The following is a 68,996-nucleotide window of genomic DNA, read 5'->3' as shown; positions in this document are numbered from 1 at the left end:
GCGTCTGCCTTCGGCTCAGGTCATGATCCCAGGGTCCTGGGATCGAGTCCCACATCAGGCTCCCTGCTCCTTGGGAGCCTGCTTCTCCCTCTGCCTCTCTCTCTCTCTCTCATGAATAAATAAATAAAATCTTAAAAATAAATAAATAAAATAAAATAAAATCCCCTATTTTCATTCTCTTTCCTCCCTCCTCCCTTCTTCTATAACCTGTTGACTTTGAGCCCAAAGCCCTCCCTGGGTTCTTTCAAGCCAACTGACTCCACCTCCTCCTTAGTTGGCTAAGAGAATGTTCTTGGCTGCTCCTTCCACCTGTTTCATTCATCAAGAGCTCTCATCTTCTGCCATATTCCAAGCACTTGTTGAAATCTCTCATTCACCAGTGATCCATCTTTCTTTAAACCCCCCCCAACATGGCCTTCCCAAGCACCCACAGCTGTTTTCTTTTTCTCCCACAGAATTTTTCACCTTCTAAATGATTTATTTGGTTTATTTCTGTCTCCTCTTATTAGAATGTAAGCTCCAGGATGGCAGGAATTTTTGTCAGATTCCTTTCACTGCTCTACCATCAGGGCCTAGAAGAAGACTTGGCATATAGTAGGAATTCAAGGTATATTTGTGGCATAAGTCTTCCTTCTAGTTCTCTTTGCTGTTGAGTGTTTAGTACTTTTTGAATTTTCTATACTTCTATTTCAGTGGGGTCTCAAGAAAGATGAGAGGCCAGCATGGGTGTTAGTCGAACATCCTGAACTTGAAGTCTCAAAGTCAGTGGTTCTTTTTTTTTTTTTTTAATTTTATTCTTATGTTAATCCCCATACATCATTAGTTTTAGATGTAGTGTTCCATGATTCATTGTTTGTGCACAACACCCAGTGCTCCATGCAGAACGTGCCCTCCTCAATACCCACCACCAGGCTAACCCATCCTCCCACCCCAACTCCCCTCTAGAACCCTCAAAAGTCAGTGGTTCTTAACGTGTGTGGGGAGTGGGGGGACGGGTATCGTGGACCCCCATAAGATGATGATGGAACCTACAGAATATACAAATCAGCATTTACATCTAAAATTTTACGTATAATTTATGAAGACCATGAACTTCATCTTAAGGACCTGTGATCTTAGAACATTTCTAGAAAGATGCATAGAAACTGTTAACTTGGTGGTCTCAGAGAGGAGCAAGAGGGGAGTTCCCATTTTGTTATATACACTGTACATTTCACTTTTGTATAAAGTGCAAGTTTAAAGTGTAGAAACTAGTTAAATATTTTAAAGGAACCCATGTTCTCACACTTTGGGGTGATCACAAACTCAAATGCCTTCAGGGGCTAGGAAGGTAAGTGCACTTGGCTTTAGGTCAATAGTCCTGGTAAAAGCTGTTGCTAATCAGACCTTGCATAACCTCTCCCCCCACCCAAAATGCTTAACCTCAAGACCATGGAAAACATGGTGTTGACCAACTCAACACCTGCACTGTCAACCCCAGGAGGACTATTGGTTAGCAGCCTCTGTTTTGCCCTCTGCTTAGAGTGATAGAAATCCTAGGTTGTGTTTGAAAATCTTTCTGGATAGTCAATGATTCCTCAGTGACAGAGCACACAGAATCTCTGAAGTAGTAGAAGGAAAAAGAACATAGAAAACATCTTGGAAATGACCCAGGAGTTCCAGAGAATATGGTTGGTGGTACATGATGCAAATTTCCCAAAGAAAGGGGGAGCCAAACCTCCCCTTGTCCAGCAACTGCCCGGTAGGAGCTCCCAGTCCCATTAGAGAATGAAGGAATATGGTGAACGATGATAACACCAGGTATGAAAGACGGATGGGGTGCATCTAGTCCAGGAAGAGAGAGCTCACATCAGGGCGGGCTTCATGAAGGTGGACCAGAAACCAGGCCCTTAAAGGGTCTGAGCTGAATTTCAAATGGAGAGGAGGGAGGGCTGTATTCCTCACAGGGTAAACAGTAGGATCAAAGGTTGCAAGTAGAAAATCAAGAGGCCTCCTTGGAGAAGAGAGAGAATTCATGAGGTTTGGCTTGTGGGAAGAAGTACAGGAAATAAGTTTGGAAAGCTAGATTCCACAGGATCAGGTGCTCCCAGTCCTCTAATTTGCCTTTTGAACAAAGCGAAGGAACCATTTTTCCCTGTGACCATTTCATCCTGCAGAGCCCGTGTACTCAGCCCTGTAGAACTACCAGAGGAAGGTTTGGCTGGGGTCCCAATGACTGACCACTGCTCCATGACCCCGTTCCCACCAGGCACTCACTGACTAATGGGTTATGGATGTATCTCAGTCCAACTTCTTCCTCCTGAGGGATTAACTGAAATCTGAAGGAAGAGAGAAGTCCAGCAAAGCCCAGAGATGGGATGTATGCTGCCCAGGGTCTCAGAGCAAATTGAGGGGCTCACTCTCCTGCACCAGGCTGCCTCTCAAGGTTTACATGTCAGCTCCAAGTACATCACAACAATTACAATTACACCACAACCCCCTTCACATTTACGCTATGAGGGGCCAGGCCTCATACCAGGTTCCTGATGTGAGCATTAGCTCACTGAGTTCTCAGAACAAGCCTATAAGGTAGGTACCACAATTATTCCCATTTTCAGATGAGGAACTGAAGCTCCAAGGGTGGGTGGGGGGTGTAAAATAACTTTCTCCTGAGAGATAGAGCTGAGATTCTGATTTAGAGTCATCTAACTATAGAGCCCACATACATCAGATGAATGAGACCTTTCTGCAGCAGCGAGGAATGAGGACACATGCAGCCTTCCAGGCTTGTGGGCAGCATTTCCAGTGGCCAATGGGTTGAACAGGGCAATGTAGCCCAAATAGTTCTCCCTGTAGAACCCAAAGGAGGCACCAGCCACCAACAGCCAGGGTTTTCATCTGATTGATTTTTCCCCCTAGGGACTGTTCAAATGTAAGCTCCATGTGGGCAGGGAATTTGAGTCCGTTTTGTTCCAGCACTTACGAGAGTGCCATACAAGGAGCTCGAGAAACACACCCTGAATGAAGCGGAAAGTGAATGTTGGTGAGCCATAGGAAGAACTGAGAAAGACTGGCACACAAAGCTTCTCAGTGGGGGTCATTCCAGAAGCTGAGAGTGACTTGGTGACAGAACCCTGAAAGTGCTCCCAGAGGAGCCAACTGGCTAAAATGATCTCATCAGGAATCATTCTGCCAAGTGATAAATACATTAGTAAAGCAAAACTCACCCTGAATTATCATTTTGTATAAGCCTGGCTTTGCTCAGAGCAGGAGTCTCTCCCATCCATTCAAATGCAGGTATTTATGGAGCATGATGTGTGCAAAGCCCTTTGCCACATCTCAGGATCTGAGAACTGGAAGGAAGTGCAGAGATCAGCCACCAGGTTGCAGGTGGGAAAGCTAAAGCCCAAAGAAAGGTTACTTGGGGAGGTGGGGAGTCCCAGGCCTGCTCCTGGCTCTGCCCCGTCAGCTCTCTGAGCCCGGCAGAGTTCCAAAGTCAGCAGCTGGACCAGGCTCTGTACTGTCACACCCAGAGTAACACTTCTCGATTCCACAAGGGGCTGGACTGAGCTATGCCCCCACCTCTTTGTGTTATGGGTCTCCAGGAATGAAATGACTTGGCCTCCCTTCCAGACCCCAGCACACAAGCCTGTGCCTTCCAGGAGATCCTAGCTGAGCGCACAAGTGTCTGCTGGCCCCTTGTGGTCACTGTGGGATCTGTCCTGGCCCAGCCGCCAGGGCCCCGGGTGCTCCTCTGGGACTTTCTGGCCTCAAAGCGCTTTCCCACCTTTTACCCCGGGGGCTCCTCCCTAAAATCCCAGGTGTCAAGGAGAGACAGGATTCCCACTCCCACTTTACAAATGAGTGGCAGCATCCTGCGATCCAGTCCCAAATCCACCATGAATTCCTTACCTGCACAAGTGACCTGCACAAGGCAACTCTAAGGTTTTTTCAGCCCCACAAACTTTCAGAGTGGAGAGGTGACTTGACCAAAGTCAGAGTGAATCCAAGCAGAGGCACTCCCAGTGAGCAGGTCACCCCATGTCCTCACACTGATCAGGAAAACTGAGAGGATCACAGCAGACAAGAAAACTAGTTCCTCCACCTTTGTGTTCTGATTTTGTGCTGAAGGGCCACAGGGAGAGTTGAGTGGATGGACGGACGGACGGATGGATGGATGGATGGATGGATGGATGGATGGACAGACGGACTAATGGGATGGATATGTAAGAACTCTGCGTTTCCTCTTCACTGCAGCTGGAGTAGCCAGATGCCTCCCCTGCTTCCTGACAAGCTGTGGCTAGAATTCCAGCTGCCTAGCCCCTTGGCAGCCTACTCCACACTCTCCTGCTGGGGTTTCAAAGCCACTGCCCCTGACAGTCTGGAGCTGGGACCTTCCATGAGGAGAATGAGTAATCATCCAAGACTTCCTCCCTGCCACGTCACTGACCTCTGTGGAGGAGAGTCAGGGGCCAGGGCCATGAATAGGCCCACAGCACGGGTATCCCTCACAGAGCTGTTTCTGCTGCCAACAATGGCGGAAATCGAGTTTGGTGCTCACAAAGGGGCTGAAGATCACCAGAGTGACTGGATGATATGGAAAGGGTATGCCCTAGGCATCTCACAGCCTGGCTCAAACCCACTGACTCTGAGCAAGTTCCTTAGCCTCTCTGTGCCTTGGTTTTCTCACCTGTAAGATGGGCATAATACCTGACAAGTGTTGTAAGGACTGAATGAGGTAAGATAGGAAATGCCTTGCATATAACAGGTGCTCGGTAAATAGAACTTCCCTCCTTCTGTTCCAGGTCGTGGAAAAATTCTGCAGAGGGAAGGAAAACAAGGTCCACTGTGCCCCCAGCAAGTTTTCTACCCTGGGAGGTTTTTCCAAGTACTCTAAAGCATGTGGTGATAGAGGAGGAGGGAATGAAATGTATTTTCAGCAAGAATTAAAGGTATGCTCAAGCAGACTTGATCCCTTTAAAAGGGAGTATCTTCATCTAATGGATAAAGAAGATGTGGTATATATACACAATGGAAACTACTCAACCATCAACAAAAATATATATGAAATCTTGCCATTCGCAACAATGTAGATGGAACTAGAGGATATTGTGCTAAGTAAAATATGTCAATCAGAGAATGAAAATTATCACATGATCTCACTCATATGTGGAATGTAAGAAGCAAAACAGAGGATCATAGGGGAGGAGAGGAAAAAATAAAACCAGATGATATCAGAGAGGGAGAAAAACCACAAGAGACTCTTAATCATAGGAAACAAACTGAGGGTTGCTGGAGGGGAGGTGGATGGGAGGATGCGGCAATTGGGTGATAGACATTAAGGAGGGCACGTGATGTAATGAGCACTGGGTGTTATATAAGACTGATGAATCACTGACCTCTACCTCTGAAACGAATAATACATTATATGTTAGTTAATTGAATTTAAAATTCTTTTAAAAAGAGTATCATTCATCTGTCCCCTGCCCTCAGCATAGTTCTTCAGACACAAAGGATATTCCACGAGATTCCCTAAGGGTGACACTGGGAACATCTTTTCACAGCCAATGGGCAGTAGGAGGGACTCCTGTGCCCAACTTCATCCCCATCATCTAGATCTCTCTAACCCAGCCTAACTCTCCCTCAACAGCCTATATCCAACCCAGGATCACGGCAAGGTCTTCTTAGCCACCTGGTAGAAGGGAGACTTGGGTTTTAGCCCAGCTGACATTACAGCTGAGGCCCTTGCAACACCATCTGTGAAATCACGCTCCAGAAGGCTCTAGGTCTCAGGCCCTCCACTTCCAACTAGAATAATAAAGATGGGGAACTTAACACATGATGGTTAGGAGATGGTCTCCAGAGTGAGACAGGCATAGGGTGGCCTTTGTCACTTACTAGCTGCCCAACCTTAGGTGGAATTCTTACTCTCTGAGCCTTGATTTCTCACCTACAAAAGGGGGCTAATAAAATTACTTACTTTGTTGTTGGGAGGATTCAATGAATCATGTTTGAAAAGAGCTGAGCCTTGTGCCCGGCACAGGAGTGCTGAATAAATGTTAATATGGCGATAGTCTTGACTACTGGAATGGGCTTCCAGGTGAGATTTCATTTGAACTGAGAGTTGTGCACATGAGCACATGTGTATGTGTGGCCACTGAACTAAAGACTCTATAAACCTCTCCTTAGCTTCAAGATTCTGTTTCTCGAACAATATCTTCCCATCCAACACCCCTCCATTCTTCCCTTGCTGATTTTTCTTCCCTTTAACCTTTTTCCTTCCCAACAATTAAGTGGCCTCTCCAGAATTCCATCACTGCTTGTCCCCTGCTTAAATGCAACATCCCCTGGTTTTTAAAACAAAAATGGGAAGACTGAGTCCACACAATTAGAGGTGAGTTAGTGACTTATAAAATTGACTCGTTAGGTTGACATCTCACTCCCAGGGAATCCTGCAGTCCTTTGGGCCACAGCATGAGGATACAAAGACTCTCAGCCAAGGCCAGCCATCCAGGAGGGTGCATGTGGCTGGAGGCTAGACTGGAGTCAGGCTCAGGGAGGCTGCATTAAGCAAGATCCTGGAGGTAGGGAGACCCTGGGGACAGCTTAGAGAAAGAGGGGCTGGGGCTGCTCTGTGGGCCCTCTGAAGACTCCAAGATCCCCAAAGCCTTTCCCCTTTCCAGGCACACTGCTGATGGCCAAGGAAAAATATTTGTTGAAAGGAAACAAACACACCAAATAAAGGAAAGACACCAAAGTGCTAGCAGAGGTTGATCTAAAAGGTTTTTGGCAGACGTGGTCATATTTCTTGTGTGATAAACTCTAAATATTTAAAATCAATTATTCTAAACAGTCGTGATCAGCCAAGAAAACAGATAAGAGCTTGGAAAAAAGACTGTTTTCATCCCCACTAAAAAGTAACACGCTCTAGTTCTCAAGGGAAGACCATGAAGGAGGAAAAGAAAAACATCATGAACCAGATCAGGCTCCTGGATATTCCGTTCAGAGGAAGGCCTGCGACCAGGCACTAAGCCTGGAGAGGGGCATGATGAGGATGAGGATGAGGATGAGGACAAGTAAGGAGGACTTCCTGGGGAAGACTTCCAAAAGCCACCAAGAGGACTGATGTCCTTACCTAGCAGGTGCTGTGATGCAGAATGACCACTCCATGGCAGACAGGAAACCTGCTTCTGGTTCTCTGCCATTAACTTGCTGCAGGACCCTAGGCAAATCAAGTCACCTCTTTGGTGACTCAGTTTCCTCATCTGTAAAATGAGGGGACTTGGTTAACTTAAAAAACATATATACTAGGCCCTTGCTCTGTGCACTGCTAAAGCTATACTACAAAGAGGAATAGTCATTTAGTCAGAAAACACTGAGTGACGACTAGGCGTTTACTAGGCATTGTGGTTACAGATGAGTAAGTCAGCATCTCCGCCATTAAGACGTTCACAATCTGGTCAGGGAGACGGTGAGCAAACAAGAAATGGCCAACCACACGCTCAGTGCAGACAGAGGTGTGGGCACTGGAAGGAGTGGCCTTTTCTACTGGGGCCAGATGGGGGGAAGTGTCATGGGAGAGGCCTGGACTGGATCTTGGAGGATCCTTGGTCCCTGCTCTCAAAGACTGGACCATCTAATCAGGGGTTAGGACAAATGCCCAAATAGCTACCACACAAGGCAGAATTAAGCCACCTTGGGTAATCCAAGTTTGGAGGGTAGAGGAAACCCATGTGACAAAGGGGGTGGGGGGGGGAAGGGCAGGCAGGAAGCAGAAAGAGGTCAGAAAAGTTTTGTAGAAAATGGCATTGAGATAAGCTCTGGAGGATGAAGAGAGCCCTGGGGGCGCTGAAGGGGTATTCTGGATGAGGGGCCTGTGCATGTAAAGGTACAATGTGGGGACTGTCAGGGTATAGTCAGGACAGCAGGCAAGGCCAGGGACTGGAGACTGGCAAGGCCGGAAGCCGTCAGGGAGCCATCATGATAAGAGCCATCAGCAATGATGGGCCCTGGGCCAAGCATTCCACATCCTCACACCAGTTCTTGGAGGCAGGTTCCCTCACTACCACCCCATTCTTTCGGATAAGGAACCAGAGGCTCAGAGAGGTTACAGACTCACACAGCTGGTGGGTGGCAGATATAGCGCTTCACCTAGGTCTGTCCCATGCCTCACCTTGACCCCCTCACCACTAGACAGTGGCACTACTGAATCCTTCCCATCTAAGGTACCACTCACTGTCCCAGGACACTTGGCCTGGCATTTCACTTCAGACAGGTGGGTACCAAAGGTGGATCTTGGCCTTAACCATAAACCGGCTTGATTCAGCCTCCTCCCAATCAGGCAGCTACGGGTCCATCAGGATCACCTTCACCAGAACAGACAGGATGGTGGGGCAGGGCAAGGAATATTACAGTTGCTGAGAGCTTTTGTGCTCCGCTGTCCGCTGGTCTCAGTTTATTGTTGTTCTACGATGGTGTGGGAGGGCTAGCTTCTGCCTCTCCTCCGCCTGTAGCCTAGTGTCGTCATGGCCCAGGGGCAGATTATTCCGCCTTGACTAGGGTGGCTGGCTTTTCCTGTTATGCTGGAGTTTGAAGTGGACCTTGTACACGCGGATGCTATCCAGGTACTGCTGGATGTTCATGGATTCCCGTCTCCAGCGCCCCAGCTTCCTGAGCTGGTCTGTCATGAACTTTTTCTTCAGGTGGTCGTATAAGTGGCTCATCTTTCTCTTGGTCCTGTCTGAGGCTCTTATCTTAAAACAAACAAACAAACAAACAAACAAAAAAACAGAGCTGATGTTAGGATGAAGAAGCTACTTCACAGAAAGTGAGACATCTGTGCTGCTGATGGGGGGGGGGGGGTAGGTGGAAAATGAGCCAGCTGGACTCAATAGTCCCTAAATAGATTGATTCATAGTAAGCCTCAGTCTCCCTATTTGTAAAATGTGGGCATTGAGCCACATAACCCCTATGGTACCTCTGACAGTCTGCAGCCCAGAAGCCTGATTTGGACCTCAACATCTCTATTGGAAAACTGGTCAGAAGGAGGTGTGTGGTGGGGAGGGTGGAGAAAAGGTGCATCCGGTTCCTTCCCCTCCATAAATCCTATCACCCTGTCCCTAGTACTCACTTAGTGCTTCCCACATACTGTCTCTGACATCCCCTACATCACACTGACCTCTACTTATTTTGTCTAGCGTACCATTTCTGTCCTGTCCCCAACAAGACTGTAAGCCCTAGAAAGGCACATCCTTTATCTTACTCACTCATTTGCTTATTCCAGTCAGCTAGCTGTGAAGTGGACACTAACAAAAATCAGCCACAGGTCTTCAGAGCAACTACAACATCATCAGGAAGCTGGGGCACATGCCCAAATGTTTCTAAGTGAAGCAGAGAGTGACACATCTCTACAAAGAAGTACAGAGCTCAAAGAAGGAAAATACCAAGAAAAGCCTCATGGAGGGGTGACTTATAAATTGGGATTGGGTTTTGGAGGATGGGGAAGTGTTGGGCATGTGAAAACAGAACCAGGTGGGGGGTGATCCTGGGAGCTGACATTTTTGCAAACCCTCCTGGGGATTCTAAGCCCTGACAGTGTCTCAAAACCCAGCACAACGTAGGCAAAGGAGAGCTCCATTTAAGGCCAGTGTTGCCATGATCATTGTGCAAGGGGAACAAGGGATGAGCCAAGAACCTAAGTGGATCCTGGGAACAAGGGATGAAGCGGGAGGGTGGGTGTGTTCTCAGAGTGTGCTCAGATGATTCCCAAGACACAAGGTCTTAGCTGTTCTTGTCAAGGTCCTGAGAAACCAGTGGCTAGCCAAAGCTGCCTCTTCTCTTCACGTGAGCACTTTGGGGGAAGGGGCGGGGTGGAGGGGGAGAGAGAAACACCTCCATGCTGCCACTCAGGCCTCACATCCACTGAGCTCCTACAAGCTGGGACCTTAGCAAGTCACCAGGTCTACAAATAAGGAGAAGACAGTCTTCATCCTGAAGGGAAGATGCCAGTCAGACCCAGGTTTACAACTCTACGATGATGCACTGGATGACCTTAGTGAAGTTACTCTGTCTCTCTGAGCCTCAATTTCCTGAACTATTAATAATACATAATACATAATGGATGTTCAATACCTAAAGCACATAAGGGCTCAATACAGCTTTAAAAGGAAAACTTCTGGATGTCTGGAGGGTGGCACAGCCCTCTGATACATATAAAGCACCTCAGGAGAGTCTCCAGTTACAGCATCTCACGGATCCTCACCTTGCTTGCCAGAGATAGAACATCCCCTCCCCCTGCTGGTGATAGAAATTGGCCCCCAACCCATCCTGGGCCAGTCAAAACAGCCCACACCACCTGGTCACACTGACTAAGGCAAGGATGGGCCAGTGACACACCCTGGGCCAACCGGAGTTTCCCCAGGATTTGTCTAATGTGAGCAACAGTGGAAGCACCCCATTTCCTTTGTAGGCTACGGGCCAGGCTTTCCTTGGCCATGCTCACCAGGCACAGCCAGCCTGATGATTATGCCAACATGCACAAAGACACAGAAAAGAGATGAAAAAGTAAAGTGGAAGACACATCCAATGGTACTGGAGTCCCTGACTCCTCTCATCCCAAACATTGGTGACCCTGCCCTACCCATCCTTGATTATGTAAACAGATTGTTCTTTATTTTACTTGTACTAGTTCAAGTTCAGTTTGAGTCACCAGCAACTGAGAGGATCCTAATAGATCCTATTTTACAAATGAGAAAAGGGAGTCATGGAGGAAATGTCATTCCCTGAGGTCACAAAAAGCTGGCTTGTCCATTGCCAAGTCCACCCTCTTTCCACTACACTGTGCCGCTGAAGTTTAGCAGAGAGAGAAACACCCAGACCCCTGCTCTTCTTTTGGTCTCTTTGGCCTTTAAGAGGATTTAGCTTCATCTCTTGAACCTCTCCTACTCTTTTTAATGTCAGAATCTCATAGGCCCGTCTAGATTTGGCCCTGGAACATGGAGGGAAGTCAACAGAGTCAAGAAGGGGACAGCAATTCAGGCGCCTGGGTGGCTCAGTCATTAAGCGTCTGCCTTCGGCTCAGGTCATGATCCCAGGGTCCTGGGATCGAGCCCCGCATCGGGCTCCCTGCTCAGCAGGAAGCCTGCTTCTCCCTCTCCCACTTCCCCTGCTTGTGTTCCTGCTCTCGCTATCTCTCTCTGTCAAATAAATAAATGAAATCTTAAAAAAAAAAAAAAGAAGGGGACAGCAATTCAACTCTGGGATTTCTGCTCCACTTGAAGAAATGAATACATTATCACAGTCCATCGTGTTCACCAGCCTCTTCCTAGTGCCCAACACAGTGCCTATCCTAAGCAGCCCCTAATGATGCATTTAATGAATTAAATTGAGTCTGTGTGGTGACAACACTGTTTTCCCTCCCCTTCTTCTATGGATTTTGGGGAAGCAGGTCCAACCCTACTTGTCCATAAGCAGAAAGGGGAAGGGCCTCAGTGCTCCTCCAGGTAAAGGGAAAAACAGACCAAAGAGTATTGATGCCATTTCAAACTCCAAGACCCAAGATTTCTTTCTACAGGAGACAGTAGGAATCCATTCATGGATCCTCTAGAGAAATAACATGACTGGAGGGGGAAAAATGCCACAAGAACCAAAAAATATGGAATCCTTCTCCTTGGCTCCCTCGGCCCAGCAATAGCTGTGACATCTGGGGCAAACCAGTAACCTCAAATCTCAGTTGCCTCCTCTGTAAAATGAGACTTGCTTTAGAGCACCTTGATCACCTCTAAAATCTGTGATTCCCCCCCACCCGCCCCCACCCAGGCTATTGGTGAGGGTGAAGTGAACATGGGTCAAGCCACTAACACCCTCTAATGCAAAAGCTTTTGATGACTTTACCTCCATCTCATAGATCCGTTGTGCACTGAGATTGTCACGAATAATCACCCGGGATAAGTTGCTCTTGGGTAAAAATTTTTTCGCCACTGCTTCACTGGAATTCATTAAGCTGGAAGTGGGAGGGAAAAGTGGCACAGGGTGAGATGGCTGGGGCCAGGGCTAGGACAGGGACTGATTTGATGGGGTCCTAGGGGAGTGACTGAGGCTTCCCCAGGATTCTTAGGAGAGGCACAGCTGCCATAATTTTCGGAGGAGCAAGGGAGTAGGCCCAGGCTTCCTCTTGCAGAAAATGTGCACTAAATGGGTATTTTCTGGATGCTGAAAAGAAAAGTCATCCTGAGAAAGATGTGGAAAGGCCCAAAGTGTGAATAGGACTCAAAACTGTCCTCAGAAGCAACCATCTTAAGGAGAAAAAATAGGATGAGATGGGAGGTGGGCGTCTTAGAGAAGAGCAAAAGTTGTAGGGTAGGGTTCAGAGGGATGAATTTGAGGCGGGTGAAGTGGGGAGAACTTGCTCCAGAGCCTAGGTCTAAGAAAGATTGGCAGGGGGAGGGATCAGAGGAAGCAGGGAAAAAGAGGACTGGAGGTTAGGCTGGTTAACAGGGGACTTCTAAGGGAAGAAGGAATTCTAAGGGAAGAGGGTTTGGAAAAAGTCTAGAAAAGTGAAGGAAGTTTGTGGTGGAAAAAGATTTGAGGAGACTTCCTAAGATGAGAGGAAGAAGATGGGATGGGAGGGGTTGGTGGTTGGGGGTTATGGACTGGAGCCAGGTGCTCCAGGTGAAACTAGAGATAAAAATTTGGCCAAAATGAAGAATTGGTCAAGAATGCATAATGCCAGGTTTTTGCTTTTTGATAATTTACTTACACTATGAAGTGGTTTTGCAAATATGTACCTCTAAATGTTTTTGCCCATTTCAAAATAATTGTTCATATTTTCTTCCTAAAATGTGTAAATTAAGTGTACAATAGAGAAGCAATGGAATAAATTCTGATTAGGCCATACAATAAAATACTATGCAGTCATGAATAAAACAGATATCCATAGTGTATTAGGTGGGGGGGTGGGGGGAGTAGGTAACACAATAGTGAAATTTCTTGTGATAAATTTTTCCCCCCAAAATTGAATCACCATGTTGTAGTACTTATATATGAATGGATCTGGAAGAATATACACCAAAATGTTAACAGTAATTGTCTGTGGCCATTCATTTTGCTTGCTTGTCTGATTTTCCTATAAGTGTACACTACTTTGATAGGACAAAAAAGACAATATTTAAAGGTTAAAGCATTTTGAAGGACTAAAAAAAAATTTCTAATTCATTTTCAGCCAGTCTGGAACTATGGTTTTATGAATGTTTTTACATTTATAGACTAGTATAAACAAATGTTCCCAGTCTCCCGTTTACATTTTTCTGACAACAAAGGCATGAAAATAAAAAGGCTGACATACAAAAAAGGAGATGCTCACATAAAAACGTCTCCCATATCCTGTTAAAAAAAAAAAAAGTAAAATATTTAAAGACACATAAAACGCTCTTCGCCTACTCAGTGGTGTGCCAAATTTACCAATATTTCCTGGAAAAGTTTAAAAAGGTGGGGGGAACAGAGACTGTAAATATCCCCTTTCAAGTAATAAACGGTCATTTTGAACCAAATTGTTTTCCAACGCAAGGCCTCTGTGGGGGCCTAGAGGATGCTGCCAGGGCTGTGGAATGGAAGGGAGGGAGGGGAAGTTGGGGTCTGTGCGGCTCGGGCTGAGCTGAGGGGCTTTCCCAGGACTACTGGGGAACGTAGAGGCTGAGGAGAGAGGTGTCAGGCCTGAAGGGACCTGAGCCTCGCTAGGCTCTAAGGAAGTTCAAGGCTGGGCCAAAGGGCGCTGGGGACCCCGGGGCTATACGATCTCAAGCCTGGGAGACTAAAGAGCCGGGGAGATTCGGAAGACACGCAGGTGGGAGATGGGAATTCCAGCTTCTCCTGGGAGTCCAGGCTGAGGGCGTTTGGACTCCCGAGCTCCTGGGGATGCGAGGTGCTGGCCTGGGAAGGAGCTGGGTGGGGCTCGCATCTGTGAGAAATCCAGGCTCTCTTGGGGTTTGACGGGCTCGGGGCTCTGGGAGAGCCACGGCCGAGGTCCCAAGGGTCGCTGGAGGAGCGGGGGTCTGAGAATAACCCTGGGCATCCGGGCTGCACCTGAAGAGCACCAGGGGCTGCGCGGTCCGCGGCCGCAGGAAGCAGATCTGCGGGTGGGTCCCCACGTGGATTTCGGGTTGGCTGCCGAATCTAACGTGCGGGGAGGCCCGGGTCCGGTTGGTGCCGGAACTGGTAGTCGCCTGGGAGGCCGAAAAAACCGATGGCGAGCCCAGGTCCCATGTGACCGAGGGCCTGGACTGCTGGGCAGCCGAGTCTACCATGCTCCAGAACGACTCGGCAGCGGGAGGCAGAGGAGGGCGAGCGCGCGGAGGCCGAGTGAATCCCTGCGCCGACGCGGCGCGCAGAGCAAAGCGCGTTGCCCGGGCGACGCGTGACGGAAGGTGGGACCTTGGGGCGGGACGTATGCGCGGAGTCTAGGAGGCTGAGGACGCGGCAGGATTGTCCCTCGTCGGCCGCCGTGGTGCAGCCCGCCGCGTTGCCGTGGAGACGAGCCGGGCGAGAGGGAGCGGGCTGCGGCGCGCTGAGCTGACACTACCTCTCCGCTAGGACTCATGTGGCCCCCGCGTGATCGCGGGGCGGGTAACCGGGTAGGGCCGGGCGGGGCAGCTCTAGGGAACCGAAGCGAGCCCGGGGTTTCTCCGAAGACCCGGCGCTGCGGATTCCTCACCGCGAGGAGGGACCATTGCTATGGAAACCAGAGCGCGGGGCAGCGGGGGATTGTGGCTCCCGGATGGTGACGGATCTTCTCTCTCCCCGAGACCCTCACCCGAGGCTTCGGGCGCGATTGCTTCCTGAACGAACCTGCCCTCCCGCCCACGGGAGAGAGGTAAGACTGTGGGGGCTCTTAACATCCAGGAGGCGAGGGAGCCCATTCCAACGTCAACTCCCCCAGAAAACCTAGGAGGCTCACCCCTGAAAGTGGCTCTTTGCTCTTGTCAAGCCGCGGACTTCGTCCCACGCTTATAAACCAGTATTAATAAACGCCCCCGGTGTTTGCCGACTGTTCCCACACGTGATGAGACCAGAAAGACCAGTTTTCGGACCTTGCTTCGTGACCCTAGGCAGGTCCTTTTCTCCTCTCTACTTCACTTTTCCGTGTGAAAATGGAGATATTAACTACAGACACCTATTATGTTGGCTTGAAGACCGAACCAGATGAAGGAAGCCTAAGGCTTTGTAGGCCATAAAATGGTGAAACTAATCACCACCACGCTCCCCCTCACGCTAAATGTTCTTCAGATCTTTGTGTCATTTCTTGAGGCGATCTTTGCAACTCCCTCGCTCCGAGCCTGAAATAAACCTCTTTATTCTTCACTCCCATAAAGCCCTACATTTCACCGTCCCTAACAGCGGCAAGAATAGTTACCATTTATAGAGGGCTTACTCTGTGTCAGGCTCCGTTGTTGAACACTTTACCTGGGGTTACCTCATTTCATCCTCAGAAGATCCTTATAAGACAGGCATTGTTATCCCTATTTTCCAGCCCTGTTGTGCCTATAATTGCCTATTTAATGTCTGTCTCCCCCACTAGACTTTGAGCTCTGTGACTGTCTTGTACATTTCAATACCCCGAGCACCTAATACAAAGCCTGATAAATATCTCTTGACTAGCATGAAAAAGTCTCTCCTCCCATCCCTACCCTCACCATCAAGAGAAGTCTTCTCTGCACACTCATTGTCACTGTGATGAATAGCAGTTTCCTCTATTCCTGTTGCCCACTGGGCACTAATTTTGGAGACCCTCAGTTCACTTTTCTCTGGGTTTTCGGGTGATAAGGATCCATCAGTTTGGGTGATGGAACATCCCTTAGCATTTAGGCTTTCAACTGAGTTTTGGGGAGCTTTCTCTCTGCCCCCACATGACCTTTAGAACAGACAGCCCCATCTGGCCTTCCTGGGGTGAGCCTGATGCATTTGACTCTGGGGCATTAGCTGGCAGGATTTCCTAGGTAGCCTTTGTCCTTCCTCTCCAGTAACTTAGGAACCACCCTCACCTCCACCAAGTTCATCCCCCCAATTCTAGACAAACAAGGCCAGAAAACTCATCCTTTCCAGAAGATCTCTGAGATGACAGAGTTGTGGCTGTTGGAGCCATTCCTCATTCAACAAATATTTATCAAGCACTTACTTATATGGACAGAGAACTTAGCATTGGTGATACAGTAGGAGTAAAGATAGTTACAGTGAATCCCAGTAGAACCACGGACAAATCAAAACAAAACCACATCTTTAGGAAGTGGTAGGAAGAAGATCACATAGGGCTTAGAAAGCCTGGAGCAGGGACTTGATTAAACCTGGGGGAAGGGTATGGTTCCAAGGGGTTTCCCTCAGGAAGTGACCCTTAGCTAAGATCCCAAGTCCTCTGCTGAATGGAACAGATCAGGATCTGATAGGCTTGTAGGGAAAGAGGGTTCTGGGCCAAGAGAACAGCAAAGGCAAAGGCCCTGGGCCAGGGAGGACCAGGTATCCATATGGCACTGCAATGGCTCAGCCTAGCCAAGGCCTTTCAGGATGGAGCAAAAGAGGCTAGAGATAGGCAGGAGCCAGACCACAAATGGCCTTGACAGTCAAGCTAAGGGGCTCCATCTCATCCTGACAGTGGGCAGCCAGTGAAATATATTAAGCAGGGGAACAGAACTCTGCTCCTCATTTGTCTCTGCCTGATGACAACTGCCATTTGGCCTTGAGAAGTGTGCTCTAAATCCGAATACTCCTGTTTCAGTGGAACATGTGAAAATGTGCTACTTTTGCAGCTTTGTGCAAGACTGAGAGAGTGAAGGACCTGGGATTTCTTAGGACAAAGCAGGGGCGTGGCCCTTGCTGGGGTGCTTGCCACAACCCTGCTGCGCACAGCATCATGCTGGTATAGCTTGTCTACCTGAGGCCCCTCTGCTTCTCTGGGAGCTGCTGTAGTGCCCCCCATCCTGGCCTCCAGGAAGCTTCCAGCTGCCTTCTTCCCTAGGTGCCCTCCTTAGAGGCCAATTGCAGGAGCTTGGTTAATGATGTAGGACTCTGTAATTGATGTCACTTTCACAGGGGCACATTCTGTCTCTTTAGAGGGTTTCTTGGAGGGGGGAAGCTGAGACCCTCCTCTCTCTTATACCACCAGTGACTCCTCATGTCGCTGCTTCAGAGTCTCATGATTTGAGCATAAAGTCGGAACAGAAGCAAGACTGGGCAAGTGGCTGTGTGAACCTAGACAGAGAGGCCAGGGCGCAGCTGATGGACACAAGTCCGCCTGCCCAGCTAGAGATGTGGAGCCCCCCAAGGGAGGCCTTGACTTCCAGAGTTGGAGATAAGTTCTCTGGGTAGTTCTGCTGTGATGGTCAGAGGACCGCCCTGGGGATCCTGTTATAGACCCACCCATCCACTTCCCAGAAATCCCCTGGGGTTGGCTCTCTGGCCCAGCTGGGCTCCTGCTCTCTAAGCATTCTCTTCCTCCTTGCAGTTTTCCACGGCACAGCCCAACAGAAAGATGTAGCCCTTGTGCCTCACTGGCCGCTGACCCACTGGCCTGATGACAGCACCCCTGTGTACGTTTCCGGTTCAGTTCCAGCAGCCCTCGGTCAGTGGCCTCTCACAGATCACCAGCAGCCTGTATGTCAGCAATGGGGTGGCCGCCAACAACAAGCTCATGCTCTCCAGCAACCAGATCACCACGGTCATCAACGTGTCGGTGGAAGTGGTAAATACCTTATACGAGGACATCCAGTACGTACAGGTGCCTGTGGCCGACACACCCATCTCGCGTCTCTGTGACTTCTTTGACCCCATTGCGGACCACATCCACAGTGTAGAGCTGAAGCAGGGCCGCACGCTGCTGCACTGCGCTGCTGGGGTGAGCCGCTCAGCTGCCCTCTGCCTGGCCTACCTCATGAAGTACCATGCCATGTCCCTGCTGGACGCCCACACGTGGACCAAGTCATGCCGGCCCATCATCCGACCCAACAATGGCTTTTGGGAGCAGCTCATCCACTATGAATTCCAGCTGTTTGGCAAGAACACCGTGCACATGGTCAACTCCCCTATGGGAGTGATCCCTGACATCTACGAGAAGGAGGTCCATTTGATGATTCCACTGTGAGCCTGCCAGCACCCCCCGCACCCCTGCACCCAGGTCAGAGGTGCAGATCTGCTGGTGACCCTCCACCAAGATCTGAACTTAAAACGTTCCACTTTTGCTGATACAGAAAAAACAGATGATGCCTTTTATAAGGGTCAGAGAAAAAGGAAAGGTGCTGTAGCTTTTAACCTTATTATCCGTATCTTCAAAGATTAAATTCACTAACTGTACAATGGTACAGAAAAATTTCCTACCCTTCTAAGTGACAGGTCATGGCTGCTGGCCAGTGGGGAGAGTGAGGCCAGTGCCCAGGTCAAATGGACTAGCACCTAAAGCGTTTGGCAAGCCTGCAATCCTGCTGCCCTCCCCTAGATCAACTAACCTAGGAATGAGTCAGCCACAGTTCCACTCAATTCTTTCAAACCTGAAGCCAGAGCCTTAAGCATCATGGCACCTCCTGTGCTGTTCACAGTAAGTGCGCTGACCCACTAGGTAAGTGGCCTTCAGGTGGTGCCTCGGGAGTCCTGGGGGCCCAGGCCAACCCTGCTTCCATCTTCGACCCACGGGGGCCCATCTCTGGTTTTCTGCATTTGATTTACACATGGCATCGTTTTCAAAGAAAGCATTCCACAGTATAAAATTTTTTAAAGATATTTTTGATTTTGAGTGCCTTTGTAAATGGCAAGGTCTCAAAGAACCCTTGGCAGCCCCCCGCCAGCCTTGACGAAAGGTGGCATGAGTTTCCTTCTTAGGGGCACATGTGGAGAGCAGGCCTGATATCAGGCTTCAGAGGTTCCTCTCACAGGTCTCGATTTGAAAGGCCAGAGCTATAGACCAGAACCTAGCCTTGTCACCTCCTCCCGCATGTGATTGGGACCTCTTGGCACCTCAGCTTTCTCATCTGTCCAAGCAATGACAGCCCCTTCCTCACAGCATTGTCATGGAGAGTCAACGATCCCTTAACACGGCGCCTGGCACGTGGTAGGTGCTTATGGTAGCAACTTTCATCCTGAATGATGCTTTGACCCTGCTGGTCTGGGTCAGCGTGGTCATCCTCATGATGACATTTCCCGCATCTGTGCATAGCCCTTCACTGTTTACAAAGTGCTCTTCCAAAATGTCATCCTGTGGGGAAAAAAGTAGTTTGAGGCCTTTTAGACCCTACCTTAGAAGAGGCCTAGACTTTGTAGCCTTTTCAGAGTTTCCATTGTGTTGAATCCACGTGTGACTGGGGGTCCTAAAGCAAGGAGCACACTTCCAGCTTCCCCCCAAAAGGCCTTGTTTAGATTGCTGACCATTAACGCCAATGCTAACCACTGGGGTCCACAGGGACAAATGAGTGGGCCCCACCTATAGGCCCTGAAATCCAGGATTGTTCAAACCCCCCAGGGGTCTGAGGATCTGACTCAAGACCAACTGTTCTAATCCAGAGGTTTTCAGAAGAACAATATATGAGACAGACAAAAGCACAACTGCTCTGTGAGTCCAGAGCCCAGTGGAAGCCAAATGCCTTCTCCCTCCAAACTACCCTACCCCCACTTCCATAAAGGGCATGCCCAGGGGTGTAATTTTAGGGTGCAGGGGAGAAGGAAAAGCCCTGCTTTAGACTGACTTCTCATTTTACAGATGGGATAAACAGACCCACAAACACCAGGGCTGGTGTAGCAGAGCCCCCACAAAGCAGCCTTTCTGGAAGAAACCCAGATGGAAAATTTCTTTCATAACCTTTTTAAAGAGAAATTGATTGGGACATATTTTATCTTCATTTTTAAAAATTTTGAATTAACATACCACAAAATTAATTTTTTGTGTGTACAGTTATGTTTTAACACATTTGTGTAACTACCTCTGCAGTCGGGACACAGAGCAGTTCCATCACCCACAAAATTCTCTTATGCCACCCCTTTGTATTCAGACCTTTGCCCCACCCCAGCCTCTGGCACATACCAATCTGTTCACTGTTCCTTTGATTTGCCTTTTCTAGAATGTCACATACATAGCATCATAGAGGATGTAACCTCTGGAGACTGGCTTCTTTCAGTATGTCTTTGAGATTCATTATGTGTTACTTTTTATAGCTAAGTAGTGTTCCATTGTATGGATGACCACAGTTTGTTTTAATATTCACCCATTGAAGGATATTTGGGTTGTTTCCAGTTTGGGGCAATTTTGAATAAAACTGCTACAAACAGGGGCGCCTGGGTGGCTCAGTTGGTTAAGCGACTGCCTTCAGCTCAGGTCATGATCCTGGAGTCCTGGGATCAAGTCCCGCATCGGGCTCCCTGCTCAGCAGGGAGTCTGCTTCTCCCTCTGACCCTAACCCCGCTCATGTGCTCTCTCTCATTCCCTCTCTCTCAAATAAATAAATAAAATCTTAAAAAAAAAAAAAAAAACTGCTACAAACATTTGTATATAGGTTTTTATGTGAACATAAGTTTTCATTTATCTAGGGTGTATACCTAGAAAGTGGGATCGGTCGGTTATATGGTAAAGGTTATGTTTAACTTTATAAAAAAACTACCAGACTTCCAGAGTGGCTATACTGTTTTGCATTCCACTATGAGAGATCCCCTTTCTCACTAGTATTTGGTACTGCCAATATTTTTTATTTTAACCATTCTGATAGGTGTGTGGTATTAGCTCATTGTGGTTTTAATTTGCATTTTCCTAATGGTTAATGATGTTGAGCATCTTTTGTGTGCTTCATTGCCTTCCGCATACCCTCTTTGGTGAAATGTCTATTCAACTCTTTTGCCCATCTTAAAAGTGGGCTGTTTTCTCACTCTTGAGTGTTGAGAATACTTCATATATTCTGGATACAAGTCCTTTGTCAGATAAGGATTTGTAAATATTTTTTCCCAGTCTAGCTTGTCTTTTCATTTCTCTTAGAAGTATCTTTTACAGAGCAAAGTTTTTAATTTTGATGAAGTGCTACTTGCCAGTTTTTCCTCTTATGGACTGTTGTTTTGGTGTCATGTCTAAGAACTCTTTGCCTAACCCCAGATCACAAAGATTTTCTCCAATGTTAAAGTTTGAGGGTCTAAATTTTTCACTTATTTTTATGATCCTTTGGTATAAGGTATGAGGATTAGTTTGAGGTTCATATTTTTTCATATCAATGTCTAATGGTTTCAACTACATTTGTTGAAGACTGTCCTTTATTGAGCTGTCTTTGCTCCTTTGTGTAGGTCTGTTTTGGACTCTTTATTCTGTGTGATATATGCGTCTTTCTCTTCACCAATACCACACTATCTTGATTACTGTAGCTTTGTAGTAAGTTTTAAAGTCAGATAGTGAGTCCTCCAGTTTTCTTTTTTAAAAAATTGTTTGGGTTATTCTACTTTCTTTGCCTTTCATATAAATTTTAGAACCAACTTGTCTGTATCAACAAACTCCTACTAGGATTTCAATTCAAAGTGTATTAAATCTTTTGGCCAATTTGGGGAAGAATTGCCATCTCTACTTTGTTGAATCTTCCAATCCATGAATATAGTATGTCTCCCCATTGAGTTAGGTCTTTGATGTCTTTCATCAGTGTTTTGTGGTTTTCAGCATACAAATCTTACATATTTTACTGTATTTATACCTAAGTATTTCATTTGAGGGAGAGCATTGTGAAAAAAAAATTTTTTTAATGTTGGTTTCCAATTGTGCATTGTTGGTACTATATAGAAATACAATTGATTTTTGTGTGTTGACTTTGTATCCTGTGACCTTGCTAAGAGCATTTTTGTAGATTCCTTGGCAATCTACATATAGACAATCTTGTCATGTGCGAATAAAAATAGTTTTATTTCTTCCTTTCCAATCTGAATATCTTTGATTTATTATTTTATTTCACTGGCTATGACTTCCAGTATGATGATGAATATGAGGGATGAAAATAGACATTCTTGCTTTATTCCTGATCTTAGAAAGTGTTGTCTTTTACCATTAATTATGATGTTAGCTATAGGCTTTTTGTAGTTAAGGAAGCCCTGTATTAAGTTAAGGAAGTTAGGGAAGAGTAGAAAAGTATTTTCTCCCCTTCTATTTACTGAAAGAGATGTGTGAATTGGTGTTATTTCTTCTTTAAATGTTTGGTAGAATTCACCAGTGAAACCATCAGGACCTGGAGACTTCTTTTTCAGAAGAATTTAACAATGAATTCAATTCTTTTAATAGTTAAAGGACTATTCAAGTTATCTATTTCATCTTGGGTGAGTTTTGGTAGTTTGTGATTTTTCAGGAATAGCTCCATTTCATCCAAGTTGTCAAATTTATGCACATAGACTTATTTATAGTATTCCTTATTATCTTTATTATCTGCAGGGTCCACAGAGATATCACCTTTTCATTCCTCATGCTGATAATTTGTCTTCTCTCTTTATTTCTTTGTTAGTCTAGCTAGAGGTTTATCAATATTTAAAATCTTTTAAAACAACTACTTCCCTTGTTTTTTATTTTCTCTATTGTTCTTCCCTTTCCTACTTCATTGATTTCTATTCTTTATTATTTCTGCAGTTCTGCTTGTTTGAAATTTATCTTGTCTTTTCTAATTTCATAAGGTAGAAACTTTATTTCAGACCTGCATCTCACCAATTTTGATATGCTGCATTTTCATTTTTGTTCACTTCAAAATATTTTCTAATTTCTCTTGAAATGTTCTCCTTTACCCATGTATTGTTTAGAAGTGTGTAGTTTAATTTCTAAGTATTGGCAATTTTACCACCATTTCTCTGTTATTGGTTTCTATTTAATTCCATCATGATCAGAGGACATAAGTTGTATGATTTTACTTCTTTTAAATTAGTTAATGTTTACTTTACCATGTAGGATGTGGCTTATCTTGGTGAACGTTTCATGTGCACTTGAGGAAAAAAACATTATTTTGGATAGAGTGGTCAATAAATGTCAGCTTATTGATTGATGATGATTGATGGTGATTTCAATTCTACTCACCCTGATTTTCTGTTTACATGTTCTATTGATTACTAAGAGAAGAGTGTTGGATTTTTTTTTTTTTCCAGAGAGAGAGAGAGCACAAGCAGGGGGAGCGGCAGGCAGAGGGAGAAGCAGGCTCCCTCCTGAGCATGGAACCTAACATGGGACTCGATCCCAGGACCCTGGGATCACGACCTGAGCCAAAGGCAGACGCTTAACCTACTGAGCCACCGAGGCGTCCCAAAGAGAAGAGTGTTGGAAGTATTTAACTAAAATTGTGGATTTGCCTACACCTCCTTTCAATTCTATTAATTTTTGTTACATGTATTTTGAAGCTTTGTTGTTAGGTACATACATATTTAGGATTGTTGTGTCTTTATGGTAAATTGACCTTTTTTTCAATATGCAATGTCTCTTTACCCTTCTTAATTTTTTGAAGTCTACTTTGTCTGATATGACTATAGCCACTCTAGCTTTGTTTTAAGTAGTATTTGCATGATATATCTTTTTATATCCTTTTACTTTGAACCTACTATATTGTTAGATTGAAAATGGGTTTCTTGGGGCCCCTGGGTGGCTCAGTCGGTTAAGTATCTGTCTTTGGCCTGGGTCATGATCCCAGGGTCCTGGAATAGAGCCCCACATCAGGCTCCCTGCTGAGCCTGCTTCTCCCTCTGCCTCTGCCACTCCACCCTGCTTGTGTGCTCTCTCACTGTCTCTTTCTCTCTCTCAAATAAATAAATAAATAAATAAAATCTTTAAAAAAAAAAAAAAGAAAATGGGTTTCTTGTAGACACCATATAGTTGGGGCTTTTTTTACATATCTAATCTGTTTTTTAACTAGTGTGTTTAGACCAAAATTATCAGTATTTGGATTTAGGTCTACCATTTTGTTTTCTGTTTGTCCTCTGTTTTCCATTTGTTTCCCTTTTCCTGCCTTCTTTTGGATTATTGAATATTTTTAAAGTATTCCATTTTAATTTTATATAGTTTTTTTAGAGGTTACACTAGAGAATATACATACTTAACTTTTCAGAATCTATTTAGAATTAACATCTTAACCACTTCCCTCTGATGTTCAATGGATAATGTATTAGTTTTCTTTTGCTGCTATAACAAATTACTATAAACTCAGTGGCTAAAAACAATACCTATTAATATTTCACAATTTCTGTAGGGCAGAAGTCTGGTTGGGCTTGACTGAATCTTTTGCTTAGGTTCTCACAGGCCAAAATCAAATGTTTCATAAGACTGAAATCACATGCGGTTTTTTTTGGTTTTGTTTTTTTTTTTACTGGAGGCTCTGGGGAGGATTCTGCTTCCAAGCTTATTGAGGTTGTTGACTGAATTCAGTTCCTTGTAGTTATAGGACAAAGGACCCCATTTCCTTACTATCAGCTGAAGGCTGGTCTTTTCTCTTAGAAACTGCCTACATTCCTTCAAATGCTATCCAGGGGGTTGAGTCCCTCTCACACTTTGAATACCTCTGACTTTTCCTTCTGTTGCATCTCTCTGAATCCAGCCAGAGAAAATTCTTGCTTATAAGGATTCATGTGATTAGATTAGGCCTGCCCAATAATCCAAATAATCCTGATTTTAAAGTCCATAACCTCAGGGGCACCTGGGTAGCTCAGTCTTTGGGAGTCTGCCTTCGGCTCAGGTCATGATCCTAGGGTCCTGGGATCGAGCCCCGCATCAGGCTCCCTGCTCTTCGGGAAGCCTACTTCTCCCTCTCCCACTCCCCCTGCTTGTGCTTCTTGTGCTCGCTCTCAAATAAATAAAATCTTTAAAAATAAAAAAAATTTTTAAATTAAATAAAAGCTACACAGCTGAATTTTGTGTTTTGAAAGGGCCATGGTTCCTGGCACCTGGGTGGCTCAGTCAGTTAAGCTTCTGCCTTTGGCTCTGGTCGTAATCCTGGGGTCCTGGGATCAAGTCCCGAATCGGGCTCCCTTCTCTGTGGGGAGCCTGCTTCTCCCTCTGCCTGCCTCTCACTCTCAATCTCTGTCTCTCATGAATAAATAAATAAAATCTTCAAAAAAAAAAGTCTTTAAAAGGGCCATAGTTCCAACGTCAGTTCAATTTTCAAAACTTTGGCAATGTATTTTAGATCTGTCCTAAGTCTGTGCCACCCAGGGGGCAGGCAGAAATGGGTGGTCTACCTAGTTTAGTTCTGAAAGTCATTGGACTACTGTTTAGAGTCAGATCCATGCATGGAGCCTAGCAGCTTGTATGCAACTTTATAGGATCCATTTCTCCAGCTCCCCCCTCTCCGTGATCTCCCCCACATTTTCGAGTGTTCAAGGCCACCCATTCCCAGGTCCTCCAGCTGGAAATCAGGGCTTTTGGTCTCCCTGCTCTGCTGCACACATTCTGCGACTGGGTCTGCTCTGGAGCCAAGTGACAGGATGAAGAGAGAAAAGGCATTAGGAATTCCATCCCCTGCCCCACACTCCCTCCCTCCATACACTCTTTTCAGGCCACAGTTCTTTTGGTCTGAGAGGATTCCCCTCAGAATTTTAGGTGATTTCCCAGCTGCCATTGCCATTGACTTTGCTGCTGCCCTGAGTTTTAACTTGAGCATGAGGTTTGCCTGCAGGCAGGGCAAAAGAAGAGAAAAGGGGAAAAAAAAAAAAAAAAGATTTCCCTTACTTTGTCCTTAAGGGGCCCTCCTTTCTACTCCTCAGACCAGGAAGACAGGGCTTCTTGGAGTTTTTTCTTCCATGCCCAGTGCACAGTTCCAGGAGGCACACTTTGAGACCAGGCCAGGAGATACAGGAACAAAAAAACAAAACAGGAAGCTCACCGCCAGATTGTTTATACTTCAAGTTCTGATTCCCTTCCCCAAACCACCTGCTACCATTTCGTTTTCCGAGTCCTCAGAGAGCTGCTCCATTCGGTCCAGCGTTTTTAGTTGCATTTGGGGGAAGGACAGATGATGCTTACTCTATCTTACTCAGAACTGGAACCCCAAGAAATTTATTTTTAAAGATACATGCCCGTTTGTGGAAAAAGGAAAACAAATATGGTCCATCTACAAGACTATCTTGATAACCAAGTCAATATTTTGGTATAGTGGTCTATTTCCTTTCATGCACTTTTTTTCATAGTTGAAATCTAATTTTGGATCCTCCTTTTTAAAATTATTCTTTTTAATTTTCTGAATTGGTTGTGGTAGGATCAAGATTTCATATACTAAGTGGAAGAGGCTGAGATTGAGGGCTCTTGAGAGGGTCCCCTTTTCCCAAATAGTTCACTCTGTTCCTTCAGACTCGGTAGCCCTTTACTCAAACAACCTAGGCAAAGGTCATATTGGAGCTTTACCATAATCCTGTAACAGGGAAGAATGAAATGATTCTCACAGCCCAACCTCCTGGCTTGGAGCAGGGATTCCAGGTCTCTGTGATTTTATGAACCTTTAACTTTCCCACTTTAAAAGTCCAGAATTTCTTTCTTTATGATAAATGAAAAAATTCAATTTGGTTTAAGAAGTTTCTGTGAAGTTCATAATACCCTGTCAGAGAAATAGTGACACGCTAGTGGCCCTGGGGATTTCCCTGAACAACCTCTGTAAAAAGGGTGATCTCATTACAGACCCCAAGGACAGGTAGCTCTTGACCCTGCTTACCTGTATCCTGGGATGTTACATCCAAATGCCCTAAGAATCCATCCACCTTCACCTCTGGATTTAGGATCTGTATCACTTAAGAAGCCTGAAAGAGAGTCAAAAGGTGGATTTTCATCCTGCCTTGCGACTTCAGGCAGACCCTGGAATTTTTCTGGAATTCTGCCGATTCCGTAAAATGGGAGTCACAGTGGCATCTGTGGTGACCCTAAGGATGTGTCCCACAGACCTCCAATTACAGAAAGTAAAACTGACCAACGGCAGTGTGAAATCTATCACCATGTTTATGCTGAGGCTAGACTTCCCTGAGCACAGCAGGGATACTAAGGCAGACCCATTCCTGGGAGACGTGGGGCTCTTCTGGTTGCCTTCTTTGCCTCAAGAGCTCTGATGGCCATGCTGAACCTTCCTTAGACCGCAGCATGGTCAGAAATGTGTCCACCCAACCTTCCTCCCCTCTCTCCACTCAGAGTCTTACATCATGGTCTGACAGGTCTCCTAGCCTTCCCAGCTCCCTTCCCATTTTCTCTCACAGACGTTTGCCCTCATAAAACCCTTGCACTTTTCTTTCCACCTTGGTGTCTGCTTCTCAGAGGACCCGGAGTAAATCACCATCCTGCCCACCTCTCAGAGGTGCCAGGAGACACCCCAAAGCAGAAAGCTTTCAACATCTGTAAAAGCCTCTTGCCGCAAATGTTTCTAGACTTCCCCGTGGCAAAACATTTGTAATGCTTTTCCCTGAAGACAAAAAAAAATGTTTTGCTGCCTGAGCTGGGAGATACCCGCCTGGCAACTTCTGTGGCAGACACTCCCTATGAACCTGGGCCAGCCCATACATACCTCTATAACTTCACACCCTGGCTCTGTTCTCTAGAGCAGAGGTCGGAGCAGGAAATGGCAGAATCCCCAAAATTCGCAGATAAAGCCCTAGCCCTGCTGTTCCCCCTTTGCATCAGATTTTTGCTATGGTCTGAATATTTGAAATTCATATGTTGAAAACCTAATGCCCAAGATGATGGTATTCGGAGGTAGGGGCTTTGGGGGGTCATGAGGTCATGAGAGTGTACCCATCATGAATGGGATTCATGTCCTTGTAAAAGAGGCCCCAGAGAGCTAGTTGCCCCATCTGCCGTGTAAGAATACAAAAAAGTGACCCAGAAGAGGCCCCGCACCCAACTGTGCTGGGACCCTGACCTCAGACATCCAGCCTCCAGCACTGTGAGAAATAAATTTCTGTTTATAAGCCACCCAGCCTGTGGCATCTTGTTACAGCAGCCTGAACAGATGAAGCGAATCATCTTGGTTCTTCCTCCTCTTTGGGCTTCAGTTGCCTCATACGTATGACAAGGATTGAACTAGATTTGTGGCTTTCAAACAGGGTTCATGGGAAATTTGGCAGAGGTGTCTCAGGGGTAAGGGGTTTCCTCATTCAGCTAAGGTGCCTCAGCTTTGGCTTGTTTGATATTGGGCTCCAGCATAAGATGCACAGACAGGGTTCTTACGCCAAAGAAAATTTACGTACAAAGAGCAATGCCCCGTCGAGGCAGCAGGCACTGCTGCACCAGAATCTACCCAGCTGGGATGCTGGCAGTGCTTAGAGAAGGAGGGAGGGGCACATGATGAGTGGGCAGAAGGATGACTAGATACTGGAAGGTTCCATCAGGCACAGGGAGCAGGGGTAGCCTCATCTAGCTGGAAGAATCACGGGGAGTGGGCTTGGAGATAGCAGAGCATCCAGGGCTTTAAATACCAGACCAAGGAGCCCAGGCCTTCTCCTGTCTGTGAGTGGGGAGCAAAGAAAGCGGCCTCCACTTGCCACTTGCCAAGTGCCCACTGTGGGCAGGATCCTATAGTACTGTATCCGGGAGGACACAGAGGTGCAGCCAACAAAATCCCATCTGGAGCAGGAGACTCCCGGACTCATTCCCCGTGGCCCCAAGCTGTGTCCTCCTCAATCTCTCACTCAACAAACACTCACTGATGTGGTAGCCAGCCTGAGCTGACCTCAAAGATCCCCTCTTCTTGGTATTCATGTCCTTAGGGTAGCCAAGGTGGGAGGGCCCATACTGGATAGGGTTGACCTAAGATATCAGAGAAATGACAGTATTAGAGTTAAATAATAAATGAAGATATTAGAGAAATGAGTGTGACTTTTGAAATTGGGTCACAAAGGATATTATGGCTTTTTGCTCTCTTTATCACTCATTTTGAGAGAAGCCAACTACCATGTCTTAAGGACACTGTGGAGAGGCCCACGTGGCAAGGAAGCGAGGCCTCCTGCCAACAGCCGTGTGGATGACTCATCTTGGAAGTGGACCCTCCCGCCCCAGTCAAGCCTTCAGCCCGCAGCCCTGGGCGACATCCAGAACTATTCCACTAAGCCACTCCCAAATACCCAATCCACAGAAACTGTCAGATAATTCATGTGTGTTGCTTTAAGCCGTAATGTTTGGGGATAATTTGTTACCCCAAATCTATACAGCTGATGGTACTCTGCACTGTGCCCACAACACTGTCCCCACTGTCCTCTGGACCACAATACCTCTTCCCTGATCTCTCTACCTCCTGTCAATTTCCCCTTCCATTTCCCCTCCACATAGGATCCAGACCAAACTAAAGGGCCACTCTCAAGAAATGTGTGTTCAACATCATGGCTCTTGCCTGCTCAAAGCCTCTCCCATGGCTCTCCATTGTATAGTATGTTCTTTCCAGGAAGTACTGGCAAGTGAGCTGGGGCAGTGCGATGGTGGAGTTTCTGGCATCCCTGAGCTGATTTGGGAACAGAGCAGAGAGGAAGAAGAGCCCTTGTTTGCTCTGGCCCCTGGAATGACAATCCAAGGGCCCCCTGGGGTGGCTGGGAAGGGGCCCCCTCGCAGCTGGGGCTGAGACAAGGCAGGGGCTTTGTTCTGAATCCACAATGGCAGGATGCCCAGCACAGACCCAGATCCCCAGCTTCCTCCAAAGCAGGGCAAGGGGGTGGGAGCTGGGGCAGCCCTCCCACTGTGCTCTAAGAGCAAGCCCCCAGGGTGGGGGGCGGGGGAAGGGGCTCACCGTGCAGTGGAAGGTTGGGGGGGAGGGAAGTGGCTAGTATGAAAAGCCTTGGGAAGGAACTAGGAATTCTGTTAGTTCTGTTGTGAGTCAGTCTGCTAACATTTCTTGAGGACCTATTAGGTTTCAGGCACTATTGCTAAGCACTTGCCACACATTAGCCCACTGCAGCCCCCTCCCCAAGCTAGCCAGGGTTCCGTTCTACTGCTGCCCCCACTTAACACACAGAGGCACAGGAGGAGAAGGCCGTTGCCTGGAGTCACACAGCTTAGACAACGCCAGAGCTGGGGTTTGGACCCAGGTCTGACCCCTGTTCTTGACTAGTATTCTCTTCTACCTACTCTGTCCATAGCAGGCCCCGTGCTGGTGCTGGGGAGACAGTGGTGAGCAGGACAGCTGTCTTGGCCCTTGCCAGAGGCCAGGCTGGTGGGGAAGAGAAGTGATACACTAGTTCTGACAGTGGGATGTGCTCAGTGCCCAGCCTGAGTGCAAGGAACTGGGGTGACCTTTAGCTGTGGCTCTCGACTCTGCTTTGCATGGAGCAGGGCAGAGGTAGGGGTAGGAAAGAGCTTCCCAAGGAAGGTGACATCTGTTCTCCTGAGGACAAGGCTTCCCTGCAGGGACTGGGTACAAAGATTGAGGCCTGGAGAGGTGGAGCGACTTGCCTGAGGCAATCAACTCGTAAGAGGGAGAGCCTAGAGGGGCAGTGGCCTGTGATGGAAATCACCCACCAAGCCCTTCCTACCGGTTATTCCAGCAATCCTTACTGCCCACTCCCAATGACACTGTGACACCAAGAGAGACCAAACAGGTCACACTGTGAGAAAGGGGGCCAGGATACAAACCCGGGTTTTCTGATAGGGAGGGCTTTAAACATGACCTTGAGGGAATCTCCTCAATGCTGGAGAGTCCTGAGTCTGGTGACAAGCCAGCCCCAAGGTCAAGCACAGCTCCGATTCACCCCTGCCCTCTGCCCCCACAACCACCAAGGGCTGGCTCTGATCTGATAGGGTTTGGGGGCTGGGGTAGGCTCACCCTTCAGCCAAGCATTCCATGGGGTTCCAGGAGCCACAGTGAGGGTGCTGCAGGGAGGCTCCTACTCTGGCAGGGGGACTCCCTGGAAAGAGAAAGGGTCCTGAATACTGGTGCGGCTCTGCCCACCCAAAGACATCTAATCTGTCTTGTCTGGCCAAGCCTCAGAGTGGAGGCTGGAAATGCCCAGGCTGCACAGGGACAGGGCTGGGCCAGCGGCATCTCTGAGTCACGGGCAGGGTGGGTAGTGAGTGACTCAGCCTGGGCCCACTTCCCCTTCAAAAGGCCAGCCTAGATGGAGGCCAGGGCCAGGAAACTCTGCGCCTGTCCTTCCTGGGCCAGGTGCCTGAAAGAAGTCGGTGAGGATGGAAGGTGGAGCCCAAGGAGAGAAGCGAGACAGGAACCTGGTGAGGCCGCAGGGGCCAGATCCTGATGGTCTTGTGGTCTGGGGCAGTTAGTTCTGACTTTGTCCCAGGAGCAGTATAGAGCCCCAGAAGGTGTGTGTTTTAGAAAGAACCTTCGGGGGCTATGTGGAAGGTGGAGTAGAGAAGCCAGAGCAGAGCAGGGAGGAAGCCATTGCCACCATGCAGAATGTGAGCAATGGTGGCCTGGCCAGTTAGAGAAGGGGACCCAGACAGGCCATGATGGGTAAGGGAGGATGTCCTCATTTCTGGGTGGGCAGCTAGCAGCCAGTGGGCCCAGAGCTCTCCCTATATCTCCTCGGCTGTCACTCTGAGGAATGACACAGGTATACAAGCAAAAATAGTTTATTTGAGGATGGAAGACCCAAAATTGGGGGGCCCAGGGGTGAGGCTACAGCAGCTGCCTAGAGTTGGCACAGATGACCCCAATCCCCAGGGGATCCCAGCAACAAAGAAGCCTTTCCCTGGGCCCCCTAGCTGCCTCCCCCACTTCCTGGAGGAAGGATTGTGCAATCGCCAAGAATCATCATCGTCGTCATCAGAACATGGTGAGGTTTTCAAAGTTTGGCCAGCAATTTTTGGAGATTGATGCTCATCCTAACAATCAGTCCAAGAAGCACAGTGCCTGTGCTAGGTCTAGACCCACCATCCAGTGGTGAGTGAGGTCTGTGGTTAGAGGCAGGCAAGGGACAGGAGGTGGTTCTCTCCAGGAATCCCCATTCCAGCCTCCAAGGTGGCCCTTCCAGAAGGCCCCTCTCTTTCTCCCATGGCCCCAGTGGCTGCCTGCTCTCTGCTTTTCCCATGGCCACTGGCCAAGGTTGGATTCAGGCTGGGGCTGTCCCAGAGAGCCCAAGTGTTCCCCTAGGTCTCAAAGACCTTTGCCAGTCCGACCCCTCCTCCAGAAGCCCCGGCGGGCAGCCCAGGAGGCCACGAGCTCGCAGTTGTGGTAAAGGAACATTCCTGAAAGGGTGAGTGCAATGCCCACATAGCTGAGGGCACTGAGGTGGCTGCCAAACAGGAGTCGGGACAGGACGAGGTTGCCCACAACAGTGAGGTTGCCCAGGACGTGGACGGTGAGGGCGGAGGTGAGAGCCAGCAGGGAGAAGCTGGCCAAGTTGTAGAGCACGGACAGCAGGCAGCTGAGCAGGATGCAGGCCCAGAGCTGGGAGCTGGCGGGGGCGGGCGGCGGGGCCACACCGGCCTCCAGCACCAGGGCCGCACCCGCCAGCAGGCAGAAGCTGGGCAGCGAGGTGGCATACAGCAGGGTCACCGCGTCCAGACTCTCCTCCTGCAACAGGGCACCTGCAAGCAGGACGGCAGCCATCAGCACCCCGAGGGAGACGACCCCCACCCCACTGGCCGACCTGGCAGGGGCTCGGGGGCCCATCACCCCGGAAGCCTGGCCCAGTCCCTCAGGCAGAATTAGTGGCTCCTGCTCTGTAACATGACAGTCAAGAATCCAGGCACACCACCTAGCCTGCGACCTGCGTCCGCTCCTGACCGGCTATGACCTGGCACTTACCCTCCGTATCACCTGCAGAATTGGGTGATAACACCTCATTCGCAGCGTTGTTGTAAATATTAAAATAGATGACACTTATCAAGACTTTGTAAGGTAAGTACTCACTAAATGTAAAAAGGTAAATAAATAAGTCTGTTATCATCCACTTCAAACTGCCTTCCGCAGCCTCAAACAATAAGCTGCTTGTGATAGCCAAACGATCAATAAACATGAAATGTGGCTCAAAAAAAAAACCAAAAAACAAAAAGTCTTCGGGGGCTCCCCAGGCCCCGGAGAAAAATATCCTAGGTTCTTAACCAGCTTGGAAGGCCCTGTGCCAAGTGACCCTGATCCACCTTTCTTGATTTCAGTCCTTACCCACCCACCCACTACCCCACACTGCAGTGCCCACCACCATAGCAACAGACGGGCCAACAGAAGGTCCCAGCTCTGCCACCTCCTAGCAAAAAAAAAAAAAAAAAGAGTTTTACAATAATAAATTGGAGTCAAGTGGCGAGTTCATTCATTGCTTCATTCACTTATGACCCTGGGATGACGGGAAGACAACAAGAAAGTCATTGTTTGCACTTGGCTGTCACTCACTGTTCATAACTGATCATCAGCATCTTTTGCTACCAACACTAAGGCTTGTCGAGATGAATCCAGGACGAAGAGGAAAGCTTTTAGTTTTGCAAGGAAAGAGAGGATCCTACCAGCTTGCATATGTGTGAATGTGTGCGTGTGTCTGTGTGTGTGTGTGTGTGTGAGTCTATGCTTATACATGTTACCACCCAGCTGTTCACAAAGGAAGCAGTGCCCATCATCAAAGTCAGACACCGCTCGGGTCAAATGACAGTGTGTGCACGCTGGTGACGATGTTCTGGGGCCTTCTCCTAGCTTTAGTGGAGAGAGATGAGTAACCGATGGAGGCCCCCTCCCAGGGCTCTGGGAGCCTCTGTGCATTTTCTGACACACGCTTTCCAAAGAGCCACAGGGGTGCTTACTCATAGGCCAGAATAGGAAAACCGTATTTCTCTCTCAATTTCATTTTGATGTTTTGGCTTTGTTCTCTAGGCAACAGTCCCTCCAGCTCAAGCATTTCTAGAAATGAACAGATAATTGGAATGCTTCCTGCTCCTTCACTCCAAATTTAGCACTATTACAAGCGGCGTGTGGCTTGTACGTTAAAGGTCCCATCATTGGAAGGTGTTTAGGTGAACTTCACTGCCTCTAAGGTGACCCTTCCAGAAGGCCCCTCTCTCTCTCCCATGGCCCCAGTGGCTGCCGTGAGGTAGCCAGGCAGGAAGGTCCTAACCTCCCCACCACCCCCAGCCCCTTGTGCCCATTCTGCATCCCGACCCAGCCCTCTGCCTGCCCTCCGTGCAGCCCAGGGAAAGAGCAGTGATCCTCTGCCTCAGGCCACTCGCCCCACTCAGGGCCCCCAAATGCCAGCCTATGGTCCTGCCTCCTTAATGACCCCTCCCCGGCTAGCCCCACCAAACCCTCCATTTCAACCTCTCCTTCTCTAAAGGCAATTTTGTTTCAGCATCTGAACACACCTAGGCTTCCGCCACAGACAGACAAACGTTCTCTAGACCCTCTGTTCCTATGGCTGCTGGCTTAGCCCATCTTTGCTCTGTCACCAGCTGTGTGATATCACACAAGTCACTCTAGGTCTCATCTCCTCGTGTGTAACAACACCGCCCTCACAGGAGCGTGCGAGGTGCTGAGCTCAGGGTCTGGTGCCCGGCAGTGACTGCTCGCCACGGCAGCTGTCATGATCCCCCACGCTGCTCCTGCCGGCTGCCACCCGGGCCCTGGCAAGGCGTGCCTCCCACTCCCAGAATGCTCTCTCCTCTGGTCTCCCCAGGAAGAAGAAAACTGGCCCCGACCACACCTGTGCCCACCTTGGCTCTAGAACTTTTCTTCTGCCCTTGTAGTCTCTGCCTCTGAGTGCATCTCCCCACCAGCCTGAGAACTCAGGCAGGGATCAGGTCAGGCTGCTCTCTGATGCAGGTGGGTACAGCTGAAAGCAAGTTCAGCAAGCTGGCACCCCTCTTCCCAGCCTCTCTGGGAGCGTAGCCCCACCCTGGGCCTGCAAGTGGCCCAGATAGGAAGGAAGAGACTGGCCCTGCCCATGGCTGCCTGGGTGCTCCTCTTCCTGGACTCTTACCCTTACTCCATGCAGTCTGCTCTCAGCCTACCATTTACACTCTAGTCTGAATCTGGAACCCCTGGAAGTAGAAACCTCCTCTTATCCAAAACTCACCTCACTTCCTGGCTCCGGTCTGTTCCTCCCCATCTCTGCCAGGCTCCCATCTCGGTTGGTGGGGCCTCCAGCCTCCTAAGCTCCCTGCTTAGCACCCTGAGCCATGTACCTTAACCAGCCTGCCAATTCTGCTATCAGAGCCATTAATAACCCACCCACTGAAGGAGTACTTGCCTGTGCCAGGCCTCAGGCCAGGTGCTGGGGGACATGGAGATGCCCAAAGCCAGTCCATGCCCTCTCAGCCCTCCTGTCTGATGGGATGCAGACAGGTAACCAAGTATCTACAATACAGGACATCAGAGCTGTGACAGGGGAAACAGAGGGTACTGTGGGAGCCTGGAGGAAGCACCCAACCCACCTTGAGGGCCAGGCGGTTGACACTCGGGAGAGAAGGAGGAAGCTGGCAGAAGCCAAGAAACAGATCAATGCCAGGCACCTGCTGTTTCGCGCCTGAGGGCTGGGTGAGAAGCAGGTGTGCTGTGGGCCTGAAGGCTGGGGTCTTCCCAGCCCTGTGACCCTGCTGGGGTGGGGTGAGGTGGGGTGGGGGTCGGGGGGAAAGAGGTCAGGTTTCCCACTACCGCCTCATGCCCAGAGCTCAGGCCCAAGCTCAGTCACCAGCTCTCATGTAACCCAAGGGCAAAAATAGCACGGAGCTTTGACCATGCCTCAGGGCCCAGGAGGATGGGGAAGATGCCAGGGCAGGGCTGAGCTCTGACATCTACCTTCCCTTGCCTGCAGGCTGCCCCCAACCCCAGCCTAGCACCCTTGAAGACCCCTCCTCATTCTCCCAGGCCTAGGTCACAGATCTCAGAGCTGGAAGGGGGAGAGAGCACGGGGCCCCTGGGACTCCATCAACTCCAACCCTCCTCCTCTGAACAGATAGGGAGACTGAGGCCCAGATAAGACCCAGATCTGCCCAAGGTTGACCAGCAAGTATGAGCAAACACGTGGTTGGATCCCAGGCCTCCCCACCCCAAGTGGGCACCCTGCCTTCCCCCACATCTCCCTTAGGTTGAGGCAGAGAGAGGGTGGGGACAGTGACTCAGATGCCCCTTGAGGAGACAGAGGGGAAGGCATCCTCTACCCTCAGACCCAGTGATTTAGCAGGGTCTAGGCCTGGAGCCTCCACCTCACCTTCTGCCCAGGGCCCCCTGTCTCCTTTCTTCAGAAGTGAGGTCACCTGGGACAAATCATGAACCTCTAGGTCTCAGTTCCATGGGCTATCAAATGAGAATGAAGGTGGTGGTTGCCATGGCGATTCAAGGTCAACGCGGAGCATGGGGACTGTTACACTGCAGCTCCCAGTAAACATCAGTCCTTCCCAGACTTAGCCAAACCCCTCAGCTTCCAAATCCCAGCTCAAGGTCTCGCCCTCTTTCCCCTCTCCTGAGTCCCCACTATCAGTTCTCCTTCAGGGTCCACAGCCTTACGCCACATCACTTGGACAGCACGGAGTCCGACTGCCTGGGTTCAGATCTTGCCTCTGCTGCTCACTAGCCACATGACCCTGGGCAAGTCTCTACCTGTCAACGGGGACAACTGAGTGACTTCCTTCATCAGGGCAGTATGGAGATCCAGTGAGATAAAAGGCTTGACAAAACATGAGACACGGATCAATGGCAACTATTATTAAATATCGGCTGGGGTCTAGAGCTAAGTTTGGGGCCTGGAATTCTCTGAGCTGTCGGTCCTTTACCGAGCCTCAGTTACTGCCTCCTCCAAAGTCACGAACCTCAGTTTCTTCATCTGGAAGATGGGATAACAGCCATACCCCTCACAGGGCCATCCAGGCCACACCCCCACCCCAATCCCCACCTTCTCAGCCCGTGACCCAGGCACTCACTCTGCTGGATGGACTTGAGGCCGCGGAGGCAGGTGGCAGCCAGCAGGAAGCCACAGCCAGCGGGCAGTGTCCGGAGCTCCCCGGCCAGGCTGCAGGCGGCGCCCAGGCAGAGTGGGCCCATGGCGGCAAACTGCAGCGGGTGGTGGCGCCGGCCGAGCAGCAGCGCGGACAGGGCCAGCGTGATCAGTGGCGTGGTGGTGGTGGCCAGCTGTGCCAGGTCCAGGGGCACAGCGCTCAGGCCCACGTTGCCACAGGCCATCGAGGTGCCGAAGGTGAGGCTGAGCAGCAGCACTTGGAGGCGAGTGCGGTGGGGCATGGGGCGCTGTGCCCCCCAGCGGCACGCCAAGGCCGCTGCCAGCATGTGTAGCGAGGAGAGCAGCAGGGGCCGTCCGAAGCCGTGCACAGTGAAGATCCACTTGTTGAGGCTTGACATGCTGGCCCCTGCCAGCAGCCACACCAGTGCTGCCACGGCCACCCGGGCCCGGCCAGGCCGCCCGAGGGCCTGGGGGGTGTCGGGCGGCCACTCGGGGGACCCAGCCCCCCGAGCACCACTAGCCACTGCCTCCGCTGAGGTCATCCTGCCGTCATGGTGCTCCAGCGGGCAGCGACACATCCGTACCAGTGGGTCCGGGGCAGGAGGACGGCTCCCCAGTGACCAGCTCTGGGCCACCGAAGAGTCCCACTCTGGGCCAGGCCCAAGCACAGTTCCTCAGACAGGTGAGAGCACTGCTTCTTGTGCTAGGCCTGTGCCAGCCAAGGTCCAGGAGCTATGCGGTGCTCCTGGCTCAGGCAGGGCAGAACCCCGGCCGAGCGGCTGGCATGCCAGGCTGTCCGGTGCTCAAGCCTGGCCTAGTAAGCTGCAGGCACCTCTGCGCGGTCCCACGTGAAGTCTCCACTCTTCTTCCCGCTTTTAAGCCCACTCCACGATTAGATGGAATCCTCGTTCCTTTTCCTCTTCGGTCCAGACCCCGCGACCTACTGCTCGTTCAGGCCGGGCCCAGGCCTGGCAGGGGCGATCCGGGCACCGACTCCCGGTGGTGCCCGGTGGTCGCGGCTCGCTTCCTCCGACAGTGCGCCCAGGCCCAGCGGCTAGCTGACACACCGGCCCGCGTTCAGGCCGATGCTCCGCGACGAGCTCGGCTAGACTAGGCTCCGGCAGGGGCCTGCGCTCCAGCTCCGGCTCCGGCTCCCGGCGGCTCCGGCTCCCGGCGGCTCCGGCTCCCGGCGGCTCGGGCTGCGGCTGCGGCTGCGGCTGCGGCTGCGGCTGCGGCTCCGGCTCCCGCAGCAGCTCCAGCCAGGCTTCAGCCCCGGCCGGCCCCGCGGGCGAGGCCCCGCGCTCTTAGGCCCCGCCTCCACCGCCACCGCCCGCGCCCCACCCGGAAAGTTGAGCTGAGCCCCCAGCACCGCCCCTGGCTAGGCCCCGCCCCCGGAGCCGGGAGGGATGTCTCGCTCCTCCCCCAAGCCGCCCGCTCACGGCCCCTCCTCCATCCGCCTAGCAGTCCCTCCATCAGCAGAGCCCCCCAGCTGGAGTGGCCAGGCTGCCTGTCCCCTCTCCCCTAGCAGTGGGGAATCAGGCCCCTCCACATCCAGCGCCAAGGCAAGCCCCCCGTAGAGACCTATTCAGTGCGGGGACAATGAGGTGCCTTTCTGAGGGAGCCCGATAAAACCCCCAGCCTCACCGGGGACTGCATCTTCAAAGACCCCCACCCAGGGACCCTCATCCCAGGACCAGTCTCGGGGCCACCCGATCTCTGGCCACAGTTATTCCGTGGGACCTCAGCATCCAGACGAGTTGGACCACCGAGCCCCTTAAGGCCCCTCCATAGTCCCTCCCTAACTCCCAGCACTTCCTCCCTCTCCCAGCCCAGGGCCGGCCCCCTCTAGGCAGACACAGGGAAACTGAATCACCAAGGCCACCCACATTTGTGGAAGCGGGGTACCAGCCAGCATCTATCCCTGGCCAGCAGCCTCTGTCCCGTCCCCTGGGCACTCAGAACTGACTCATAGCTGGACTTCCTGGGGTCCACCCTCTGCCCCCAGCCCTAGCAGGACAAAGAGCCCTGGGTGGGCTGGCAGCCAGAGCAGCTGCCACTAAGCCCTTGCCCCTGTCTGGGTCTCTGCTTTCCCATCTAAACGACGGATGCTCTCTTTGCTCAGGGTTGGGGAAACCGCGCATCCCAGAGCAGAACAAGCTGATTCGGATTCCAGGCTGGACACTGGACTCTCTGAGCTCCGGAACCCAAGTGCGCAAGAACCAAGGTGCAATGCCTGGCGCAGGTAGGTGCCCACAGCCAACTGCGAGCCTCTTTCCTGACGTCGGGCTTCCTTCCCTGCGGAAGCTGCCCACCGGAACACGGCTCACCCTTAGCCTGTTGTCTGACCAGCAAGTCCTGAGGACAGCAGCCTGTCGGGAGGAACAAGACCGCAAAGGGTAACCACTTAGCTCGGTCCGCGGCGCCCCCTCGTGGTAAGACTTCGGAATGACAAGTGCCCCTCAAGCCCCATCATAATCACTGGACAAGGATTAGCACCGTCTGTGTCCACCGCACCACCCCCCACCCCCCGCACCCCCAACACCCGCCCCCAGCTTCACCGGAGACCTGCTGAATCAGACGCTCTCTGGTGGGCCCAGGAATCTGCATTTTTACATTTGCCTCTGGTGATTCCGATGCCTGCTGGAGCCTGCAAATAGCTGCTTAATAGTCCAAATTGTAGGCGAAAGGATTTTCAGGTCAAGGACTAAAATAAGGGGGTATTTAGACAGGGTTTCTCCAAGAGGGGTTGTGGGAGAGAAGCTGAGCCAGCCAAGAGGGCAACCTCCCTCCCCCCATACTTCCTGAAGAAGAGGAATCAGTGCCCCCTAAGGGTTATATTCTTTTTGAGATGTCAGTTTTCCAGGAAATTTCCTTTAATTAAAAATAATAATAATAATACTTTAAAAACTAGTAAACACCCTGACTTTCTCAGAGCTGAGCTAGCAGGGAGTGGTAGGCAGTGTTTACAACTCCTCCAAGACTGCCACAAAACAGCTCCTACCTGCCCTGCCTGATAAGGGGTGGGTTAGAGGATTATTCAAGATGAGGCCTGAGTGGGCCATGATGGGATGGAGAGAGCTGCCCACATTGCGGTGGAGGGGGAAGGGAGAGGCTGAGGGCACAGCTCAAAGCAGGGGTTGTGCAGCCTGAGTGCTGGTGGGGGATTCAGACTAGGTCTGTCTGGGTCCAGAGCCCCAGTTTTTAACCTGCCTTGACTTGTAGACAGCAAGACTCTCCATAGGATTTTCCCTTGTGCAAAAATGGGGGCAGGGGGCTCCTTTGCTGTCCTTGGGGTCCATCCAAAAGCCCAGAGCAGCCCACAGCAGGCTAGACACCTGGCCCAGAATCCACAGGCAGGCTGGGCTGGGCAGACCCCCTCTCTAGGCTTTGGGACACAGGCTGAGGAAGTGAGAGGGGGCTGGGGAATTGAACTGGAAGGTGACAGAGTCACTGCTGGGGCCACACTCTGAAGAAGCTGACGGGGGAAAGACACAGAGACTAGTGATCATTGTGGAGTTGATGGAAAGTTGAGCCCCAGCGTCTGCTTCCCTACCACCCTTGGCTGCCCCTGAGTTGGTGGGCTTGATATGAGTAGGATTCAGTAGTTTTCTGCTCCTCAGAGCCAAACACACCCTGACTAAATAGTCCCTTTGGAGGGTAGATAACACCCAGTTTGTGCGCCCTCGAAAGCCCAGTGCAGGGGCATCCCTGTCGTTCATGTCCACCCTCTCTCTCTAGCCTGGTCTAGACCTGCCACTGCCAGTCTCCTCTCTGTGGGAGGGGCCTGTGGCTTCCTCACTTGGTGTCTCCACGACAGGCGAGGAGACAGCGGGGGTTCTGTGGTGGCAAGTACCTCGGGGCTGAGGTCAGTGGGGGAGGGTCTGGACTCGGCCACCTCCAGGCTATGTGACCTGAGGCAAGCCTCAGACCCCTGAGTCTCCACCCTTCTTCAACAGGACTGTAGAAGAACCACAGAGCAGGGAGCAGGTTCTGAATCCTCTGAGAAGTGCCCCTGATGGTGATCAAGGAGGGACAGGTGAACAAGTCCTCTGGGGTTCTGGGCACAGACATTTCACCTTCCAAACAGGCTGTGTCTTCATGTGGCTTTCTGATACTCTGATGTTTGTTTCAATATAAGAATTTTTTAAATCATCTACTTCCCCTCCCTGTCCAGACCCCAAATATGTGAAACCAGAGCTCTAGGAAGAGGTATCTATGTAACACACTGTCTAGCACAGAGGCCCTCTGAGGGCAGGCCCCCCTCTTCCTCACCTTGGTGAGGTGGGGCATGTGAGGTGCCTCCCTGGCCTGAACCCCACTTCCCAGAGGTCAGCCCAGAGTTCAGGGCCCTCCCACTAACAGGCAAGGTCCCTGGCCCCTGGCCGCTGAGGCCTGGGGTGGTACCCTGACTGTGTGTTGGGGAAAAAAAAAAAGCTCTAGGCTCCTGGGCCTCCAGTTACATTTGGGTTCTGTCATGTAATCCCAACAACCATGGAAGCCCCCCAATTTTCAGTGTTTGCGTGGACGAGCCAGGAGGCCACCCCAGGCCAGGCCTGTGTCTCCTCAGCCACGTCCCCTGCCTGACATTGTGGGTGAGTCACACGCCCTTGCTGAGTACCAGTTTCCTTATCTGCAAAGTAGAGATGAAAACAAAAATATCCACAAGCTCAAGAGTTGTGCGAGAAAGCATCCAGCAAGGCTATGTTCCCTAAACAGTAATCAGCGTTGGCATCAGCAGCACTGCTCCTTACCAGCCCCCAGGAGAATGCCGCCACCCCCCCACCCCCCACCTTCCTCTGCGCCCCCAGGGGAGCTCCTCCTCCTCCAGCCCCCTGTACTCAGTCATGAGCTTGAGGCATCAGGACACCAGGGCAGGTGCACAATCAACACTTTAATCATTTCAGAGGCAGGCTTTGAGCAGCTCGGCAGAGCCCCCACCAGCCACTCTGCCAAGGCCAGCACCGGGGCCACCGCCCTGAAGGCCGGAGTAGAGAGCTGGGGTCGGGACTGCAGCCCCTGGGCCACACAGGTCTCCTTGCAGGACCCCAATCCCAGAGGGGGCAGTACTCACAACACCAATGGCCGTGACTTCTCCTTGTGTTGAGGAGTCTGAGATGCTTCAGACCCTTCAGACTATGAGTGGCCTTCAAGGGATGCCTGTGTGGCCAGGCGGGGCCGGACTCGAGCAACAGCCCTCCCAGGAAGATGCGTGGTTCCCTGATCCAGGGTGGATGGTGGCTGAGGACCTTTGCAAGGGTAGTAGCTGGGTAATCCAGGGGACACTCCTCCAAGGACACATGAGGTAGCAGCAGGATTGGGCATGTATGTGCCTGTTACAGCGATGTCTGGAGGGAAGGCGGAGGCCCAGCAATGGGCCAGGCTGCTGGCGTGGGTGAGCCCAGGGGCTACCAGCTAACCAGCCTCAGCTCGATGGTTTCTCCATCCTTGGGGATATAGTCAGCAATACCTGCAGAAACAGGTAAGCAGAGGGGTTAGCAGGGGAGAAAATCCCACCCCCCACCCCACCACCTCTTCTTATGGACAAGCACCCTGAGGCCAGGGTCTATCAGATCCACTCAGGGCTTGCTGGTGGGAAAGTGGGCGCTGTCCAGAACCAGTCTGGAAACTGAAATCAGCTGTGACCTCAGGGCTCCTGAGGCCCACAGGCTCATTTTACAGTGGGGGAGGCCCCCAGGGAGGGGGGCCGGGACAGCATTCTGGATAACCAACATGGGGTGAAAGGAACCAGAGACCCTTGACAACACCTGACGGGCAGGGTCACTGTCTTCAGGGTCCCTTGAGGGGCCATCAGGAAGGGGGATTTGCTCAGTGTGGTCTGGAGGGAGAACCAAGACCACAAGTGAAGTCTGCTGGAGCCAGCCTCCACTCACTAGAGACAGTCAAGTCCCAGCTCTGCACTCGTCAGCGGTGTGACTCTGGGCAAGTTATTTCACAATGGTGAGTGCTGGCATTCCCACTTCTGAAATGAGGACAATAATGGTATCAACAACCAGGTGCTCCTTTTTTCCCCATGAGAGTGGGCTTCCTGCTGGACCAGGATGGGGCGGGTGGGGGGCGTGGAGGACACAATGATCCACATCTGTCTCATGATTGAGTCCATCGGGCTTTTGCCCCAGGCTACACCCTCCAGCCCGGGCTTTATCAGTAATAGAGGCCAGATCTGGGGTCTCCATCTGCCCCCTCTTTGTTTTACTTCTCAGTCTGTTCAGAAGCAGGCAGGGAAAAAGAATGCTTTTTCTTGGACTCCCTCAGAAAGGCCCACTTTCTGGAAAGTACTTGGCCCAATGCCTGGCACTTGGTAGGTGCCCAACAGAAGCTCCAGATAGCAAGAGCAGGGACAGAGGACCCTTCAGAGTCTGTCTGGTGACTGGGCTGATGCACAAGGATGCTCATGACAGCTTGAGGCGTAGGCATTAAAACCCTAAATATCTAGCAGGAATCAAGAAGCTGCAGCCTCGCCATCTCACTCCACGCCCCTCTGCAGCACGAAGTGCCGAGGCAGGCCCTGACTGGCCCACACCAGTCGTGTGGCAATCCTTGTTCTCTAGCCGACGGTGGGTGCAGAACCTGGGCCATCTCCTAACAACGGGGATGGGTCCAGGAATGTGCCTGTGTCCCAATTCCACCTCTGTCTGCTTGGGGCAAAGTTTTAAAAGGGAGCTGCCCTGGGAAGACACAAGAAGGGTGAGGAAGCCAATAAAAAGAGGCGTATGGAGTCACAGGGGAGCAGGGCTGGAGCCCAGGTTACACCAGCCCCAAAGTCCTCATTCCCTCTTGACCCTGGTCACTCGACCCCAACGAATGTCATATAGTGGAAGTTGGTTGGCACTGTGTTTCCTGTTATTTGCAGCCCCAAACACCCTCATGAGTGATAAATTCTACGTGGCTATTTCAAAGGAAGGGGAAGATCTACATATAACAACATAGAAAGATGTCCACAATACATTAAGAATGAAAAAAATAAGTTGCAGGGCGCCTGGCTGGCTCAGTCAGAAGAGCAGGCGACTCTTGATCTCATGGTCGTGAGTTAGAGTCCCACAGTGGGCACAGAGCTTACTTTAAAAAATAAATAAATGAGGGGCGCCTGGGTGGCTCAGTTGGTTAAGCATCTGCCTTCGGCTCAGGTCATGATCCCAGCGTCCTGGGATTGAGTCCCACATCGGGTTCCGTGCTCAGCAGGGACCCTGCTTCTCCCTCTTCCACTGCCTGCCTGTCTGCCTACTTGTGATCTCTCTTTTTCTGTCAAATAAATAAATGAAATAAAATGTTTTTCAAAAAAAGAAGAGAATTTTTAAATTTTATTTATTTATTTATTTTTTAAGATTTTATTTATTTATTTGACAGAGAAAGACTCAGCGAGAGAGGGAACACAAGTCTGGGGGGTGGGTGGTAGAGGGAGAAGCAGGCCTCCCGCTGAGCAGAGAGCCCGATGCAGGGCTCGATCCCAGGACCCTGGGACCATGACCCGAGCTGAAGGCAGACGCTTAATGAATGAGCCACCCAGGAGCCCCAAGAATTGTTTTTTTAAAGTTGCCAAACAGTATACAGAGCTGTGCCACCCAGTATGCTCACATTAGCCACACATAGCTATTGTGCATTTGAAGTCTTAGAACAAAACAAGCATGCAAAAATGTCATTCATAATTTTACATTGATTATATCTCGGAATAATAGTATCTTGTGTATTTGGTTAAATAAGATATATCGTTAATATTAGTGTCGCCATCTAGAACATTTAGAATTACACTAGCATATCGTTTCTGTCAGACAGCATCGCTACAGAGCTCGGCTCCGTTTTTATGAAAAAGCTTACATATTTAAAAAATTAGCTGGAAGAAAATACGCCAACAGTTAAAAGAAGTAATTTCTGGGGAGCAAATGATAGGTGATTTTAATTTTCCTTTTTTGCCTATCTGATTTCCTAGAGTTGCCCCAATAACTTATGTAAAAGTTCTTAAGCGCTCAGGTCAGTAAGTCAGAAGCCACCTGGAGCATCAGTGATGACCTGAGGCTGAGGCCCAGAAAGGCTCAGGGGAAAGCCAAGGTGAGCCGGGGAAGCCTCGCCACAACAAGGCCGGTTGGGGCAGGTGTCCAGAGGTGGCTGGCCACCAGACTCACCTTCTAGCAGTGGGGTGTCAGGGGCTTGGAGGAGCTGCCAGAACTCACGTTCCCCAACTTCTTTCCCCATCACGGAGGTCAGGTAGGGTCCTGACAAGGAGTTCTGGGTTCCATACCTACCAAAGAGAGAGGCAGAAGAAGTGACTTTTGCTTCCATTGACCCAAGGGCAGAAACGGAACTACCCCCACCAGGGAAGTCCTGGCCTCTCCCTCAGGGCTGGCGCTGGCCAAATCCTTTCCAGGCCACAGGCATTCACCACCGTCCCTCTTCTGCCATGCCCTGACATGGGACTTCACCTCTCCACACTGACCCGGACCATGGCCTACAGGAAGGGACACCTGTTACATGACTGGCTCAGCAGCTGCCCCCTCTCTGGGAGCTGACGTTGCAGGGGTGAGGAGCAGAAGCCACCAGCACCACATATAAGATGCCAGTGCCCGATGAGAGAGGGCGAAGCAAGAATGCAGAGAAGCCCAGATGTGCGAGACAGAGACACCTGGTGGTGGCAGTGGGTCTCTGCGTCTGGAAGTTTCTGTGGCTCAGTGACACTTCCCTCTTCTTATGGCTGGGTGGCTCAGTCTTCTCTCCGATTCTACACACCCCATGCCCCCCGTTACCAGAGAGGGTTGGAGTTAGGTTTCTGGCCTTTGTGACCTAGAGACTCCTTATTCACACCACCCCCTCCCTGAGTTCCTTGCCGCCAACTGTGCATTTCTCCAAACCATGTGGACGTGGCTGCCAGAGGGGTCCTCTTAAAAGCCCATGGGTCATGTTCTTCCTCTCTCCAAAAGGCTTATCAATGGTTATGTCTTAGAGAGGGAGGTTTTTATAGTTTTAAGAGACAGAAAACCACTCAGGGTGACTTCGTCCAAGGGAAAAGTGTTGTTTGAGGGGGTGTCGTGGAGCAGACCCCATTGCCCTGTCATCCCTAACTCTGTGGGTCCATGTGGCTGCTTAGAGCACGTCTCCCTGTTTCTCTCTCTCCCCTCTCTTTCTCTCTGGATCTTTCTTTCTGCAGTCCAGCTTTCTCTGCCTCCAGACATATAACCTTACTGCCTGGCCTCCACACCCAGTTCAGGCACCCACCTCCACTGACAGAATTGTTTCCCTGATGTCTCCTGGAGTTCTGAATCAGAACGTTAAGTACTATTTTTTTTTCATTTTGATGATGTTATTCAGACATGAACGCCAGCAGGGTCTGCATATTCTCAATGTCTGCTGGATGGCGGCCTGCCAAGGTGCTCAGTGTGTGTGGCCTCTGGGGCTGTGTGGGCCCCCGTAAGCTGCAGGCTACTGGGAAGAGAGCTGAGGCGGGCTTAGTAGTGAATGGAGTGTTCAGGGCCAGGGAAGGGCCTATGAAGTCACAGCTACCTGGACAAACTCAGGGTTGACAGTAGCTCAGGCCCAAGTAGCTGAGAGCATAGGGCTCACCCCATGCCTGGCCATGTACACCTGCTCCTCAGCAAATAGTCCTTATTTGAATGTTATTCTTTTTACATTTTATATCTATTTGCAGAGTTGTTTAGGATTTATAGATGTCTGGAGCCAGAAAAAGAAGGAACTTTTAATAGTAAACATAATAGCACACATCTAAGTCATAGTATAACAGAAATATCCTGGGGTCTGTCTGGGAGAATTTTTGTTCTTTAAAGGGGGTCTTTGTATATCTCTGGCCTGAAATTCCCTGACCTGGACAAATGCGAGGCACCAGCTGTGGGCCCTCCCTGACTGCAGGGTGCTGTCCTTTGGGAACTCCAGGTGGATGCAGAAATTAGGGCTCTCTCAAACTGAGGCATATCTTTCTAGAAAAGTCTGGGGTCTGGGTGACCCGGTGGAAGGCACTCAACTCCTCTGGTTCATATTCCCCATTGGTAACACAAGAATCCCATCCATGTTATTTAGGCATGGACATGGCTGGGCAGAAATGCTTGGCCCCAGACTTGTCGAATCTTGTCAGGGTGAGAGGCAAGTTTAAGGATGTTGCCCAACCTCCACATTCTACAGGGGACTTGCCCAGGGTAATTCATCACAGGAATGAGGCCAAGATCACCTGATGATAAAAATTCTGATTCTTATATAAGCTAACCTGTGGGGCACCTGGGTGGCTCAGTCGTTAAGCGTCTGCCTTTGGCTCAGGTCATGATCCCAGGATCTTGGGATCAAGCCCCGCATCGGGCTCCCTGCTCCACACGAAGCCTGCTTCTCCCTCTCCCACGCCCCCTGCTTGTGTTCCCTCTCTCGCTGTGTCTCTGTCAAATAAATAAATAAAATCTTAAAAAAAAAAAAAAAAAGCTAAGCTGTATTGAGATTACTAAGTATGGGGGGCCACATCCTCTTTGTGCACTAATTCCCGGACTCCTTGCATGGACCCTGCAAGGAGCAGGGCACAGCTCATGTTCTCACTGGATTACAGGTAAATAACTGGTTCCGGGTCCCTAGTGGGGGAGTGGTGGAGCTAGGATTCCAATGCGGATGCTCTGCCCCCAGAGCATGTTCTCAGAGCCACTGACAATGCTGGCCCACAGCTCCCAATTTCCACTATACCCCGGGCCATTCAGGGGTGGAGAAGGAGGAAGCAGAGCCTGGCCAGACACCTCTCCCAGGGGAACCTCCTCTTCCATCCCCATCCCATCCACACCCTGTTTCAGGGATGTCGGGTCAGGTGGGGTGAGGGCTGGGAAGTGGGGGTCTCACGTGAATCTTGTGAGCTCCTGGGCCTTCTTAAGGACATCTTCCAAGGAGGACCCAGCAGGGACAGATATGGCATGTCTGTATGGTGGCAAGACACTGGGGACCTTCAGCATGACACTGATGAGCGCTTGGGTCTGTGAAGGAGTCTCCACAGCTGGTTGCAACAGGACTAAGCCAGGGAGAGAGGAAGGGGTAGCTGGTGTGAGGGCAGGGGGCCCGTGTTAGCCCTCCTTTCTTCCCTTGAAGACGCTGTGGCCCATCTCAGCCAGGATCACCACAGGATCCCAGCCTCCCCTGTCCTTTACCCCCCAAGTCCCCCGGCTGCCCAAGGTTGGGTCCCTCACTGGGTTTTTTTGCCTCCAGTACCCCTTCCCACCTATCTGCCACATAGCACCCCAGAGGGCTCTTTCTACAACTAGAATCCCTGCCCACATTACCTCTGAGGGTCTCCCCTCCTTTTCATTCTCCTGCTTGAATGAAAGCTCATTCCCCCAGACCCCACTCTCTAGTAGGAAACTTCCCCCAAATTTCAGCTTGCCCACCACGCTGTCATGGAGCCGCTTCTGGTGGACACACAGGACCAGGATGCCCAGGCCATACTGGTAGTAGCTGGTGCGGGGGTGGCCCTTGTGATTGGACCCTGGGAGGACCCTTTTACACCTCAGCACCTTTGTTTCTGCTGCCCACTCTCTGCCCTGCCCTTGCTACTGCTCTTCGCCACTGGAAAATCCCACTCACCAACTCAAGTCCTTCTCCCAGATGAAGCCCTGATTCCAGCTGCTAATTGGGACTCATTAGGATATATCAGCGCTACCCAAAATGTGTCTCTCCCCATTCATCCATTCAAACATTTCTGGACTGGGTATCACACAAGGGGCTGCAGACTCATGGCCCACCCAGAGCTCTCTCTTTGGTATCTCTCTCCCCACACCGTGGCTTTCTGGAAGCTCTGACTGCATCTTCACTGCCAGTGTGTCCCACATGGACCCGCAAACCCCCGTTGACTCAGCAAATCAGGATGAGGCAACCTCCCTTCCCTGGGACATGCAGACTTCAGGAAGCACTGAGCAGACTGAAAAGAAGAGGGCTCCCGTTGAAAGGCCCAGCTACCTCTTGGTGCCTCGCAGTCTGGGGAGATGAGATCCACATAGCTCTTGCCGTTCAGGACAGGCAGCAGCTGGGAAATGATGAGAACATTCTTGAAGGCCCCATCCTGCATACTGGCCAACAGAGCAGCTCTTGCCTTGAGGCATGCTGTGCCCAGCTTCTTTTCAGGCATGAAGGAGTTCATCAGTAACTGGTGACAGAATGGGGAAGAGAAGGAGGAGGTGGGTCGGCTGGCATGGAGGAGCCAGGTCTTCCAGCCCCTGACCAGGCCACCGCCCACCGAACACCGGGGTGAACTCTGGCCCCATGCTCTCTTTACTACCTGCAGCGCCAGAGGTGTGCTGTAAACATTCCCAAAGTGGCCTTCAGGGGTCTGGGCCTTCAGGATTTTCTCTTGTACTGTCCTAATGGCCAGGGTGATCCGGTGTCCCTGATTGGGGTTGAGGTTGGAGCGCTCCAGACAGGTGAAGGCCAAGCCCGCCATGGCCACTGTGTCTGCAAGGGACAGAGCCAATTGGGGTCAGTCTAGGCAGGGCCCTGGGGCAATGGGCTGCCACCAGAGGCTTGAAGAAGGGGCATGGTCAGATCAGCATTTTAGAACGTTTTCACCAGCAAGGGGGACCAACTCAGCCCAGTTTGTCCAGAACTTTCCCAGTTTGGCCACTGTAAGTCTGCTGTCCTGGGAAGCCCCTTAGTTCCAGGCAAACAATGGTTGGTCACCCTTCCCCTGTCTACTGTTTAGGAGTTAGAGATTAGGGAGAGAGCCTGGAGGAGGGAGGCCCAAGAGGCTTTATCCTACACCCCTCATTCCCAAATCTGCCTGCACTTTATAATCACCAGGGAAGTTTGGAACAGACGGATAGCTGGGTCCACCCCAAGGTGATCTGATATCATAGGTCCAGGGTGCTGCCTGGGCCCTTCAGGCTTTAAACCCCACCAGCCCCTGCCCCCGCCCAGAGGTGATTTACTGGGCCCACAGTGGTTTTTCTACAAGCCTCAGGCAAGAGCAAGCTCTCTGCAGTATCTCCTCACCCTCCCAACCTACCCCATCCTACCCCCACCCTAGGCGAGGCACACTCTCACAGAACGCCCACCTACAAGAGACCCTGAATCACGACGACAAGAAAGAGCACTGGAGGCCCAAGGTAACACAGTGAGGTAGCAGCTCCAGAATCCAGGTCTCAGGCTTCCCAGCTCATATGAGGACAAGACCATAGCTTTGTATCCAGAACTTTCTCCATGCCAGGCACCATGACAAGCCCTTGACTTATAAGGTATCTTCTATCAAGATACTGCTGGGAGGTTATTTTACAGCAGAAGCTGAGCCAAAAAGACCAGCTGACTTGCCCAGGGTAGCCTACAATAATTGTGTGACAGAGCTGGGGTCAGGGTCCCAGGCCTGCTTCAACACTGGCTCACGACCACCATACCCCACACACGAGCCCTCACCATTTCACTCCTAAGGAATTCATAAGGAAGGGGTCCCAAGGAAAGGTGAGCATGGGGCAGGGGGTGGAGGCCTTCAGTTGGAGCTGGGGACTGGCGGAGTGCCAGCCTGGCTTTCGCAGGGCCTCGCCCACTCACCCACAGAGAGGGGGCCCCGGGGCAGATGTTGGTCGTGTTCCACGGCGTACAGGAGCTTGCCCACCACGCTGTCATGGAGCCGCTTCTGGTGGACACACAGGGCCAGGATGCCCAGGCCATACTGGTAGTAGCTGGTGAGGGGCTGGCCCTTGTGACTGGACCCTGGGAGGAAGAAGACCATGGGGCAGGGGCTTCATGCTGGGCCTGAGGGGTTGCCTCTCTGCCCCCCTCCCAGCAACCAGACCAGTCAGCACATGGGACCCCACTGCCCACACTTCCCAACACCCTCCTCTGGGTCATGGGATCCTTCATTCCTTCATTCCCTCAACCCATTCTTGCTGAGGATCCACTCCGTGTCAGGTACTGTGCTCAGAGTGGTGATCGGCCAGCCCTCCAACAGTAACACAACCTGCACCCACGTCAGCATGATTAGAACTGAAATGTGGACCAAGGTCTCTGGGGCCAAAGAGTAGAGGTCTTTGAGTAGCTGGGAATCAGGGCAGGATTCTCTAAAAGGCAGTGATACTGGGGAGGTGGGGGTGAGGAGGAGCTAAGGGGGAGCAGGAAGCTAGAAGGGGAAGGAAACCTTCCAGATAGAGAGAACATATACGAAGACCCTGATCTGCAAGCTGAGAAATCAGCGTGGCCAGAGCCAGAAAGGCAGGTGCATGGGTGAGCCAGGGAGTGGGCCAGCAGGTCCTGAAGAGGAGAAAGGGGCAGACAGACGAGGCTGAGGGGCTGTGGACACAGCAGTGAGTAGCCTGTGCAGGGTTTGAGCAGGGCTAACCAGATCAAATTTAGATTTCAAATGCTTGCCCTGGCTGTCATGTGCTGGGTCAAATCAGGCAGCAGGAGAGTTAGCAGAGAGAGGCTGAGGAGTAAGCAGTATGGAGGCCATGCAGTTGTCCCAGAGGTAGACAGTCAGTTCAGTCGTGGTGGCTGAGCAGAACTTGCCAACAGAGTGCATGTGGGGTACAGGAAAGGCTTGGTCAAGGATGGTGACTGCAGCAGGCCCAAGCCTCTAGGTGGGTAGTGAGACAGGCAGAGTGGAGGGTGGGAAAGAAGCCTGGGGGGAAAAAACCCAAAGTTCTGACTTAGATGCTTCCCCAGAGAATGTTATCTGATGAGGGCCCCCCCACACTTGGCAGACCATGTCCTCTCACCAATGGCCCTCTTCTCGTCCTCCAGGAACCGCTTCAGCTGTGAGACCAGCCTGTCCCCCTTGTGGCCTCCAACAAACTCACAGTTACCCCTGAGAGCCAGCAGGTAGAGGGCCACCTGACCCATGGAGGGCTTGGCCTGGTTGTTACTGTTGTCATCATTGATGGCAAGCCTAGGACAAAGCCAGTAAACAACACTTCTGTAAGAAAATGCCACCTTTGGTAAGCCTGGGTTGGGACACCTCCCCCCAACATCATAAAGTGAAAAGAATCCTAATAATTAGAAACTTTGCTAGAACTACCAAAAGTAGATGAGTCAGCTCTGCATGTTGTAAGGTGCATGCCATACATATTTCATAAAGATAAAAAAATTAGACTCAAGGACAAGTCCCAAGGGCTCTGACGTCCGTGACCTATGCTTGCCCCCACGATTTTGATCACCCTTTGTCCACACAGCCCTCCCTTTCTTCCCTTTCCCTGCTCTGTGTCTGCTTCTTGAGAGGGAGTCCAAGCAGGAGATGCTTCAGGGTGGTCCTGATCCTTTACCTCTCATTCAAACTCCCACACTGAGCCTCAGAACAGGCCTCCCCTTAATGCCCCCTGGAAAGGGAGCACAAAGTTAGATGCTGCTAGATGCTGCTTCTGGGCTCAGTAGTGGGGGGGGGGGTGCGTAGACTGTGATCATGGATCAGTGATATCTGCCTCCAGTCTAGTCAAGCCAACCCCATTCTACAGATGGAGAAAGTGCCAAAGGAGACAAAACTTGCCCAAAGTCTCCCCAACAAAGCAGTGGCAGCCCAAACCAGAACACAGGTCTCCTTTCCCTTAGGAGGTAGAGCAAGACATAGAGAAAGGAGAAGAAAGTGAACAGCGATACCCCAGGACGCTCTGCTGGTAGTTGAGCTTGAGGATGTGCAGATAGAAGGCCTCCCTGGCCCCGGCCTGCAGGCTGGAGAGGCGTAGGCCCACGTAGATACTGGGGTTCAGGTACTCCACGGAGAGCCAGTCCATCCAGGGCAAGAGGCGCTGGCCGAGCCTCTCCACCAGCTTGCTATCCACCTCTGGTATTTCTTAGGAAAGAGAACAATAGGTCAAGTGAGGTTGCAGAGCCAGGCCACCAGCAAGGAACTGCTTTTACCTTACCGGAGCCTTCTCCAGGGAATAAACATCTCTACTCCGTCTCCACCTAGCACATATCCTACTTGTATGGGAAAGTAAGGCTGTAATGAAAGGCGGCAGGTGAATAGGGGAAAGCAGGTATCCCAAAAGAGCAGTTGGAGTGGGCTAGGGAGAGGTGGTGGGCCGAGGGCAGAGGAAGCCAGTACCAGGCGACCACTCTGCCGCCAGGAGTAACAGAGAGTGGAGCTCAGCCTCGCAATGTGCCCCAGGCACTGCACCTGACCTCACCTGGCCCTCACGCCAGCCCTGTGGCATCGATACTGTCATCACTGCCTTGTGCAAAAGAGGAAGCAGACGTTCAAAGTCATGTTGTGTCTTCCACAGGCTGCAGAGCCAGGGATGAACCTGCCTGCAAAGCCCCTGTTCTTTGGTGCTCTGCCGAATCCATGTACCAAGACTGCAACCCACACAGAACGTGTTACACACCCAATTTTAAAATACTGCAGGCTGGGACACCTGGGTGGCTCAGTCTGTTAAGTTTCTGCCTTCGGCTCAGGTCATCATCTCAGGATCCTGGGATCGAGCCCCGCACTGGGGGTGGGGGGTGGGGATTGTCCCCACTCAGCAGGGAGTCTGCTTGAGGATTCTCTCTCTCCCTCTGCCTCTCCCCCAACTCTCTCTAAAATAAGTAAAATAAATCTTTAAAAAACAAAACAAACAAACAAACCCCACTGTAGGCTGCCCATGGCTAACTGGGGCTGTCTGGTGAGCTTCCTCTGTGCAGATCTCAAAATAAAGCTTTTTTTGCCACATCTTTGTAGGTGAAGAGGAGACTGAAGGGTGCATCCGTAAAAAGCCATCATCGTTGGCAACCATTTCTCTGTGTGCTTTGGGGTTTGCCTGAATCATGAAAATGCTGAAAAACTGGGGAAGCTGAAGTCTCAGGGGCATTTCCCAGCCCCAGCTGACCCTGCCTGCTTCCTTTAGGGAAGGAACCTGAGCTCAGTGGGTGGCCTGGGAGGCACTTTGGACTCTCCCCCATTTACTGCCTCCCAGTTATCTGCAGGGCTCCAGCTGCCTCCACTGTGGCTGTGCCTCGTCCCAGGATGCTGGGCAGGCTGCCCCTCCCAGGGAACTGAGCCCAGGAACTGCCGCTAGAGCTCTTCACCTGCTCAAGGACCAGGGTTCCTCTCGTAACAGGCCCATCCCTCTTGGTTTGGGTCCCACCATCATTTTTTTTTTTTTTTTGTAAGTAATCTCTATGCCCAATGTGGGGTTCAAACTCATGACCCTGAGATCTAGAGTCGGCATGCTCTGCAGACTGAGCCAGCCAGGCGCCCCTATAGGTCTCACCATCTTATGCCCGTTTTCCCAAAAGTCACAGGTATCTGTTGCTAAAGGGGCTAGAGGGGGTGGGGGTCGGGGACAGGGGTTGCTTTTCTTTTCCTTTCACATCCTCAGTGCCTTTCTGGGGCTGCCTCCCATTTCTATAGGCATTTCCCCCTCTCTGTATGTCTCAGTCTCTACCTCTTTCAGCCTATCCTTCTGGTCATCTGTCCCCCTGTACCTCTCTTTCCCTCTCCCTTTCCTTCAAACTGGTAGGGGAGCCTCACCCCAACCCCAGGCTCTGCCCTCTAGCAGGTGAGTCAGCCCTGGGATTAGAAGTGATAAGAAGAAGAGCCAGAGCTATAAAGAGAGGCTCATAACCACAATTCAGCCTCCTTAAAAGGAAGGAGCCGGGCAAATTCACCTTGGTCATAAAAGTGGCCCAGGGCGAGCTCCCTCCCATGGGGCCTCTTGCTCACAGGGCCACGCAGCTCTGCCAGCTGACCGGCCTTGACATTCCCAAGCACAGGAGCCCACCCTGGGCAAAAGCATTAGTGCAGCATTCTTGTCAATTTTACAACCACACAGAGCTTCGAGCTGGTAAAGTTTGAGCGGTGGGATCCTCCGCACCACACCAAGGAGGAAGGCAGGGAAGAATTCTTAGCCCATTTTGCAGTGGAGGGAATGAGGCCTGAGCAGCTAAGTGGCTCAGCTGTAGGGGGCTGCACCCCCAAACCTGATCCAGGGCTTCTGTCGGGTCTATGGGCCAACTACTGAATGGTTCATGCCCAGTGAGGTCTGGGTCCCAGGTCTCCCCTGGGGACTGTCTGGACGGGAACCAAGAGCCAAGGGCTGAGGGGTCTGGTTGCACTTATGGAACACAGGTTGGAAGCTCCTGGTGCCCAGGGAAGACCGTGGCCCGGAGTTCTGAGAACTGAGTCCAGCAAAGCCCTGGAAAGCTGGAGTGCCTTGGCAGGTCACCTGGCTTCTCCAACCTTTGACTGACTCATCTGTCACCTGAACCTGCCTCTCAGTTTGTCCAAAGATAACAAGAGACCATACAAGGAGGGAAGAGAGGTGGGTAATCCCAGAGCACAGAGGCTTCCCTGCCTGCCTCCTGCTTTCTGCCTATCTCCAGTGCACAAATAGCCCCAGGCTGCATTCAGACTCCAAGACCGGTCCCAAGAGGCCCCTGGGGACACTGGGACACAGAGCCGAAGCAGCCAGGCTCCTGTGCGTGCAGTATACCACAAATGCCTTGCCATGACCTGCCACCTACGCTTCTCTCAGACTCGTCTCGTCTCCGTTAAGGGTGCCCGCGTACTCACTTCCCTCTGCCTGGGATGCCCCCCACTCCTTTTCATGTCAGCTCCTTTTCCTCCTCTGGGTCTCAATCCCCCTGTCATGCCTGGTCCTTGGAAATCCTTCCCTGAACTCTCTCCCTGTGGAGAGTGGCCCCCAGCTCTCTACCTCCGTGCCTGGTTCGCTTCCTTTGGCACTCCCTGCAGCCCCCAAACACAGCACTGATTTGCGTCTTGACTTTTTTGTCTGTCCCCTTTACTATAACAGATGCATTCGGAGGACAGGGATGGGACCGGTCTTCTCTTTGTTCTTTGCCCAAAGCCCAACACTGCACTGGCTCAGAGAAGCCTCAGTCAATGCATGTTGAATGAGTAAATAAATCCATGACTGGATTAATGGGAGCATTTCTGTCTGGTGGCCTGTCAGATGTATACAGTTGACCCTTGAACAACGTGTGTTCGAACTACGTGGGTCCGCTTATATGTGAATTTTTCTTGATATAGTACAATACTTTAAATCTATGTTTTTTTTAAGATTTTATTTATTTATTTGAGAGAGAGCACAAGCAGGGCGAGGGGCAGAGGGAGAAGCAGACTCCCTGCTTCTCCCCGGACGCCAGGCTCCGGGGCTGGATCCCAGGACCCGGGGATCATGACCTGAGCCGAAGGCAGACACTGAACAGACTGATCCACCCAGGTGTCCCAAATCTATTTTCTTTTCTTTGTGATTTCCTCAATAACATTTTCTTTTTTTTAGCTGACTTTATCATAAGAATACAGTATATAATACATATAACATACAAAATATGTGTTGTTTATCTTATTAGTAAGGCTTCCAGTCAACAGTAGGCTATTAGTAGTTAAGTTTCTGGGGAGTCAAAAGTTATAGATGGATTTTGGACTGTATGGAAGGCCGGCAGCCCTAACCCACCTTGTTCGAGGGTCAACTCAGGGTCAATCTCAACACAGTGTGTCAAACACTGAGGTCCAGCTAAGTCCCAGCTGCTGTGGAAGTCCAAAGGGGCAGATAAATCGTACCCTCCCAAACATTCGAGCCTCAGTTTCTCCAGCTACATAATGAGGGGTTTGGACAAGACAGTCCTCCCCCGTAAGGCCCCAGGAGGAAAGAGGCACAGGGTAGATCTGGTTACTCACCGCATATATCAGCGAGAGCCCCCAGGCCCCCAAGGAGGAAGAGGAGGGCCCCAAGGTGCCCCATGGCAGGAGCGGATGGGTGAGCAGCGGGCAGGAAGCACCACAGACTCCTAGGGCTGGTCTTGCACAGCTGGTCACTGCTCTGAAAGAGGCAGCTTCCTGTCACTGATTAATCCCTCCACGCCCCCAGCAGGATGCTGCTAAATCAGCAGAGAGGAAGGGGAAAAAGATCTGTAGCTGAGGTGAAAGCAAGGCCAAAGAACAGAGGAAGGAAGGGCAGAGTCGTTTTCCGGGAGGAAGGGAGCCGGGGGTGGGGCGGACAAATAGGAATGCTGTGAGACGTCTTGAGGCCGGCCACATTCAGTCCCCGCTGCCTACAGAGCGCTGGGCAGGCACAGAGGGCCTGACATCTGATCTGCCCACGTCTGTTCACCTGCGCCTGCGTGGTCGCCCCCTCACTGTTCCAGCGGTGGACAGGCAGGGTAGGGGTGCCTACCTGGTGCCCCCCCAACAGAAGGAGTCCCTGGAAGTGCCCACCCAGAGGTCTGGGACAGGGAGCGGAACTGAGAGCTGTGGTGGTCACGTGAGCGACTGCTGGCGTCAGCAGTCCTTGGCCAGCCCCCTGGGCGTTGGGGTTGGGAGGGGTTGGACCCTGGCCAGTTTTCCCAACCAACCAGAAAGCGGGAGGCCTCCTGGAGACAAAGCAAAGAAGGAACAGGATTTAATCATTTGAGACACAAAGTCCTGGGAAGTGGGGCTACTTGTTAGGACTAGGAAAGTAATCTTTAAAAAAAAATCTCTGTAAGAAGAGAGAACAAAGGATTCCTCCTCTGCCTGACCTCACAGGAAACTCAATGTCCAAGAGTTAAGCATGGCGGTGCTGTGTGACCTTGTCCAGGTCACTTAACCTCTCTGAGTTTGAAATAGTTTCTCCTGTGTGAGATGAGAGGGTTGGACAAGATCATTCTAACCAAGCTCCCTTCCAGCTCAACCTGTGAAAATGTTGTCATCTTAAAACACCTCTAATTGGGGCGCCTGGGTGGCTCAGATGGTTAAGCGTCTGCCTTCGGCTCAGGTCGTGATCCCAGGGTCCTGGGATCGAGCCCCACGTCGGGCTCCTGGCTCAGCGGGGAGTCTGCTTCTTCCTCTCCCTCTGCCTCTGCCTCTCCCCCTGCTCATGCTCTCTAACTCTGTGTCTCAAATGAATAAATAAAATCTTAAAAAAAAAACAAAACACCTCTAATCATTTCCCCAATGAGATTTTTATTGCAGTCATGTTGTGGCTAATTGCCAAGGTTCATTCCTTCAAGATAATCTGGTTTTGTGCCTGATTTACCACAAGTCAAACTCTTCCCATTGACAAATACAGATATATGCATCTGTTTACGGAAGTACTTTACAAGTTACAATTAGATTGTCTGGCTCAAGAAGGCGAGGTGTGGCCCATGGGGTGAGGTTCTGGGGAATTAGGGAGGCCAGCTGGGCCCAATTTCTGCAGATTCTCAGGTTCAGACCTCCAGGGGAGCCCCAGCAATTTGTATGCAATGGAACTGCCTTGATCCAGAACAGGACTGCTTTGGCCCCCCCCAACCCTCTGTGGCAGGTGGTGGTGATTCTGGTTCCTGCCGCCTCCAGGAGGGCAGCCTGGAGAAGGTGAACATGGTGGAGGAGCTCCCCATCCCCCAGCCTCTGGGGAGAAGCAGCTTCCTTCAGCAGGGTCACCTCTGATTCCCATGGACTCAAACGTACTGTGGTGACCCACCAGGAAAGAGGTGCATTTCCCATAGCTATCAGGAACAGAATGACTGGGGGCAAAGGTGGGCTGTGTTAGGTGATACTGTCAGGAAAAGTAAAAAGGAAAGATGACTAAAATGTTTGGTTCAGGATTTCTATTTAGGAGTCTATACTAAGAAAGTGAAAATTAGTGTGGAATGAACAAGTGAAAGTCTGCCTGTCCATGCATCAGGAGAGGTACTGATGAAGTCAGCTGCAATGTTAACAGGAAACATTACTTTTCCCAAGGTCATGTTACAGCTGTGAAGTGTCCCAATAATCATGTTCTTTGAGTGACTATTACATTTTACTGAGATTTCTTCCCCCCCCCAATATCATAAATTTGCTGTTTTAAATCATAATTGTAAGAAAGAAACATGCCTGGAGGAGCTAAGTTACTTGAACACAGAGAAGCAGCCTGAGGTCAGAAGTTTCTGGACTCAACATTACACACCTATCTCTGTGGTTTCCAAGGGAACAGGACTCTGAGTCCACTTTGCTATCCAGATCTGAAGTTGACCCCTTTCACTCAGGCCTGCAATGTGCTGAGTCTATCAAAGCACTGCTTGGTTTACATTCACCTAACCCCCCAGCTTTTAGCCAAATGCTTTAATAACCTTTCTGTTTATGTGGTCAGACCCCCACAGTTGCTCTGCTCCATAAAGGAGCCTATAGATTCAAAACAGTTCCAAGGATCTGTCTGAGAAGTTCTCTTGGCACCCGCCAGCAGGGATCCAGTGTGTTCCCTCCAGGGGTCCTGGTCAGGACAACCAGCCTTTGAGGATGGAGGGAGGTTCAGGGGAAAGAAGGAAAGGCTGTCAAGCAGGATTACTCAGACTGCTGTGTCCCAGCACTGCATGGATTAAGATAGTCTATTAGTCTCGTGTCATGTGTAAGACTCTTTTCTCTTACTAAGCTGGAATCCAGACCTTTAGAAATTGGAAACTCACTAAGTGGATATTTAACTCTTCCCTATAGCCTTCTTTCCTGGATTTTCTTTTAAAGGTTTTATTATTTTTTAAGATTTTATTTATTTATTTCAGAGAGAGAGCACGAGAGGGGGTAGGGTCAGAGAAAGAAGCAGACTCCCTGCTGAGCAGGGAGCCCGATGTGGGACTTAATCCCAGGACCCTGGGATCATGACCTGAGCTGAAGGCAGAGGCTTAACCGACTGAGCCACCCAGGCGCCCTCTTTCCTGGATTTTGATAGTTAGTCATTAATAAGTGCTGAAATGGAATGAGCTCGAACCATATGCCAGCCACTGTTCTAAGCATTTCATAAGCATCCTCTTCTGATCCTAATGAGAAACCTATGAGTGTGGTATTACAGTCCCAATTTACAAGAAATGGGCTTGAAAAACCATCTTAGTATGTGGCAGAAGGAAATGGTAGCTCTTGGGGCACCTGGGTGGCTCAGTCATTAAGCGTCTGCCTTCGGCTCAGGTCATGATCCCAGGGTCCTGGGATCGAGCCCCGCATCGGGCTCCCTGCTCAGCGGGGAGTCTGCTTCTCCTTCTCCCTCTGCCTGCCGCTCCCCCCGCTTGTGCTCTCTCTCTCTCTGTCAAATAAATAAATAAAATCTTAAAAAAAAAAAAAAAGAAAGAATTGATAAGCTGAGCTTCATTAAAATTAAAAACTTCTAAAAAAATTAAAAACTTCTGCTCTGCTGAGGACACAGTCAAAAATGAGAAGACAAGGGGCGCCTGTATAGGGGTGGCTCAGTCGGTTAAGCATCTGCCTTCCTTCGGGTCAGGACATGATTCCAGGATCCAGGGATTGAGCCCCTCATCGGGCTTCCCATTGGTGGGAAGCCTGCTTCTCCCTCTCCCTCTGCCTGCCACTCCCCCTGCTTGTGTGCTCTCTCTCTGTCTCTCTCTGTCAAATAAATAAATAAAATCTTTTAAAAAATGAGAAGACAAGCCACCGACTGGGAGAAAATATTTGCAAAAGACATGATAAAAAACTGTTATCGAAAATATACAAAGAGGGGCGCCTGGGTGGCTCAGTTGGTTAAGTGTCTGCCTTCGGCTCAGGTCATGATCCCAGGGTCCTGGGATCGAGCCCCACATCGGGCTCCCTGCTCGTTGGGTAGTCTGCCCCTCCCCTTCCCCCCTTTCCCCCCACCCTGCTTGTGCTCACTATCTCTGTCTCCCTCTCAAATAAATAAATTCTTTAAAATATATATATACAAAGAACTCTTAAAACTCAACAAGAAAACAAGCAACCCATTTAAAAAAATGGGCAACACACCTCATCAAAGATGATAAATAAATGGCAAATAAGCATATGAAAAGATGCTCCATATCATATGTCATTAGGAAATTGCAAATTAAAACAACAATGATACCACTACACACTTATTAGAATAGTCAAAATCGGAGCATGTGTGTGGCTCAGTTGGTTGGGCATCCAACTCTTGATCTCAGCTCAGGTCTTGATCTCAGGGTTGTGAATTCAAATGTCATTGGTTTGACACTGAACATGGAGCCTACTTTAATAAATAAATAAATAAATAAATAAATAAATAAATAAATAAAATTTTAAAATATTTTTAAAAGGGGTGTCTGGGTGGCTCAGTCAGTTAAGCTTTAGACTCTTGATTTTGGCTCAGGTCATGATCTCAGGGTCATGAGATTGAGCCTTGTGCTGTGCTCTATGCTGTGCATGGAGCCTGCTTGGGATTCTCTCTCTTCCTCTCCCTCTGCTCCTCCCCCTACCACGTGCACAACACACTTTCCCTCTCTAAAAAAAAAAATGATAAATATAATAAAATATAAACAAATAAACGAATGAAAGAATGGTCAAAATTCAAAACACCGACGACATCAAATGCTGGTGAGTATGCAGGTCAACAGGAACTGCCATTCATTGTTGGTGGGAATGCAATACAGGACAGTCACTTGGGAAGACGGTTTGGTAGTTTCTTACAAAGCAAAACGTAATCTTACTATCAGATTCTACAATCATACTCCTAGCTATTTACCCAACTGGAAGTCCACACAAAAATCGGCATGTAAAAGTTAATAACAACTTTATTCATAATTACCAAAAACTGGAAGCAACCAAGATATTCTTTAATGGGTGAATGGATACAAATTCTGATATATATATATATATATATATAATGAAATATGGTATAAATAAAAATAACAATCAAAAGAAATGGGAAAATGGGGCGCCTGGGTGGCTCAGTCGGTTAAGCATCTGCCTTCAGCTTGGATCATGATCTTGGGGTCCTGGGATCAAGCCCCATGGCCAGCTCCCTGCTCAGCAGGGAGTCTGCTTCTCCCTCTCCCTCTGCTCCCCTCCTCCCACCTGTGCTCTTTCTCTGTCTCTCAAATAAATAAAATCTTAAAAAAAAAAAAAAGGGAAATCAAGCCACAAAGAGACATGAATGAAACTTAAATGCATATTGATGAGTGAAGAAAAGTGAGTCTGAAAAGTCTACTTACTATATGATTGTAATTATACAACATTCTGGAAAAGGCAAAACAGTAGAAATAGTAAGATCAGCAGTTGCCAGAGCCTGGGGGGAAGAGGCTGGGGTAAGGGGATTGAATAAGTACAGCAAGAACAGGGGACTTTTTTTAGCATAGCATGGTAAAACTATTCTATATGATAGTAATATGGTGGATACATTATACTATGTATTTGTCCAGACCTATAGAATTTTACAGCACATAGAGTGAATTTAATGCATGCAAATTTAAAAAAATCATTGAGGAGATCAAGAGATCCCAGGATAGAATACAGAATGTGACAAGGAATCTAATCTGTATTACCAATGTATAAAACAACTGAAGGGGTGGGGGAAAGGATGCTGACCTAAGAAACTTTGAAAATGAGTGGGATCCGTAAGAATAATGGCAAAAGGGAGTGCCTGGGTGGCTCAGTCTTAAGGTTAAGCATCTGCCTTCAGCTTGAGTCATGATCCCAGGGTCCTGGGATGGAGCCCCATATTGGGCTCCTTGCTCAGTGAGGAGCCTGCTTCTCCTTCTGCCTGCCACTCCCCCTGTTTGTGCTCTCTCTTTCTCTCTCTGTCAAATAAATAAATAAAATCTTAAAAAAAAAACCACTAAGGGGCGCCTGGGTGGCTCAGTTGGTTGAGCGACTGCCTTCGGCTCAGGTCATGATCCTGGAGTCCCGGGATCGAGTCCCGCATCGGGCTCCCTGCTCGGCAGGGAGTCTGCTTCTCCCTCTGACCCTCCCCCCTCTCATGTGCTCTCTCTCATTCTCTCTCTCTCAAATAAATAAATAAAATCTTTAAAAAAAAAAAAAAAAAAAAAACCACTAAAATTTTAGTATAATTTTTGATAGTTTATCAAATATCATAGTTAGTTGACTTTAATTTTGTCTCAATCAGTCCATCTAATTTTACAGTTCTCTTTGAAAGTTAAATAAATTAAAATGTTTCCCAAAATATGAGCAATTAAAAGGCATGGATAATAGAGTAAAATGATTCAACATAAGTCTAATGGGAACTACATGAGAAGAAAATGGTGAGAATAAAGAAGAAGCAATATTTGAAAAGATAATGGCTGAGAATTTTTCAGAATTGAGGGAAGATATAAATCCTCAGAATGAGGAATACCAGTGAATCTCAAGCCAGATAAATAAAAACAAATCCAAACTTAGATACATTATAATGAAACAAAAACATCAAAGATAAAGAGAATATCCTAAAAGAAGCTAGAAAATGACACATTTTCTACAAAGAAACAATAATTCTACTGTCAGATAACTTCTTTTTTTTTTAAAGATTTTATTTATTTATTTGACAGAGAGAGAGATAGCGAGAGCAGGAACACAAGCAGGGGGAGTGGGGGAGGGAGAAGCAGGCTTCCCACCGAGCAGGGAGCCCAATGCGGGGCTCGATCCCAGGACCCTGGGATCATGACCTGAGCTGAAGGCAGACGCCCAACGACTGAGCCACCCAGGTGCCCCCTGTCAGATAACTTCTTAATAGTAACAATGGAAGCCAGAACACACTAGATTAGTATCTTCATTGTGTTAAGAGATTATACTAGACACCTAGAATTCTATACACAGTGAATCTAACACTCAAAAACGAAAATTAAGTAAAATGAAGACATTTTAAGAAAAACAAAAACCAAGAGCTTACCTGCAACAGAACCTTACTTACTAATATACCTTCAGAAGAAGGAAAATGATTCCTGAAGGAAAGTCTAAGATGTAAGAAAGAATGGGAGCAAAGAAAATGTTAAGCTTGAGGATAAATGTAAACAAATATTGGCTGCATAAAACAATACCAATAATGGCTAATATTAAGAGCATAAAATCAAGATAAAAATGAAACACAACAATTGTTTTTAAGTCTAGAGGGTTCAGATTGGAGTTGGAGTATACTAAGATCCATGTATTGTTCCTGAGGAGAACAATGATTAATGTTAGGATCTGCTAAGTGTGTAAATTAAAATTTGGGGGTGATCATTAAAAGAACAGAAACAGAGTATATAAACTAGTAAAGGGTAAAACAGAATTAGTACAGGGAGAATTTAATCCAACCATCACAGTCCATGTACTAACAGTCTCTTGAGTCTATAGGGAGAGGATGATTGGTACTTTCCTAGGCTCTGCCCTATGTATTTCTTCCCTTGGTTGATTTTAATCTGTATCCTTTGTCAGTAATAAATTGTAAACGTGCATATAACAGCTTTCACTGTGTTCTGAAAGTCCTTCTAGTGAATTATCAAACTTGAGGATGATCTTGGGAGTCCATGAACTTGTCATTGGTGTCAGAAGTGTGCATTCCTCCCTATCTTCACAGTTGGTGAACTTTTGTACTGTCTAATCTCCCCCAAAATAAAATGGATAAAGTATGACACATTCTGTACAGCAATGAGAATGAATGAATATTCACACAACAATAAGGATGAATTTCATAAACACAATGTTGAATGAAAGAAGCCAGAAGAAAAAGAAAACATTGTGTAAGGAAATAAAACTTCCATGGATGTCTTGGTGCTTCTGTAGAAAACCCTAGTCTTGGGGCGCCTGGATGACTCAGTAGGTTAAGCATCCGCCTCTTGATTCCAGCTCAGGTCATGATCTCAGGATTGTGGGATTGAGCCCTGGGTCGGGCTCTGTGCTAGGAGTGGAGCCTGCCTAAGATTTGCCCTCTCCCTCTGCCCCCAACCCCGTACCAGGAGCTCTCGAGAGAAAGGAAGAAAGAGAGAAAGAGAGAGAGAGAGAAAGGAAGGAAGGAAGGAAGGAAGGAAGGAAGGAAGGAAGGAAGGAAGGAAGGAAGGAAGGAAGGAAGGAAGAAAGGAAGAAAGAAAGAAAGAAAGAAAGAAAGAAAGAAAGAAAGAAAGAAAGAAAGAAAGAAAGAAAGAAAGAAAGAAAAGGAAAGAAAACCCTAGTCCCCTGAGATATGGAAATGTATATGATTTAAAGATAGGCAATGCTTGCTTTCACTTCCCCTAAAAACATTTAACTTTTCAGACACCATGACACTCCATTCTGTAGCCATTTGTCTAGTTAATTGTCTTAACCAAAAGCAAAATAAAACTCTTATTTCCCTGCGAGGGCCAAATGGGTACAGTCCAACTAGGCCCCTGGTTTAAGCTCCCAAGGTCCCAGGAAAACCAGACTGCTATCTCCCCATATATTTCAAAAGGGATAAGCCGAGACATCCCAAACATCTTTACATTATAAAAGCCAGATACTGGGGCTTATCCAGTTCTTGTAGGGATGTATTTACATTCCATCAGATTAGGGTAAGTACCTAGGATCTTTTCCATTCAATTCTAATAAGCAGTTGTTTTTTCTTTTTCCTTTCAGGAGGGAAAGAGAAGGCAGCTGCTTTGCTCCTACTTATAGAAATGGAGAAAATTCATTGTTCTCCATCCCTCATTTATGATATATAACCCACTACTCACACAGAAAGCTTCCATCAGCTCTCACTGAATTGTCTGTGGGTCTAGGTACAAGGAACTAGGTACAATGCTACTCTGGTTGTTAATCTGGTTGTGGGTATCAAGCAAAAATTCCTTCCTCTGACCCAGAAACCTCATGTTTCTGCAGTGTTTATATTTAAAAATTATATACCTGTGCGAGTGGGTTAAGACCTTGGACTCTTCACAGTTCTTAACAGAAGATGTTATGAAATTCATTGACACAAGTTCAAAAACAGGCAAAACTATTGTATGATTTGGGAAGTGAAATTAGTGACTCTCATTGAGGAATATAAACTGAAAGGGAGCACAGTTGGGAGGGCCTCGGGGGTATTGGTCATGTTCTGTTTCCTTATCTGGGTGCTGGTTCTATGAGTATGCTTGCTTTGTGAATCATCATCAAGCTATGAATCTATGACTTGCTATGTTAGTCCACGTTCTCCAAGAGTAGATGCCAAGATGACATTAGGGGTGCACAGGATTGATTGGGGAGAATTCTGTGAGTATAAAAAGGGAGGGAAGCAGAGGAGGCCAAGGGCCCCCTGTGGTGCAGGTCTGAATCCAACCCTGCAGAGCCCAGAGTTACAGGGGTGGGAAGCACAATATCCCCCCAGTGGATCATTGGGTGGAAGTGGGATGGCTTCCCATACATTGTTGATGGGAAGCACAATATCCCCCCAGTGGATCACTGGGTGGAAGTGGGATGGCTTTCCGTACATTGTTGCAGAGTATTTCCTTCAACCTGGTGCCTTTAGAAGGCCATTCCAGTAATTCTGTGAGGCTGGCTCCCTCTGGATGTGCATAGGTGATGCAACACTGGATCCCATGGCCACGGCCCTACTCCTACAAATCCTTACATGAGAAATGGGTCCTCTGGTTGGATGCAATGACACGTGGGATCCCATGCCTGTATCAGGCATTCCACAGGCTGCTGGATAGTGGTGTTGGCTGAGACTCTCCAGGCAGAAAAGGCAAACCCCTACCCAGATTAGATATCTATCCCTATGAGGACAAACCAGTGACCTTCCCAGAACAGAAAATGTGCCTTGTAGCTGAACTGCCATTGAGTGGCCAGCTGGCCTCCTCAAGGAACAGTGGCGTATTGGGGGATTAGTGTTTTCTCTATTACTTTCATCCTTGTGTCCATCAACATACCTCTACCCCAAACCTCCTTATCTCTACATTCTAGTCCTTTCCTTTCCAGACCCTTGACCAGACACTGAAACCATTGACTATCGCCCAGGAATCCATATGTATTCTTACCTTGGGCCACTTTACTTGCCATAACTAGCTGATGACTAGTTACAGCCCCACCCATTGGAAAGAGTTTCCATCTCCACTGTCTTTCAAGACCAACCCTGGAAGTAGCTATAATGTAGATATGGTCTATTTTTGCCTTGTACCTGTATACTGAGCCTACCCATCTATAAATCAAACTTGAGTCTTTTCCTCCTCCTTCAGCTAGTCATTCGGGACTTCCATACAGCCTTAGGTGCAAAGTGGGGAGGGATTCTGGAGCAACTGTTGTATGCAACAGAGAGGCCTTAGGCTACCAGTTCATGTTGTTTACTTAGGCCCTCTAGTTCCATAAAACCTTTACTATACTTCCCATGTGGGAAACAGTATGGAGGTTCCTCAAAAAATTAAAAATAGAGGGCACCTGAGTGGCTCAGTCGATTGAGTGTCTGCCTTCGGCTCAGGTTGTGATCCTGGGGTCCTGGGATCGAGCCCCGCATCAGGCTCCCTGCTCAGCGGGGAGGCCGCTTCTCCCTCTGCCTCTGCTGCTTCCCCTGCTTGTGCTCTCTCTCTCTCTCTGTCAAATAAATAAATAAAATCTTAAAAAAATAGAGGGACACCTGGGTGGCTCAGTCCGTTAAGCGGCTGCCTTCGGCCCAGGTCATGATCCCAGAGTCCTGGGATCGAGTCCCACATTGGGCTCCTTGCTCAGCAGGGAGCCTGCTTCTCCCTCTGTCTCCCTCTGCTTGTGCTCTGTCAAATAAATAAAATCTTTAAAAAAAAAAAAATCTTAAAAAAATAGAAATACCACATAATCTAATAATTCTATGACCAGGTATTTACCCAAAGAAACCAAAACCACTAATTTGAAAAGATATATATCCCTATATTCATTGTAGCATTATTTACAATAGCCAAGATATGGAAGCAACCCCAGTGTCCATGGATAGATGAATGGATAAAGAAATGTGGTATATATGTACAATGGAATATTACTCAGCCATAAAAAAGAATGAAATCTTGCCATTTGCAACAACATGTATGTACCTAGAGTGTATTATGCTAAGTGAAGTAAGTCAGACAGAGAAAGACAAATACCATATGATTTCACTCAGATGTAGTATCTAAAACAAAGGAACAAAACAAAACAGATTCTTTTTTTTTTTTTTTTTAAGATTTTATTTATTTATTTGTCAGAGAGAGAGAGTGCGCACAAGCAGGGGGAGTGGCAGGCAGAAGGAGAAGCAGGTTCTACGTTGAGCAAGGAGCCCGATGCAGGACTCGATCCCGGGACCCTGGGATCATGACCTGAGCCAAAGGCAGGTGCTTAACTGACTGAGCCTCCCAGGCATCCCTGCAAAACAGATTCTTAAATACAGAGAACAGACTGGTGGTTGTCAGGGGGGATGTGGGGGGGTGGGCAAAATAGGTAAAGGAGATTAGAAGATACAAACTTCTAGTTATATAATAAAAAAGTTATGGAGATGAAAAGTATAGCATAGAGAATTTTTTTTAAAAAATTAGTTTTGATGTAGTTTTTGGGATGTAGGTGAGGTCCGGAGCCAATGACCAAGAAAGAATTCTTGAGATGTCTTTGGTGCAAAAAGCTGATTTTAGGGGTGGTTCAGTTGTTAAGCGTCTGCCTTTGGCTCAGGTCATGATCCCAGGGTCCAGAGATCGAGCCCCACATCGGGCTCCCTGCTCAGCGGGAAGCCTGCTTCTCCCTCTCCCACTCCCCTTGCTTGTGTTCCCTCTATCACGATCTCTCTCTCTGCATCAAATAAATAAAATCTTAAAAAAAAAAAAAGCTGATTTTATTAAAGCACGGGGCAGGACCCGTGGGGCAGAAAGGGCTGCTGTACCTGGTTTATGAGGGGTGACTGATTATATACTCGGGAGTTGTGGAGGTATAGAAAAAGGGAGGTTTTCAAAAGAACTTTCATAGGCTAAAGAGGACCAACAAGATACTGGAGGCCTTGCCATTGTCAGGTTAAGGTTGTTTTCCCCTCTAGTAAAGCATTAACATTGAGATAGTTGGGAGTTTCCTTCCGGAAGTTAGGTTATTGATAAAAATGCTTTTTCCTTGTAAATCTCTAAGACCTTTGTAAACTGAGGGAGACTCATGTCCTGCAGGACTGTGATCTCGGTAAGTTAACCATTTGTTTTTCATTCCCTTAGCTTTAGGTCAACCAGGAGTGCCTGAGAAATGTCATACAGATCCCACCTAGGTGTGCGTCTGTGTGTGTGTGTCAGCTTGTGCTTTGTCCTCAGCTTGCCTTCTGCTTCCTCATCAGTTTGGCATAAGGATATACATACAGACCAATGGGACAGAACTGAGAGACCAAAACACAAAACAAAACAAAACCCTCGCATATATGATCAATTGATTTGTGACATGTTACCCGTCTCCTCACCTTTTTCTCCCATTCTCTTCAGCAAGGTTGTTTCATACATTTGTAAATTAAGATTGGTTTGTCACATTCGGCATTCCATCCTGGGATTCCACGGACCTCCTAACTGATTCTTTTCTTGTGGTTGTTAATTTGCACACATTAAGATTCACTTTTTGTGCTGTGACATTCTACGGCCTAGAGGCAAAAAGCAATCTTAGCTTGACAATAGCCAGATCTCCAGGATCCTGTACGTCTTTAACATATGAAAATCCTTTTGGAAACTTCCTTTCTCTCTGCCCCTCCCAACTTAAAAGTATA

General features: G+C 49.4%; 4 protein-coding genes across 7 annotated transcripts; 1 reads left to right on the top strand and 3 right to left on the bottom strand.

Annotated features, from left to right (window-relative positions):
• Positions 1–8,534: 8,534 nt before the first annotated feature.
• CUNH5orf52 (chromosome unknown C5orf52 homolog) lies at positions 8,535–14,425 on the bottom strand. The gene is made up of 3 exons (XM_045887316.3): positions 14,059–14,425; positions 11,872–11,980; positions 8,535–8,732 (listed from the first exon to the last, which is right to left on the bottom strand). Exons 1-3 carry the CDS (start codon positions 14,277–14,279, stop codon positions 8,535–8,537), a joined length of 528 nt encoding a protein of 175 aa, XP_045743272.1. The 5' UTR covers positions 14,280–14,425.
• A 142-nt stretch (positions 14,426–14,567) lies between these two features.
• On the top strand, positions 14,568–22,992 carry DUSP18 (dual specificity phosphatase 18). Of its 2 annotated transcripts, none has more exons than XM_045887315.3 (2): positions 14,568–14,845; positions 17,468–22,992. In XM_045887315.3, exon 2 carries the CDS (start codon positions 17,537–17,539, stop codon positions 18,101–18,103), a length of 567 nt encoding a protein of 188 aa, XP_045743271.1. In that variant the 5' UTR covers positions 14,568–14,845; positions 17,468–17,536; the 3' UTR covers positions 18,104–22,992. The 2 variants fall into 2 exon arrangements, with proteins under 2 accessions (XP_045743271.1, XP_064434753.1); XM_064578683.1 differs by lacking the exon at positions 14,568–14,845 and having other exon boundaries at positions 17,537–17,701; positions 17,812–22,992.
• An 8,469-nt stretch (positions 22,993–31,461) lies between these two features.
• Positions 31,462–39,299, bottom strand: SLC35E4 (solute carrier family 35 member E4). Of its 2 annotated transcripts, XM_064578682.1 has the most exons (3): positions 36,746–39,299; positions 32,375–32,434; positions 31,462–32,305 (listed from the first exon to the last, which is right to left on the bottom strand). In XM_064578682.1, exons 1-3 carry the CDS (start codon positions 37,356–37,358, stop codon positions 32,001–32,003), a joined length of 978 nt encoding a protein of 325 aa, XP_064434752.1. In that variant the 5' UTR covers positions 37,359–39,299; the 3' UTR covers positions 31,462–32,000. The 2 variants fall into 2 exon arrangements, with proteins under 2 accessions (XP_064434752.1, XP_045743270.1); XM_045887314.3 differs by having other exon boundaries at positions 31,462–32,434; positions 36,746–39,295.
• Positions 39,300–41,651: 2,352 nt separating this feature from the next.
• On the bottom strand, positions 41,652–56,958 carry TCN2 (transcobalamin 2). 2 transcript variants are annotated; one of them, XM_045887318.3, is made up of 10 exons: positions 56,859–56,958; positions 56,363–56,504; positions 52,339–52,531; positions 51,465–51,634; positions 50,302–50,463; positions 49,040–49,212; positions 48,721–48,907; positions 47,614–47,779; positions 44,919–45,034; positions 41,652–42,247 (listed from the first exon to the last, which is right to left on the bottom strand). In XM_045887318.3, the coding sequence occupies exons 2-10, from the start codon at positions 56,424–56,426 to the stop codon at positions 42,186–42,188; spliced, it is 1,293 nt and encodes a 430-aa protein (XP_045743274.1). In that variant the 5' UTR covers positions 56,427–56,504; positions 56,859–56,958; the 3' UTR covers positions 41,652–42,185. The 2 variants fall into 2 exon arrangements, with proteins under 2 accessions (XP_045743274.1, XP_064434751.1); XM_064578681.1 differs by lacking the exon at positions 56,859–56,958 and adding an exon at positions 56,796–56,812.
• Between the last annotated feature and the right edge of the window lie 12,038 nt (positions 56,959–68,996).

The sequence above is a fragment of the Mirounga angustirostris genome, unplaced genomic scaffold, assembly GCF_029215605.1.
Source record: "Mirounga angustirostris isolate CCGP_5_RB_7025 unplaced genomic scaffold, mMirAng1.0.hap1 SCAF_14, whole genome shotgun sequence".
NCBI lineage: Eukaryota > Metazoa > Chordata > Mammalia > Carnivora > Phocidae > Mirounga > Mirounga angustirostris.
This window is presented reverse-complemented; position numbering and strand designations above follow the sequence as displayed.

Excerpts from the sequence above, each read along its gene's own strand:
- CUNH5orf52 (XM_045887316.3), bottom strand. The coding sequence starts at position 14,279 with ATGGTAGACTCGGCTGCCCAGCAGTCCAGGCCCTCGGTCACATGGGAC. Across the intron at positions 11,981-14,058 it reads CAGCCCCTGGTGCTCTTCAG|CTTAATGAATTCCAGTGAAG; the intron begins GTGCAGCCCGGA and ends TCCCACTTCCAG. Across the intron at positions 8,733-11,871 it reads AACGGATCTATGAGATGGAG|ATAAGAGCCTCAGACAGGAC; the intron begins GTAAAGTCATCA and ends GTTTGTTTTAAG.
- DUSP18 (XM_045887315.3), top strand. The coding sequence starts at position 17,537 with ATGACAGCACCCCTGTGTACGTTTCCGGTTCAGTTCCAGCAGCCCTCG.
- SLC35E4 (XM_045887314.3), bottom strand. The coding sequence starts at position 37,358 with ATGTGTCGCTGCCCGCTGGAGCACCATGACGGCAGGATGACCTCAGCG. Across the intron at positions 32,435-36,745 it reads CCTCAAGTCCATCCAGCAGA|GTGCCCTGTTGCAGGAGGAG; the intron begins GTGAGTGCCTGG and ends TCCTGCTTGCAG.
- TCN2 (XM_045887318.3), bottom strand. The coding sequence starts at position 56,426 with ATGGGGCACCTTGGGGCCCTCCTCTTCCTCCTTGGGGGCCTGGGGGCT. Across the intron at positions 50,464-51,464 it reads GGACGAGAAGAGGGCCATTG|GGTCCAGTCACAAGGGCCAG; the intron begins GTGAGAGGACAT and ends TCTTCCTCCCAG. Across the intron at positions 42,248-44,918 it reads TGACACCCCACTGCTAGAAG|GTATTGCTGACTATATCCCC; the intron begins GTGAGTCTGGTG and ends CTGTTTCTGCAG.